The sequence below is a fragment of the Tasmannia lanceolata genome, unplaced genomic scaffold, assembly GCF_043159265.1.
Source record: "Tasmannia lanceolata isolate RefF3 unplaced genomic scaffold, GAP_Taslan_0.1 ptg000037l, whole genome shotgun sequence".
Taxonomy (NCBI): domain Eukaryota; kingdom Viridiplantae; phylum Streptophyta; class Magnoliopsida; order Canellales; family Winteraceae; genus Tasmannia; species Tasmannia lanceolata.
Window position 1 is genome coordinate 19,455,111 of NW_027518714.1, and position 62,255 is coordinate 19,517,365.

Below are 62,255 nucleotides of genomic sequence, written 5' to 3' on the forward strand. Positions count from 1 at the left end.
CTGTTTTCCTAACCATCAGATAAATTGAACTTTTTTGCTAGTTGGATGAGGGCATTTTCATCCTATATTCGAAGGCTAATTGTTAGACTGACTAAGTATGAGAGTAGGGGTGTAAACGAGCTTGGGCCCAGCTCGGCTCGGGCTTGAACCAGGCTTGAGCTCCGCTCGGCCCGGGTTATATTAAGGGCAATGATATATTCACACCCCTCATCTTCCTTGGACAACACTATCTAGTAAATATTTACATATGAGAAAACGGTTCCTACACATATGTGTAGAGAGTTCTCTACACACTAGCTTAAAATACAGTGGGGCCCCACATTGTTTGGGTGATCCAAGCCATCCATTTTAAATGCCCTCACATAGATAGGGTGTCTACAAAAAATCAGATCCATAGGATCATCCCAACCCTACGATTTGTGGAGGTAAAATGGATGTCTTTAAACCTTTACAAATTAGTCCATTTTTTGCCTCCACAGTTCGAATGGTTAGGATGATCCTATGGATCTGATTTTTTGTGGACACCCTATCTATGTGAGGGCCTTAAAAATGAATTGTTTGGATCACCTAAATAATGTGGCCCTCACTGTATTTTAAGCTAGTGTGTAGATAACTTATCTACACATATGTGTAGGAACCGTTTTCTCTCTCTCTATATATATAATAGTTTTCTCATATGAGAAAACGGTTCCTACACATATGTGTAGATAAGTTATCTACACACTAGCTTAAAATACAGTGGGGGCCACATTATTTAGGTGATCCAAACAATTCATTTTTAAGGCCCTCACATAGATAGGGTGTCCACAAAAAACATTCGAACTGTGGAGGCAAAAAATGGACTAATTTGTAAAGGTTTAAAGACATCCATTTTACCTCCACAAATCGTAGGGTTGGGATGATCCTATGGATCTGATTTTTTGTAGACACCCTATCTATGTGAGGGCATTTAAAATGGATGGCTTGGATCACCCAAACAATGTGGGGCCCCACTGTATTTTAAGCTAGTGTGTAGAGAACTCTCTACACATATGTGTAGGAACCGTTTTCTCATATATATATATATATATATATATATATATATATATATTAAATCCTTAACGAGCCGAGCCGAGTCTGGCCTAGCTCGGGCTCGGCTCGTTAAGCTTAATGAGCTTGGCCAGCCAGGGTTATATTAAGGGCAATGATATATTCACACCCCTCATCTTCCCTAGACAGCACTATCTAGTGTATATATTAATGTATAATAGATATATATATATATATATATATATATATATATATATATATATATATATATATATATATATATATATATATATATTAAATCCTTAACGAGCCGAGCCAAGTCTGGCCTAGCTCGGGCTCGGCTCGTTAAGCTTAATGAGCCCGGCCAGCCAGCTCAGCATATATAAATATATTAAATCCTTAACGAGCCGAGCCGAGTCTGGCCTAGCTCGGGCTCGGCTCGTTAAGCTTAATGAGCCTGGCCAGCCGGCTCTGCAGGCTCACTAAGGATTTGAGCCGAGCTCGAGCTAGCTTCCGAGCCCGAGCCAAAATTGACACCCTTATATGAGAGATCCTAAAAAACAATGAACTGAACTTGCCCTTTAGTTTTTTTTCTCTCTTACCTTTTACTTTTAGTCTTCCCCTGTTTGGGAATGAACGGTTGCAGTATATTGAGTTGGGATTGAAGTAGTGAAGTTATATGCAGCTATTAAGACCCATTTCTATGAGCATTCGGCCGGTGCAGTTCAGTTCAAACTCGTTTTGATGTACAGTAGTTTTGTGGGGAGTAACATCTGCACCCATATATTGATATTGACACTACCCACTTTGTTTTACATTTTTTTGATGTGATGCTGTTAGCATCTTGAGTATTGTAACAGCAATGAAAAGCAAATTTAAGAAGTGTAAAGCAAAGCGACTAGTGTAATTATCAAAATTTTGTGTCAGTCTCTTTTTTATATGATTTCTGCCAAAATGAGAAAAATTAAATAGGGGCTGAGCCTCTGGCTCAATTGGTAAAGACTATGTTCTTCAACCCTGTTGTCGTAGGTTCAATCCCAGTGCTTCAAATTCAATGGTATGTCTAGATTAGGGTTACAGTGGAGACACGAGCAAAAAAAACTTAAAGAGACTGACTAAAAGCAAGCCAATGTGGAGATTATTGAAATCCGTGTCTTGTTTCCATGTGCAACTAGTGCATGACTCTTCTTTGTTGTTTCCTAAATCCCTGTTGGGATTGCAAGAAAAACATTTCTGATGGCAATTTTTTCTATGGAAAATGTTTTCTTTCCTCAATTTCGAGGGGAATAGTAAGATTATGGTTAATTTAGAGGAATATCAGCATAAATTGGAGGTCCCTCTAAAAAAATCAATAGGGTTGATTCAGACTTTCTTTTTTCTTGAGTTAAAAAAAAAAGAGAGGAAATTTTAGATATATTTTTGCTTTCCAACCTTTTCGAGAATATTCCTGCAATAAACTTAGGGAGATGATTTTTTCACCCCTGTAGGATTATGCGCCCTCCTATTAAAGTGAATTGTTTGATGCCGGATCACATTAAAGGGGGCGCATAATCCTATCGGGAGTGAAAAATCATCTCCCAAAAAGCTTTATAAGAAACTAGAGAGCCAAGGATCTGTTCAGTTGCATCACTTAGGCTGGAAAGGAAAAGGAAAGGGACTTAAAATCTCAGTAAAGACCAAATTGAGATGATTTTTTCACCCCCCATAGGATAATGTGCCCCACTTTCGACATGAATTGCGGGCAGACTTTAATGCTTTTTGGAGGGCGCATTATCGTTGAAACAGCTTGATCGTTGTCTCCTTATGGTCTTTTTCCGATTTTCAATATCTACAAATCGGATCTAGGGTTTGGTAATAGGAGAATTTATATGATGGGTGGCCGTGAAAACATGTGAAGTCTGGAAAAAGTAGGTACGGCCCACTTTTTCTGATGATCCAAACCGTTCATTTGTTTGGGCACAACGTAAATAGGTTGTGCCCCAAAAATCATTTCCATTGGATGATCCTAACCCTCCGATCTGAACTGATTTGAAAATGGAGATTTCCAAAAATCATTTATAGGATCTTCTACAGATCGTAGGGTTAGGATCATCCTATGGAAATGATTTTTGGGGCACAACCTATTTACGTTGTGCCCAAATAGATGAACGGTTTGGATCATCGGAAAAAGTGGGCCGTACCTACTTTTTTCAGACGTTACGTGTTTTCACGGACACCCATCATATAAATTCTCTAGTAATAGTAAGCCTTCCTTTCTTGGTGTCATTTTGTCCTTATGGAAAGCTAAAATGGAAAGCTACTACTAATAGTCTTGGAATGTGTGGATCTTTCAAGTAGGGTGGATGTACATCTTTTAAGTAGGGTGTGGCCTACAAGTTTTGGTTGTATACCGCCCTAGGCAGGTTTGGTTTGGGGTCACACTTTTCTGGAAAAAAAGGGGTTGTGGACTCAAAAGGCACAATGATTTTTGCTCAAAAACTTTTGTTTTTATGTTGTTAGGAAAAATTTACTCATTTTTTATGTGAGAAGTGTTAACTTACCAACTTCTCCAAAAGCTTAAGCTGTGGAGAAAGGCGTTATTTATTCTTTTATACTTTAACACTCTCCCGCAAGTGTGGCCCACTTGGCAAACACGTGGTCCCACTTTGGGCTGACCATCGCATGTGGATTTTTGCTATCCGGGAGGTTTGAACTCGAGACCTTTGGCTCTGATACCATGTTAACTTACCAACTTCAAGCTTTTGGAGAAAGGCATTATTTATTCTTTTATACTTTAACAATAAGCACCCAGACTAAAAAATTATAGGAAAAAAATTTGTTTTTACTATTTTCTCATTTGTTTGCTCGAAGAGAAATTGATTCCACTCATTTTATGCTTATCGAGTAGCATTTAGAGGCAGACGATCTTACTAAGCCAATCACAAAAGATGAAATCAAAATGGTTGTTTGGAACTCCAATGGGGATAAAAGCCCAAGTCCGGACAAATTCAATGCTGCTTTTTTCCAGGCCTTCTGGTATTTCCTCCATGAAGACTTTACTAAAGGCATCCAGAACTTTTTCAAAAAAAGCCAGCTCCTGTCCCAAATCAATGCAACTTTCATTGCTCTGATCCCAAAATGCCTAGATGCCTCTACCCCTGCCAAATTCAGACCCATATCTCTCTGTAATTTCATATACAAAAGCATAACCAAGATCCTAGCCAATAGACTCTAAAATGTGATCTCCAATCTCATGAACCCCTCCCAATCGGCTTTCATAAAGGGCAGACAAATCCACGAAAATATGCTTCTAACCCATGATCTTATCCACAACTTTCACCTTCCAAAAGCCAAGAACGCCATGTGCCTCAAAATAGATCTTTTTTTTTTTATGGGCAAGCTGAGGTTAGGCAAGACCCCTACCAGATTCATTTAAAGAAATAAGCAATACAAAAGATTAAGGAGGCTGAAAGGCCAGCAAACAGGGAACAAGCTCCTAGCATAAAAGCAGCCAAAACAGCGGCAATAAGGACATCAAATTACAGAGAGTCTTCATAGCAACGATGAATCTTAAACTCCCAATAAGAGTTGGATTGTAGAGAATGTTTGATTATGGTAAAGAGTAATCCAGATCGGCTCATATACGGTTGGTGATCAATAAGGTTTTCAGCCGGGAACACCTTAGCCACGTGTGTTCATGTTAGAGGGGTATGGTGGGATTGGTCCCTGCTCTCACATATAAGGTTGTATTTCTTCCCATTAGAATACACATAAGGAAGTGGAGAGAGTAGAAGACCACCAATAATGTTCTTTGTTTTGCAGACTTTGGAATCACAGTAAAATCAAGCATTATCAATCACTACAGCCTCAAATAGAGGTATTTATGCCCAATCGCCTCTCCCGTTTATGCTGTTCAATTACACGCTTATGATTTGATCACGCGAAAGTTTAACAAGTGGTATCAGAGCCATCGTGCTCAAATCATGGGCTCTTTAAGTTTGTGAATTTTCTAGTAATTTTTGTCATAAAAATAAAAAATTCTGTTGGTGTTTAAGTTTTTGGCGTTCAACCTTCTACAATATAAAACTTATTTGCAAGAACCATTAAATATCCTTCTCATTTTTTGGGCGGCTTTTTTGCTATTGTTAGAGGCAAACAATAGCGTTGAAGAAGAAGTCGTCTCTCAATGAGAGTTGAAGTTTCCACATACAAAAAGAAAAAGAAAAAGGAATGTATTTCTATTTTAAATAGATGCAAAGGGAAACTTCCTGCTACACTCTTATGGTGGAAAGTCTTTTGGTATAAGGATGGAAAGTGTCTTTTTTGAATATAATACTATATCAATAGAAAGATGCAAAGGGAAACTTCCTGCTACACTCATATGGTGGAAAGTCTTTCGGTATAAGGATGGAAAGTTTCTTTTTTGAATATAATACTATATCAATAGAAAGATTTTTGGATCTAACCACGCATTTCCGAAATCACTGTGTTTCTCAAAAATATGTATACAAAGAAAAGGTCTCTCTTGAGCACTTCCAAATCCGGTTTTCCGCTTCCAAATCGAGATTGTTTCTATAAAATTGGCAAAAGTTGTTACAGTTCTAAAATAGCAAGGGCCTAAATAGCAAGTAGTCTAGCTTTTAATGCCTTCAGACAGCAAGTATTCTAATTAAGATTCCAATCTTTTACATAACCATGAGTATTTTGGAAATTTTGGTTGTGAAGAGAAAGCTGGGCAACTCACTTTCCTTATAGTATAAAAGCAAGTACAAATTCTTTCTATTTGAAAGGAATATCTGTAAAATGGAAAGACATTCACTTGCCATGGATTCCTAATTAGAAGGGTTCAAGTTGGATTTAAAAATTTACGGAAAACTACTAAAAACCCCCTAGATAAAAACGTATCTACAAGAATCCCCTCAAAATTTTCTTAATTACCAATAGCACCTCGATGCCTTTTAAATTTTTTTTCTTTTATCCATTTTACCCCTAGTTCTATATACTTAGAAATCCCTAAAATCTCTCATTTGACAGCCTAAAAATCTCGCTTACGAAGGCAACATCTATTGCAAGATTTTATATGGTGTAAGCCCGTATAGTCCATTACTTTTCAAAAAGTATTGTACGTGTCACACTGTGGGATGATGCAAACCGTCCATTTGATGGGCCCACCGTAGTATGATCCAACCATTCATTTGATGGGCACATTGTTCCATTTGATGGGCCCACCGTAGTATGATCCAACCATTCATTTGATGGGCACACTGTTCTATGATCCAACCATCCATTTGATGGGCAACGATGTAAATAGGATGTGGCCCAAAAATATTTTCCATAAGATAATCCCAACCCTCTGATCTATTGAGGAACTGCATATTATGGAAACTGCTATAGATCTGACGGTTGAATCATCCTATGGAAGTGATCTTTGGGCCACAATCTATTTAAGCTGTGGCTCATCAAATGGATGGTTCGGATCATACAACGGTGTGCCCATCAAATGGACGGTTTGGATCATCCAACGGTACTGGTACGTACTGTTTTTTTTTTTTTTTTTTTTTGAATTATAATGGTTTGTTCGAGCTTACACTGTGTCACCATCTTGCCTTTATGAGAGAGAGAGAGAGAGAGAGAGAGAGAGAGAGAGAGATTTTCAAAGGATTTAATTTTGCTTTAGTGATGGAGAGATTTTAGGGATTTCTAAGGGTAATATAATGACGGGTATAATGGGTAAAAGAAAAAATAAAAAGCTATTTTAGGCTCAAAATTGTATCACCTGTAATTATGAAAAATTTAAGGGGATTCTGGTAGATATGTTTAAATCTAGGAAGTTTTTAGTAGTTTTGCCTTCAAATTTAATACTAATATAATAGGTTTTGGTTTCATGACCCACGTGACATTGAAATTAGCTGCTTCAGACTTCAGTTGTCTTGTTTATACAACATTCCAATATCAATGTAGCTACTGTATTTAGAGAGCTAATACCCATTCTTGATATTTCCACCCAGCCTTAGTATTGAAGCAGTCAGAATGGATTTACTGCTTATAAACATATAAGTGGCTTCTCTTTTTTAATTTTCTCACATTCCTGAGAACTCCATTGCACTCTATGTATAGAAATAATTTATTCTATTTGTGGTTTTGGATGTTGCATTTAATAGCAGTTGATACATTTTCCCTCTAAAGCTTTTGGTTTTACAGTTCTGTAAGACAAAAGGTGTAACAACACCCCTTTTTATCTTCTCCACATGAGCCTGGAGAATATTTATGCCAGTTTCACCAAAAAAAAAAAAAAAAATTGCTGCCATTTAACACTATTTAAATGTCTTTCATTACAAAGTCTAATGTATGGAATGTAAAAACGTGAAGGGGCTGTTTTTTTAGCCGTGTTAAGTTATAAGATATAAGGGTGTTTTAGAAACACATACCCAGGGTTTGATATTTCCACCACCTTTGTTTCTATCTAAGTGTATAAACACACACATAATTTTTTTTTGAGAAAACATTTCCTACACACTTGTGTAGGTAAGTTACCTACACACTAGCTTAAAATACAGTGGGGGCCCATATTGTTTGGGTGATCCAAACCATTCATTTGAATGGTCCTCACATAGATAGGGTGTCCACAAAAAATCAGATCCATAGGATCATCCCAACCATTCAAACTATGGAAGCAAAAAATGGATTAATTTGTGAAGGTTTATACACGTCCATTTTACCTCCACAAATCGTAGGGTTGGGATAATCCTATGGATCTGATTTTTTGTGGACACCCTATCTCTGTGAGGACCATTCAAATGAATGGTTTGGATCACCCAAACAATGTGGGCCCCCACTGTATTTTAAGCTAGTGTGTAGGTAACTTACCTACACAAGTGTGTAGGAAATGTTTTCTCATTTTTTTTAGTGGCATCCATTATTAAAAGGGTAAAGTGATGATGACATTTTGAAGACATGGGTTTTTGATAAATACATCCTTTTGTTATAATCAAAACATCTTTTTATCATTTGTTTTCTTGAGCTTGTATCAAATCAGTTACTAAATGAGAAACTAGTCTCCATGTTGTGAGAAAGTCAAATATCTAAACCTCTTGTTTACTTGCTTTATAATAAAGATTGAAGGATGTAAATGTCTTATAAGTTAAGATATATTTACACCCCTTCTTTGGTTTGGACATCCAAATTTGTATGAATTGATCTTTCAATTTTTTAATAGTAACACCCTATGCTTAAAAGTAATTATAAATGTTCTCCAGATTGTAAGTAGGATAAGGATTTGGATAAAGACCACATTTGACACTAAGCGTAGGTTATTAAATGCTATAACTATTGGGCATAGTTTTAGCAATCCAGACCTTTCATATTTCATAAATTTTGAGTGATTGGTCATTGCCCGTAGGCTGTCAATCAAGATAGTTTATGGGGATCTTAAAAGGTCAAGTTTTTCTCCAAATATTGAGGATTGCGAACGCACCAAGTATTAGTACAGGTAGTGGCTTTTGCCCGTAGGTTCGCTAATTGGTAAGATACAATGGTGACATAAGGCAAGTGTTCAAGGTACACGGTTTAGAGGGTCTCGTCTTGCCCGTAGGCGACAGATATTTCGAAGACTTATGTTCATCTGGAAACTTGGTGGTGATTGTAAAAGTGTGCTTGGACTCTAGCCAGACTGAGACTTATAAGGTTTTCAATTTCAGTTTGGATTAAATCTGATTAATTGCCCAAGTTAATTATATTTTTATTGCACATTGAAGTTACAAGATACATGTTGTTTCATGTATAAATTTATATTATGCAATTATGTGAGCTTTGGATATTTGTTTTCAATACCTTTACAATTGGTAACTACATCTGCCATCAAGACACTGGAACCAACTATGAGAAATGAAATGCTATCCTTTCTACAGCCTTTTGGTGTCATGAGACTTGATCTTGTTCTTAGAGTGAATGATCTTGCAAAACCCATTGCCACAATTTCTGCCTTTGTAGTTGATGCCCTTAAGATGTCATATAACACTCAAAAGGATGAGTGGGGTTTAGATGAGATGACTTCTCTAACGTTTCAGGAGGGGCATGGGATACGGGTGTAGACACCCCATTTTGACAGGCCCCAAAAGTCCCAAAGTTAAGTTGAAGCTTCGAACTTAAATAAATTCCTGAGGAAGCGGACCCCAAGCGATGAGAGAACCCGAATTTTACCAGCTTATTGTGTACATTTATAGGTACAAATCTCCCAAAAGATTGTCATAACCCCAAGGAATGCGCCCGCAAAATTTTGCGGAAATGGAGTGAGAAATGGCAGACAAGACGAGCCAAATTCGTGCACTCATCAAGGGTGAGTTTTGGTGCGCTTCTAGGATATGGGTGTGCCAATATCATCCCCAAAACCTACCTATATATGACAAAGAGAGGGGAGAGAAGCAAAAAAAAAATTTCTTTTCACCTTCGTTAGCTGCAAGGAGAGAAGGAGGAGGAGATAGGGAGCTCCACCCACCACCGCCAGCCGGAATCCGGCAAGGCCAAACCCACCTCTTCGTCTTCTCCAAACCCCCATCCACAACCTCCTCATCATTGCTAGCCACCATCCCCATCTCCTACACCGTTCAAAACCCCATTAAAACCCATCTCTGCAACCTACCAACCCCGCCTTCTCCGGCCAGCCGTCTCCGACCGACCACTACCTTCCCACCCCTATTTTTTTCTGCAAACCCATTTTCCATCTACCACATTTTTTTCCGCAAACCCAAACCCATTTTCGAAAACCCACCTCCACACCACCTTCTTCACAGCCCCATCCATCAAACCCTCTTCAACCACCATCTCCATCCCATACCAGCAACCCAACCACCCAAACCCACCTCCAACATTCTACCCTTTTCTGACCTCCGAGCCCATCTCCGGCCAGCCTCTCCACCATCACCATCTCAAATCCTAACTGTTTTCCCCATCTTCCCCTTTTGCTATCACCACCATTAAAATGAGAGAGATAGAGAGAGAGAGAGAGAGAGAGAGAGAGAGAGAGAGAGATAGAGAGAGAGAGAGAGCAGCACCACCCACATCCATCCACCATTTTCGCCCACCAGAGCTCCGATCGACCCAAACTCCGGTCGCACCTCCATTCTCCTCCTCCACATCTAATCCCCATCTTCCCCACCTACCATTATCTTCTTCAAAACCCATCTCGGCCATTCACCACCATCCCCTTCTTCTCCCTTCACCCTCCTCCATTTCAAACCCAAACCAGCTCTGATCCCATTTAGAAACCCAAGAGCCCATCCCCTGTTTTTTTCATAACCCACCTCATTTCCCCTTTTTTTTTTAAACCCCAGATTTAGCTAACCCAAGCTTAGATCCGGCTAACCCTGCCTTGGATCGGGTCATTTGTGATCTAGATCGAGCCATCCCTCAGCCTTTCTTTTCCATTTGCTACCGGCATCATCATCTCTTCCGGTAATTTGACCGGAATCTTGCAATTGCGACGAAGGAGAAAGGCCTGAAGAAGAAGAATTTTGGTCTACTCTAATATTCTGGTAATATTTCTAAATGCTTGCTTAAAATCAATGTGTCTATTCTTGTTCAATATCTCCTCTGGCAAAATGGTGTTTGATCCATGATTAGAATTCGAGATAATTGGTTCTTATTGAGATGATTTTAAGTTTCTGGTAGTTTGATAATTATTAATTTTCTCAATGTTGGCCCTGATTTGTGTTTAGAATATCCCATGGTAGTAAATGAATCAAGCAAGGATATTCAGTAACACACCATGGTGGTGAATCCTTCTCGAGGACTTTTCAGATTAGCTTGACGATATATCTTATCTGAGAAGCAATTTAATACACTTTGTGGTGGTACTGAATGGGGATGATAATGTTCAATGTAAGTAAAATTGCTCTGATTTTCCTTTCAATCTCTCTCTCCCCCATCGTTGTGTTCATCATTTGCTAATGATAATCATTGTGTAGCCTAAATCCCTATTAGCCCATCATACCTCTTGGTCACCCTCAGTTAGCTGCTTATTGTGGTCCTTATTCTGCATTTTTACCTCCTGTGGTGGTGCTGTAAATATAGCTGGATAAGTGAAGTTCATATCAACATTTGTGCCCAGTCTGTTAATTAGAGCCGATATTTGTTCATGATTTAGCCTATGCATGAGAATATCTCTGCACCCTCTTTATTTCCATAAATTCGCACGAAAATGGGCAAGTCGGAATTATTCCATTCATGGGCAATTACTGTTATGGTGAAGTTATTCTGAGGACTTGAGTTCAAATGTAATCTAAGTTCATGATTGCAGACCCCTTTAGGCAGTAAGACTTTGAGTAAGCCTTAACCAAGCTAAAGTCGATACCGTTGGCTTAAAAAGTGATAAGCTCCCTTCTTCATTTCTCTTGATGTCACTCTAATTCCGTTCTTGATTTCTATAGCCTCTTCTTGTCCTTGGTATCTTATTTGGAATTTAGATTTACGACTAATGTCCTCATGGGCTTCGGCTATGACGGAACGTTTCTTGAGCCAACCCCTTCCCTTCCTGCCTTAGAGTTTCCGCAGGTTAAGGGATTTCTTCCTCTTTAGAGTCTGTTATAGAGAGTTTAGGGTTCTGTCCTTCCATCTTTCAGAGTCAGTCTTCAGCATAGGAGTCAATCCTTCAGTCTTTCAGGATTCTGTCCTATCATCATAGGGGTTAGGATTCTGTCCATCCTCTCATCGAGCCATGTGATTTTTATCCACTCTTGCAAGGTATAGGATGCTGTCCAACCCTTGCAGAGTCGTGATTCTGTTCATTTCTCCCTGCAAAGTATAGGATGTTGTCCAACCTTTGCGGAATATCTGGAGTCTATCCTACCCTTATGATGGTAAGATTCTATCCTCTTGAGTCAAAACTCAAAAAACAACTGAAAAACCAAAAATCTCGAGTCAATAGGAGTAGCTAGGAAAATCTTGTCCGAACTACGGATGGCTTGATCCCTAGCTGAGGGGTGCGTAGGAAACTCAGATATGCAGCAGGCATTCTGAGTCCAGCCACCATTTTTTACAAATATTTCTCGCTATCTGGTCCGAACTATGGATGGCTTGATCCCTAGCTGAGGGGTACGTAGGCAGCTCAGGCGTGCAGCTGGCATCCTGAGGTCAGTCACAACTTTCACAACTTTCACAACTTCAAAAACTTCCATAAGCTTCAAAACCTTCCAAAACTTCCAAAACTACAAAAATTCTTCAAAATAACCTTACCAACAATTTTCAAAAGATCTTCCCATAGAGTTAGGAGTCTGTCCTAGGCGTTTAGGGTGTCTTAGAGTTAGGAGTCTCTCCTGTTTGTGTTAATGTGCTGAGTCCTGTCGTGTGAGTGTCCTTAGAGTTAGGAGGCCTCGAGTCGTGGTCGGTTAGACACTTAGTCGAGCCGATGGCTAGACTAGAATGCGCTTAGATAGCCCATGGTTTTCCTTAGGACACACAACCTAGTCACACATAGGGTGTAGGGCCCACCTGCATTAGTTAGGGCATATAGGGAGTCCTAAAAATTACCATTCACTTGAACTTATGTAATAGCAAGAAGCTTTAAAAACTAGTCGAGTCTATGATAGCAGTCCTAGATGGCCAGGCATTGCAGTTTAGAATAGGCCGTCGAACTACGTTGACTCTGATTCTTCCCGAGGCCGAGATACGTAGTCCAGCCAGGATGAATGGCCATCCTGGTCCGAGTCAAGTATCGCATTAGAGTCTAGGGTTTGTCATATAGTATGTTTCGCTGTGTTTTCTTACTTTCCTGTACAGATCCTATACCTTTAGCCGTAGCATGCATGTGTTTGTCCACCAGAACATAGACACCAATTAGGCATGACACTCATAACCTAGCTATTCTTAGGTGGCATGTCTTTCATTTCTTTTTTGTGTGTGCTTCTTATTCATCTCCGAGATATGCATGATTAGCTAGACGTTATCTCGGGGATATTCGTTCCCATTTCGCATGATTTTCGCCCAAAACTCTTCAAAGTTAATAATAAATGGCATAAGAGACCAGGTGCTTGCACTTGGGCGAATTGGGGGCGCCTAACCCCTTCCCCATTCGTCATCAGGCACGAACCTTTTGTATCTATGGTTATCTGTTGCGACAGAGCACAGCATGGGATCCAGGGCCTACTTCCTTGGATGGCGACTATTTCTTTGTTTAAGGTGCGTCTCGAATCCGGGCTAGTCCCCGAATCGAGAGGTATCTCACTTTACATCGCCATAATTCAGTTTTTGTTTGTCATGAATCTTTCCTTATAAATGCTCCTAGAAATACCTGGTGGATAGATACAGGTTCCACTATTCACATCTCGAATTCCTTGCAGGGATTTTAAGAGAGACGGAGACTCAGGAAAGGGGAGCGAACCATTAAGATGGGAAATGGAGTAGAAGCAGACGTCAAGGCTATTGGCACTTTTCGTCTTGTATTAGATGGTGGCTTCATTATGTATTTGGAAGACACATTTTATGTACCTGCCATGAGCAGAAACCTAATATCTGTTTCCAGACTTGATTCCTCTGGATTTGAATTTAAGTTTGGGAATAAAGGTTTTACATTACTCCATGATTCCAATGTTGTTGGTTCTGGTCCTCTTGTGGGCAATCTATATATGATTAATTTAGATAGCTCGTTTGCACATTCTCTGTTATCCATGCATGTGAATGAGGAAAACAGTTACCGTGGCAATAAACGGGGTCGAGTTGATGAAAACTCTTCCAGTTTGTGGCATAAGCGTTTAGGCCACATTTCCATTAGTCGTATGGAAAGACTGGTTAAGGATGGAGTTCTTCCTCCTCTTAACTTTTCTGATTTCGGGATTTGTAGGCAGTGTCTTAAGGGTAAACAAACCAACACTAGTAAGAAGGGCGCCACTAGGAGTACCGGCCTGTTAGAAGTTATTCACACTGATATTTGTGGGCCATTTCCTACTCCTGCCCTAAATGGCGAGAGATATTTCATTACCTTTATCGATGACTTTTCACGTTTTAGCTACGTTTATCTCATCAAAGAAAAGTCGGAAGTACTGGATACCTTTAAGATCTATAAGGCTGAGATTGAGTTACAACTTGACCGGAAGATTAAGGTTGTGAGGTCCGATAGAGGTGGGGAGTACAATGGCAGATATTCCGATACGGGCCGCAGTCCAGGTGCGTTCGCACTTTACCTACAGGAGAACGATATTGTCGCTCAGTACACGATGCCAGGTACACCTGAGCAAAATGGTGTTGCTGAGAGATGAAACCGTACTCTTATGGATATGGTGAGGACCATGATTTGCAATTCACCATTGCCTGAGTCCTTGTGGGGAGAAGCATTGAAAACAACCGTTCATATCCTAAACCGTGTACCGAGTAAAGCTGTGGCTAAGACCCCTTATGAGTTATGGGCCGGTAAAAAGCCTAAGCTAGGATATTTGCATGTTTGGGGCTGTATGGCTGTGGACCCCGATCCGAGAGAGGCGGGGGGACGTGCCCCCAGACGAGTCTCAGGATCATCCACGTGAAGGAGAACTCCAGCAAGGAACTCTCAAAAGAGTGCCCCTCACAGCATGAGTGGCGATGTAAAGTGAGATACCTCTCGATTCGGGGACTAACCCGGATTCGAGACGCACCTTAAACAAAGAAATAGTCGTCATCCAAGGAAGTAGGCCCTGGATCCCATGCTGTGCTCTGTCGCAACAGTTAACCAGAGATATAAAAAGGTCTGTGCCTGATGACGAATGGGGAAGGGGTTAGGCGCCCCCAATTCGCCCAAGTGCAAGCACCTGGTCTCTTATGCCATTTACTATTAACTTTGAAGAGTTTTGGGCGAAAATCATGCGAAATGGGAACCAGTATCCCCGAGATAACGTCTAGCTAATCATGCATGTCTCGGAGATGAATAAGAAGCACACACAAAAGAAATGAAAGACATGGCACCTAAGAATAGCTAGGTTATGAGTGTCATGCCTAATTTGTGTCTAAGTTCTGGTGGACAAACACATGCATGCTACAGCTAAAGGTATAAGGATCTGTACATGAAAGTAAGAAAACACAGCAAAACATACAATATGACAAACCCTAGACTCTAATGCGAAACTTGACTCGGACCAAGATGGCCATCCATCCTAGCTGCACTACGTATCCCGGCCTCGGAAAGAATCAGAGTCAACGTAGTTCCGCGACCTATGCTAAACTACAATGCTTAACCCTCTAGGACCGCTATCCTAGACTCGATCAACTAGACCTGACTAGTTTTTAAAGCTTCTTGCCCCATTACTTAAGTTCAAGTGAATTGTGATTTTTAGGACTCCCTATATGTCCTAACTAATGCAAGTGGGCCCTACACCCTATGTGTGACTAGGCTGTGTGTCCTAAGAAAAATCATGGGTTAACTAATCGCACCCTAGTCTAGCCGTCGGCTCGACTAAGTGTCTAACCGACCACGACTCGATGCCTCCTAACTCTAGAGACACTCACACGACCAGACACGGTAAAGCAACACGATCTGGACAGACCCCTAACTCTAAGACACCCCAAACGCCTAAAACAGACTCCTGACTCTATGGGAAGATCTTTTGAAAATGGTTTGAAAGGTTATTTTGAAGAATTTTTATATTTTGGGAAGATTTGAAAGGTTTTGAAGCTTATGGAAGTTTTGAAAATTGTGACTGAACTCGGGATGCCAGCTGCAAGCCCGAGCTGCCTACGTACCCCTCAGCTAGGGATCAAGCCATCCGTAGTTCGAACGAATGGGAAGAAATATTTGTAGAAAAGATGTAAAAAGGGTGACTGAACTCAGAATGCCTGCTGCATACCTGAGCTGCCTACGTACCCCTCAGCTAGGGATCAAGCCATCCGTAGTTCGGACCAGATTTTCCTAACTACACTCTTAATGACTCTTGATTTTTGAGATTTTTGGTTTTTCAGATATTTTTTATTTTTTGACACAAGAGGACAGAATCCTATCATCACAAGGGGAGGACAGACTCCTGATATCTCACAAAGGTTGGACAGCATCCTATGCTTTGCGGGGGGGAAATGAATAGAATCACGACTCTGCAAGGGTTGGACAGTATCCTATACCTTGCAGGAGCGGATAAAATCACATGACTTGATGAGAGGATGGACAGAATCCTAACCCCTATGATGATAGGACAGACTCCTGAAGGACTGAAGGACTGACTCCTATGTTGAAGACGGACTCTGAAAGATGGAAGGACGGAATCCTAAACTTAATGAAGGGGTAGGACAGAATCCTAAACTCTATGAAGGGATAGGACAGAATCCTAAACTCTACAAGGGTAGGACAGACTCCCAAACTCTAGGATGGTAGGACAGACCCCTAAACTCTCTATGACTGACTCTAAAGAGGAAGAAATCCCTTAACCTGCGAAGACTCTAAGGCAGGAAGGGAAGGGGTTGGCTCAAGAAGCATTCCGTCATAGCCTGAGCCCTATGAAAATCTGATAATAAAGGGGAACTAGAAAACAAAAGGAACCCTGAACTCTATAATGATCCTAGAAGGGGAAAGAAACAAGAAATAGGGTCCAATTATGAATGAAATTGCGGGACTCATACAATACACATTCTTTAAAGGGAAAGAATAGGACAAAATGCCAACCATATAGGCATCCCAACAATGATATCAACTGTTGGGTTGGGATGACCTGTTAGAGGTTTGATCCTATATACAAAGGGTGCTCGAATTGCCACTCCTAACATACAAGAAATGAATTGAACGAGCTAGATTGAACATCTCCAACATCTGTTTACTCATTCGACCTATTAGGAATTTTCCATTTAATGGACATTACTTCCCCTTTGATTGACTGAAAAGAGAATTGAATAGCACCTGGCACATGCAAATTCAAGAATAGAAGCATCTTTTACTATACTCACCCCTCCTGACTAAAGTCAATATGCTGGAAATTCAACTAACAAGCAAATGAAATTGGGTTAGTTAGCATGCAAACAAGATTGAGAACATGTTTAAGATGACTTGCTCTAACATTAGCCCATGGAGCTCTCACAGCTCCCACGAGACATTCAAATCTCATTCAAACACGGAAAATACATCTTCTGGGATAAATCACCTCAACATGCATTTGAGCAAACCTCTACTTGACCATGCGTAGGCCAACTTAGCACGGCTCCTATTTCCAAATTGAAAAACACAAGGAATCTCAAACCACATCTATAATGATTTCAGTCATAGATTCAAACACTCAAACTTTTAACAGACCAAAGGAATTAATCACAAGACAAAATTTATGAACCTTTTACATCCTTAGAGAAATAACCAATAGGAAAACCCAAGATGAGATCGAACAATATGGGTATAGACATACCATGCTTTCAAAGACTAGAAATACTCCAGGAGTTAAAATAAGGCTAGCAATGTTCAGGTAAATTGAATTTCCACGATAATCAACCCGCTCACATTATAAACAACCAGTAAAAGAAAGACAGTAGCAATTACCTAAGATTGAAGATGGTCGACACGGCTCGAATGATTTGCTGGAGTCGGTTGCACTTGGGATTTGACGGATCGAAGCTTGGAGATGGCGAAAACGAAAGAGGGATCAGCTTGGGTTCTCAAGTGAGGATGAAGTGGGTTTGGGCATGGCAATGGTGGTGCTAATCGGCAGCGATGGGGAGGCCGCAGATCGAGGGTGGAGCTCGAGTTCACCTCTGCAATTTCTTTCCCTCACTCTGATTTTTCTAAAGAAAAATCGAGAAACCTCTCCTCTGCTCACGAAAATGGGGTTCCTCTTCTCTCCTTCAACTCTCTCTCTCTCTCTCTCTCTCTCTCTCTCTCTCTCTCTGTGTGTGTGTGTTAGAGAAAGAAAATAAAAAATAAAAATGAAGAAGCTAGATGGGGAAGAGATCGATGGAAATGGGTGTGAAGATGAAAATCGAAGTGGGTTTTGAGAGAGGGTTTAATGGAGGTGGAGAATGGTGATTTGGCCGGAGCTCCGGCGGCGTGGGATCGGAGAAGATGGAGGAGGAGGTGGTTTGATGTGGGTTTAGAGTGAAACAGGGGAAATATTAGAGGTGATAGAATGGGGGAGATGAAGAGGAAAATGGCAGAGGTGGTGGATGAAAGGGGTTTAATGGGGTCCGGTGGTGCCGGCCAAAGTTGGGAGAGGTGGTGGTGGAGGTTGGTTGAGATGGCAGTGGAAGATGGGTTTGATGTGGGTTTTGGGGAGGATGAAGTAGGGCTGGAAATGGAGGTTGAAGACGAGGGTGGTTCGGATATGGGGTTTTTTTTTTAACAAGAGGTTCACCGGATTCCGGTGAAGACGACCGAAGAAGATGACATTGGTAGAGGTTTTTGAAATGGGTTTTGATGTTGATGTGAGGCCAAGTTTATGATGGAGGTTGGCCGGATCTTTGGTCAGAGAAACCGAAATGGGCTTGGGGAATAAAAACGGTTTTAATGGCTGATGGTGGTGGTGGGTTTGGTAGAGGTTATAGGCAACGATGAGGAGATGGGCTTGGTAGATGGTGGATGTGGGTGGGGAAGTTGATGGTGCCGAGATGATGGTGGCTGAGAAGGGGGTTTGATGGTGGTGGAGGTTGAATAGGCTTGCCGGATTCCGGCAAGCTTGCCGGAAAAGAAGGTGGGTTTGGTGGATATGGGTTTGAGGAGAGGGTAGAGAAATGGGGAAGAAAGAGGCAAGGTGACGCTCCGGCCGGAGAAGGAGTGGTCGAGGGTGGTGGAGATGCCCGCCGGAAATGGGGAACGAAGGTGGAGCTCTGGCTCCTTCTCTCTCTCTCTTCCTCTCGGTTTTCTCTGTTTCTCTTTTTGCAAAAAAAAAAAAAAAAAAAAAAAAACTCCCTCGAAACCCTAATCGATTTGGGTTTTTAAAGAGAAAAAAAAAGGATGATAAATTTGTACCCCCTCTTCTTTACTTGGACAACCTCTCCTAATGCATTTTCGGTTATTTATCTAGTGAACAGGGGGGTCCGAGTAGAAAACGGGGGCAAAAATAAAGAAAAAGATTCTTTTCTCCCTACTCAATCCTAGTCTTTTGATTTGATCTAATGGCTCTTGGAGATTGCTTACACCTTAAGTATTATCAGAATTCCAAAATTGTCCTTCTAAAGATGACAAATCACCATTTTACCAACAAAAATATCTTGCCTTTTATGAAAAAAGGAGGGTGATATCTACACAACCAAGCTTTGATAATTCATACCCTATCACAACCAAGTTTTGATTATTGCACAAACTTCACCTGTCTTATTCTACATTTCTCGTCCGATTGCCATGAAATTTTGCAGGGGTATCCCTGAGAATACTAACAACCTCCTGGGGAATTTGTACCCAGGAATACGCACAATAAGATGCTCGAAACTCAAGCCATCTTCTCATTTTGAGCCCAGTCCTTCAGGAATTTTGAGATTAATTTCGGGACATCTTGGGACTCGGAATTTGGGAATTTTATTCGATTTTGGAGACTTTTAGGGTCCGTTCAAAATGGGGTGTCTACAATGGCTGAAGCCAAAATATATAACCCACAGTTGAGAAAGTTAGACGCTAGGACCATCTCTTGTTACTTCATAGGTTACCCTGAACGGTCTAAGGGTTATAGGTTCTATAGTTCTACTCATAGCACCCGGATTGTAGAGAGTAGATACGCTGTATTCTTAGAGGATGGTGATCTCAATGGGAGTTCTCTGCCTAGGTCACTTACTTTTGAGGAGAACCGAATATTTGTTCCAATACCGGTAATCCAAGAAAGAGTAGTGTCGATTCCTCTACCTGAGGATATTGATGCACCAGATGGCACATTGGAGGTTTTGCCCCACATTCCTGATGCTCCAGCAACGATTGTCGCTGAGCAATCTGTGCGTAGGTCACAGAGAGAGAGGAGGTCAGCCATCTGATGACTATGTTGTCTATCTAAACGAGTGTGACTACGACGGTGAAATGGATAATGATCCACTTTCATTTGGTCAGGCCATAAATAGCGACCGATCAGCTCAGTGGCTTGAAGCCATGAATGATGAGTTGCTCTCGATGGAAAAGAACCGTGTCAGGGAACTCACCGAGTTACCTAAAGGGGTCAAGCCTGTAGGCTGTAAATGGGTCTTCAAGACCAAAAGAGACTCTAAGGGCGGTATTGAAAGATATAAGGCCAGACTAGTCACTAAGGGGTTCACTCAAAAAGAGGGAATAGACTTCAAGGAGACTTTCTCTCCAGTATCAAGGAAAGACTCTTTGAGGATAATCATGGCTTTGGTGACTCATTATAACTTAGAGTTACACCAGATGGATGTGAAGACTGCATTTTTAAATGGTGATCTTCATGACGATGTCTATATGATTTAGCCTGGAGGTTTTAAGGTTGAGAGCGAAGAGCACCTAGGATGTAGGCTTAAAAAGTCCATTTACAGACTTAAGCAGGCTTCTAGGCAGTGGTATCTGAAATTTCATGAGGTAGTGTCTAGTTTTGGGTTCAAGGAAAATGTTGTAGATCAATGCATATATCTTAAGGTTAGTGGGAGTCGATTCATCATCCTAGTGTTATATGTTGATGATATACTACTTGCCAGTAGTAACCTAGGCATGCTGAAAGAAACAAAACAATTCCTCTCAAGGAATTTTGATATGAAAGATCTTGGTGAAGCTTCCTATGTTATAGGAATAGAGATTCATCGAGATAGGACTCGAGGATTGCTGGGATTGTCTCAGAAGACCTATATAGAAAAAGTCCTTAAGAGATTCAGCATGGAGAGGTGGTCCCCTACTCTTGCCCCTATAGTTAAGGGCGATGTATTCAGTCAGTTACAATATCCCAGGAACGCACTGGAACGGGATGAGATGAGACATATTCCTTATGCTACCGCTATTGGTAGTCTCATGTATGGTCAGGTCTGTACTCGTCCAGATATTTCATTTGCAGTTGGCATGCTTGGTAGATACCAAAGTGACCCAGGTCTGGATCACTGGAAGGCAGCCAAAAAGGTTATGCATTACCTGCGAGGGACTTCAAATTACATGCTCACATTTAGGAGATCGGATAGCCTTGAGGTGATTGGCTATTCTGATTCCGACTTCGCTGGTTGTCGGGACACCCATCGGTCCACTTCTGGTTATATTTTTATGCTTTCAGGAGGACTTATTTCTTGGAGAAGCGTCAAGTAGAGAATGACGGCTTCATCCACTATGGAGGCAGAGTTTATTTCATGTTCGGAGGCTTCGGCTCACGCCTTATGGCTGCGAAATTTTCTTTCAGGGCTTAATTTGATTGATTATATTGAGAGGCCGCTGAAACTTCTCTGTGATAATTCCGCTGCGGTTTTCTTTTCCAAGAACAACAAGTCTGGAGACGGCTCGAAGCATATAGATCTAAAGTATCTTGTTCTGAGGGAAAGATTTCAGACTCAGCATGTATCTGTGGAATACATAAGCACCGCACTTATGTTGGCGGATCCCTTGACTAAAGGCTTGTCACCAAAGCTCTTCAGAGAGCATGTAGCACGCATGGGATTGGTTGACACTTTTGATAGCCTATGATAGTAGGAGTCTGCATTTGGTATTAAGATACACTGTTGTGATCACATTATATTTTATGATTCTGATATATATTATGATTATTTTCTACCGCTCCATTTCGTGCACATTTTGTAAATGGATTGTTAACAAGAGGTAGAATGTGTCTGTATGACTATTTTGGACCATGTTTACATCTTATACATGTATGCTTTTATATTCATGTTAGTAAGAATTACTAATAATATAATCATGGGGTAGGCTATTGGGTAGAGTTGGTGACCCAATGGTTACATGGGTTATTGTTGGTAGTTTTTGTTAAACGGAATGTTGTGTTTATTATCTAACTAATTTAAAGTTATGATCCTTATGTTTGGCTCAAAGATCTTGCTAGCCAAGTGGGAGAATGTTAGGAAATAATCCTAACGGTGGAAATGGTTGTTGCAAGATTGACGGTCAAGATCTTTTGGTGTGAAAAGGTATAAACGTTTGAAAAAAAGAGACGTTTGGGGAGAGGGATCGGCGCGATGAGGAGTCGCATCTCTTCCCACAAACGCTTATAAAAGGGAACTCTTGGGTCCTATTTTGCACACAACAAATTTTTTTCAATCTTTGAGAATCCACGCTTGAAGAGAAAGAAACCGGTCCCCATCACCGACTATTGTGTAGCGAAGAGAAACTGCGAGAGAAAGAAAAACACGATTCATGGCTTCCGGTATGATTTTTTTCTCATTTCAATTCAATCCCTATTGTTCTGTGATTTTCTCAATGTTGAATCGCCAAGATCTGTTGCCGGTGTTCATATTGTATCGAACACTCACATTTTATACTGGCTAAGGAAGCAAGTCTCACAACCCCGCTGGTGTTGTTCTGTGATTTCAGGTCGTGGCATTCAGATTTCTACACAATCACAATACACTACTATACTAACGCGATATCAACAGGCCAAAATACAGCCAACATGCAAGAAAGACATATGCTATAACTCCATCTGGATACACGAGACTATACAATACACTACTATACTAGAGCGATATCAACGGGCCATTCAACTCACCAAAATACGAGGCTCTGATGAGAAGACTCAAAAAACCTTCATCAATTCACCTTCCTCGCTCAGATCTCCCCGACAGATACACCCAACACGACAATTTCATGAATCTTATTCTTCAGAAGCTCGCATTCTAATTTCAGTTCACCCAGATATGTGCCCACCAAGTTACCAGATGTCCCATTCTGTGCGCAATAGTTGAGCAATTTTGAAGCAGCAGCCATGACACTCGGTGCACTAATGGAGTTGTTGGGACCCTTGATATTAGAAGAATTTGAGCAACACTTGAGAAATCTGTATTAGCTGTCTGTTGAAGTAACTGATCCAATTGAGCAACACTCGGGAAATCTGTATTAGATGTCTGTTGAAGTAACTGATCCAATTGGTTGAGGGGCATGTCTGTGTTCTCCAAGTATACTGTTGTTTCGTCATTTATAATATCTTAATCGCCAATCTTATAAATCTTGACAAAATTGCTATCAAGAATCCCATTAGAGAAGGAAGATGTCAGCGTAGGAATTGATTGAAGCATTAGTTTCTCCAGATTCTTCAGCTCTTGTTTCAACTTTGAGATTCCAATCGCTTGTTCCAGATCATGGATTGATCTCCCTCTTTCCGTCTTTTGCACAGTAATTTGAGCCTTGCTGATTAGCGAATCAACTTCCTTGTCAGCAACAGACATCTCAATTCTAGTATCCGTCGACATTTCCTTTACTCCATCTCCCATTTCAACAGACATATCCTTCACAAGAGACATCTAAGTCCTAGTGTCCATCAACATCTCCTTTACTAGAACTGTAGGATACTATTAGTTGGTGGTTTAGAAATAGTAGATTTTAATATTTCCTATTTCTAACTATTTCTATTAGTAAAGAGGAGGAATGCTAGCTAGACTCTCAGGAGTCCTTGCAAAAACAATGAGTAAAGGGTTATTGGATAATGACCAATGGGAGCTAGACTCACAGGAGCCCTTGCAAAAGAATGAGTAAAGGGTCATTGGATAATGATCAATGGGAGAGCACTTTACTCATTTTTTTTGCAAGGGCTCCTGTGAGTCTAGCATTCCTCCAATAAGAGTACTAGTCATTGTTTGACTTTGAGTGGGATTACTTCTTTGGTTTTCTACTTAGAGGAAAGTGCATACCTTTGTACAAGCCGGGATGTATTAGTTTTTTTAGGAAAAAACTCTTCTTCCTCTCTAAAACTAAGTGTTTCTTTTTGAGCTTCTTTTCTTCAAAATTTACTACTTTGAAAGTTCGGTTGCACATTCTACTGCGTTAATTTCTACAAAAAAACAAAGACTCTTTGGGAGGTTCAATTCTTCAAACAATTGGAAAGAGTTTTTTTTTTGGTAGGTAAGCTATTTCTACAAAAAAGACTCCATGGGAGGTTCAATTCTTCTAACAATTGGAAAGACTATTTTTTGGTAGGCAAGCTGGTATTGAACATCCAACCTTCACGTTGAAGAACAAAGCCTTGACCATTGAGTTAGAGGCTAAATCCCAATTGGAAAGAGTTATGCTAGCGTTGGCACAGTGAGTTCTTTTTTATAAACACTTGGGCTTGGGGATAGGCTGGAATCAACGCAACCAAACAAGAACTCAAACACCTATGGAAAACTTTACACAATTTCCTCGTCTTCCTTAGGAAAGTGAAGCAACCAAATACAGGGCTTATTGTCGACAATCATCACGGTTGTCATGTGTTTGATAAACAAGTTCTTTTCTTCCAATTAGTAAGAGGGATCTTGAGCCAAGAAATAGAACCTAGAAGCTAGAAGAGGGCACCACAGTGGTGGCAATGCTGGTCCCAGTGTACCCCAAAGAAAAAGAATTAGTCAACACAATTGAATCCGGACCGTTGGATTCTAACTGTGAATTTTTGGGTTAGGATTGTCCCAAGAACAGGTATCCTTTTTTCTCCAACAGCAGGTCCCCAGGGCTGTTTGGATTGCAGGAATTTTCTGGAAAAGTTTGGAAAGGAGAAATATTTCTAAAATTTCCTCCATTTTTACATAAAAAAGAAAACAAAATACTATGAAATCCCTCTAGATTAACCATAATCATATCATTTCCTCTAAATGAGGAAAGAAAAAAAATATTCCTCACAAAGAAGTTGTGTCAAAAATGATTTTGAGGGCACGCATTAATTAATTAGAGCTTCGTCTTAAAAGATATTTCATGTGAGTTCCATAAGCCCATAATCTTATATTCAATGGCTCCTCATGTTTTGATATCGGCACCCCTCTATTAAACTTCTCAGGTTCCCCACCTCAATTAGCAATCAACAGTCATCAATTTAAAAATTCAAAATGGCGAGAGGAAATGGTGTATCTAACAAGTACATGCTTATTATAGATGGGAAGTGATTAAAGAGGGGTGGCCCGGGGAAGAGGAGGGGGCGAATATATCATTTGCCTAATACATTACATTAACAAAATAAAAGTAAATTGGCAGTAACATTAGACAAATAGAAAGAAAAAAAATTGCCACCATTGATATTGACTGTCAAGGCCTATAAAGAGAAGTAGACACATGAAATTAAAGAAATGATTAAATATAGTATTTTGCAACTTCCTCCTCAGAGAACAGCTACCATCAGATACCTCTCTCTCCTTGTAGAAAAACTGCTTCTAAATTTCTATATACTGCACAAAACAGGCCATCGAAATGCATTTTATATAATGCATTTTGTTTTTAGAAATGCAAGGAGCTTTTCTAGATAATGGAATAAAATGGGAATGGGGATTTCAATTATTCTTAACCGAAAAATGAACCTGGTTAATCCGAAAAGTCGGATTTATTTTTGGGTTTGATGTGAAGGTCAAGATTGCATCGGGAGGGATGTTCTCGGGAGGATGGAATTGGCGAGCTCTTCGTTCACCTTCACCGGAAGTGGCGGCATCTGCTTCATTATTCCCGGCATGTCATTCATGCTGCAATGGCAATCGGATTCAGATAAGGATCTATCTAACATTGGACAAAAATGTCACACACACACACACACACACCCAATCAAAGTTTGAGGGGGAAATGGACAGACACTGTGTCCATGTTTCTGCCCATTTTCCCATCCACAAATGGCAGGGTTAGGATGATCCTATAGGGCTGATTTTTGGTACAGACCCTATCCATGGAAGGGCCTTCAAAATGAATGCTTTGGATCCCCCCAAAAAATGTGGCCCCCCCATGGTTTGTGAGCCATGCACAGATGGCTTATCTGTGCAGCTGCACATACTTTATTTTCTCATATGTATATGAAGCTATGAAGCTAATTTCTTGTGGACACCGTCTCTATGTCAGGGCCCATCAAATGAATGCTTTGCATCACCCAAATATGTGGGACCCATGTGTTTTTGGGTGGCGGACTAGAGAATGATCTCTAGTCGGCCGGACTAGAAACACTTTTCTCATATATATATATATATATATATATATATATGAGGAAAATGATTGTGAGCTTGAAGCTCATATAAGCAATATAGCTTATATGAGCTTGAGGGCCCAAACACATGTGGGCCCACATTGTTAGGATGATCCCAAGCATTCATTTGAAAGGCCCTTACATAGATAGGGTGTGTACAAAAAATCAGCTCCACCTAACCCATCCAAAAGTGGAGGGCAAAATGGACAAACACTGTTTGCCACAAATCTGCCCATTTTTGCCCTCCACTTTTGGAGGGGTTAGGATGATCCAATGGAGCTGATTTTTGGTACACACCCTATCTATGATGGGGCCTTGCAAAAAATGCGAGACCCATGTGTTTGGGCCCTCAAGCTCATATAAGCTATATGAGCTTCAAGCTCACAATCATTTTCCTCATATATATATATATATATATAAGCGATTTTATCTTAATATTTTGATAAAACGACAAAATTCCAAAATAATCCAAAGAATTTTAAAAATATAGCGACATTTACTGCATAATATCAAGATGTTTTTACGATATTTTTTTCTTAATTTATATACTTTTAAATAATATCGGAGTCCAGCAGAAACCCCGTAAAACCCGAAACAGTCATACATACATAAATTATTTATAGAAAAGATATATGTAATGGCAAAATGATGTCCTAACTCCCTTGTTTTGATAATGGCACTCCACAATTTATTAACCACTTTCCTGATTGGCTGTTAAGAGTATCTTGGAATTGTCACAGCTTTTAAAACAAGTCTAAAATAAAGATGCACAGAAACATTTTCCACATAAAAAAGGAATTAGTCTACAAATATAAAGCAATGATTAAGATTTTACCCAGAAAAACGAAAGGAAAAAAGAGTTTCAGCTTTGTTCAAATAGAATTCTGACATCAAAAGCAGTGATTTGTAGAGAAATGATGCGTCTACCATGTATAGATAGCAAGAGAGATTTGAGAGAGATCAGGAATGATCAACAGTTGAGAGTCAAGACGCTACAAACACGGTAATGCGAGAAAAAAAACTGGTTATAAGTAATTTTTCTCTAAACAAAAATATTAAAAAAAAACAAATGAACAAAGTATAATGAAGTAAGAAAAGAGTAATACATAAACAAAAGAGCTTTGGAAAATTAAGGTTTAGATCCGAGTCTTGGTTTCCACCTTTTCAATTACAAGATTAAGATTGAAGGGGTCAAAATGAGGATTAAGCAGTTTGTGTTATAGATCTGTCTGGCATCCCTTTTCTTTCCCATACCACCCCTTTTCTTCCTCATGCCACCCCCTCTAGTGTATTTATGACTACCCTTTTTACACTAGATGGGGTGAGCCGGGGAAGGAAAGGGGGTGAATCCAACGCACCTCTAGTGTATTTATGACTATTCTTTTTACACTAGATGGGGGTAGCCCATGGAAGAAAAGGGGCGAACATATCATTTCCGAAAATAAGATCAAACATAAATTTTTTAAATAGCTTTTAAGCATGTACAGATCAACAATCAATTTACGTGTCTCTGCATGTAAATTTAGCGTGAAAAGAAGAATAATGGATGAAGGGAACATATCGTGTTCAACCATACTCGTTCAGGATGGTGAGGATATTATCTCGAGTTTGGCAGAAGAGGTTGAAGTTTTCCTGTATCTGAAATAAAAAAAACAAAACTGTTAACTTTTCAAACAAAGATACTTTGACATAACTATCATGTGCAAACCGTCTGCAACTAAAGATGCATTGGTATTTGGTAAAAAAAGTATTGCATGCTTGATCGCAGTATGGTGAAATGTACAAAGAATGGAAAGCTCATAAACATGTCAGCAGCAAATAAAATACTATGTTTTTCTTAAGAACAATAGAAAAGAGAAATAAAAGCCAGTACTTGATCCTACACACACACACACAAAATGCTATTACTTGATCCATGTTAGATGAATAGGGGTATTTCTGTATCTTTCTCATTATAAAGTATAAATATAATTGGGGCGTGAGTTAGAGAGGTATAACGACTCTCTTCTCTTGTGGATTCCCAGTTCTCTCTTCATGGCTTCTTCTTCTCCATTCTCCATTCTCCATCCATCTCAGCATCCATTGCAGCTTCATGGGACCATTGAGTGTCTCAAAGCGAGACCTGTTGATAAAGGTTATACTCAGCCATTTGGTGTTGATTACCAGGAGATTTTCTCTCCTGTTGCGAAAATACCCTCCGTACGAGTGTTGATTTCTATTGCAGTTAATCGTGGTTGGCCACTTTATCAGTTGGATGTGAAAAATGCCTTCCTACATGGTGACCTTACTGAGGAAGTATATATGGAACAACCTCCTGGGTATGTTGCTAAGGGGAGATGGGTTCATCAGTGTGTCGCCTTAGGAAAGCTATCTATGGGTTGAAGCAATCACCGAGGGCATGGTTTGGTCGTTGTAGTGGTGCAGTTATGCGTTTTGTCATAAAACAGTGCTTGGTTGATCATTCGGTGCTTAGCCATCACTCCGGTACCGGATATGTTTTCTTGATTGTTTATGTCGATGGCATCATCATTACTAGAAATGATCAAGACGAGATACATCGATTGAAGGTCTTCCTTCAGGAAGAATTTGCGACAAAGGACTTGGGTCTTCTTAGATATTTTCTTGGAATTGACGTTGCTCACTCAGTCACTCTAAACATGGTCTTTCCCTATCACAAAGGAAGTACACTTTAGATATTCTAGAAGAGACAGGCTCCATGGGAATAAAACCAGTATCTATTCCTATGGACCCAAATGTAAGACTCCTTCCTGAACAAGGAGAGTTATTTGATGATCCAGGCTGATATAGGAGATTAGTGGGAAAGTTGATTTATTTGACTGTTACCCGACCTGATATTTCATATGCTGTAGGAGTGGTCAGCCAGTTTATGAGTTCTCCTTATACATCTCACTGGGCTGCACTACTTCAGATTATTCCATACTTGAAAGGCATGCCAGGAAAAGGATTATGTTTTAAGAAAAATTGACATGAGATAGTAAAAGGATTCACAGATGCTGATTGGGCTGGTTCTCCAGCAGACAGGAGATCTACAACCGGTTATTGTACTTTTGTTGGTGGTAATATGATGTCCTGGAGAAGTAAAAAGCAAGATATTGTCTATAAATCTAGTGCAGAAGCCGAGTACAGAGCTATTTCATATACAACAGGAGAGTTAATTTGGCTACGTTCCTTCTTGTCGGAAATTGGCTTTCCTCCTTCAGGACCATTGCGGTTGAGTTGTAATAACAAGTCAGCTATTTATATTGCCAACAATCCTATTTTTCAAGAGCAAAACCAAACATATTGAAGTGGATTGTCACTTCATTCGCCAGCAGATTCAAAGAGGAGAAATTTGTACCATGTTCACTAGGTTTTCCGATCAACTTGCAGATGTGTTCACCAAAGCATTGGGACCTGGAAAATTGAAAGATGCATGTAACAAGCTAGGAATGTATGATATATACATTCCAGCTTGAGAGGGAGTGTTAGATGGATAGGGGTATTTCTGTAACTTTCTTATTATAAAGTATAACTATAATTAGGGCGTGAGTTAGAGAGGTTTAACGACTCTCTTCTCTCGTGGATTCCCAATTCTCTCTTCACGGCTTCTTCTTCTCCATTCTCCATGTGGCTGTCTAACAATCCTATTTTAACACATTTTTTTGAATGGCAGATAATTTTATTATAGAAAGAAAAAGGTTAGTACAAAAGAAAATATTGAAAGATAATGGGAAAGCATCATAATGATACAGTAACTAGCCCATTAAGGGAGAAGAGAATCGAAAATCACAAAGCTATCCGTCCCAGGGCTTGCTCTAACAAGTCTATCCGCTTCGTTGTTAGCCGATCTTCTAACGTTACGGAAGGAAGTATTGTTATCTGTCGCGTGATCCAAAATCTTATCAATGAAGTGTGCAAATTTCCACAGGTGAAGATGGCTGCAGTCCAACCATCTTATGACGTTGAGAGTCACCCTCCATGATTAAGCTTGCCCATGATTAAGCCTGCCGGGTCTCTGCTCTCAACAATCCTTAACCCCCTGATGAACCGCCCTCACTTCAGTTTTATTGGAATCAGCAATCCCAATTGGGCCCGAGAAAGCCCACCTGGCCATCCTCTTCTTGTTCCCTAGTAGTCGCCCAAGGCTGGCCGACCCTGGGTTGCCCAAACTGGACCCGTCAAAGTTAAACTTTAACCATCCAAAATCAGGAGGATTCCATCTACGAGTGTGCACCCTAACTGTTCCCTAGCATCACATATCTCTCTCCAACATCGCCAAAGATCACTGTAGGAGGTAAACCTGAAACGGGGAAGCATTTTACCCAAGGTAGTGTTAGCACAATCACTTTAGTGTACATGAATACAATGCTTTGAACAGGGCCTCTGAAAATCCTTCCACTTCTTTCCTTCCAAATCACCCAAATGGTGTCCAAGAAGACCACTCTCCTTTGAGTCTCTCCCTTTTTCCTGCCAGGGAGGGAGCAAAGTACAGCACTCTAGGAGATAAACTATCTTCGAGAGAAAGACCCACGAGATCGCAAACCTCATAAGAATGCCTCTCCAAATTTCTCTGGTTGTAATGCAATGAATGAAAATATAGTCGACTGACTCGCCTGCCTCCAGACAAAGCGCACAATGGTTAATTATTAGCATTTTGCGGTTCCGCAAGTACTCCACAGAGGAATTTATAAAGAAAGGTCATCCATCCGAACGCACAAACCCTATGAGGAACCAAGATGCTCCACACTCTAGCTAAATTAGAGACATTAATGCAAAGGACAATGTGGTTGTAGAACAACTTAACACTGAACACCACAGAGGAACACCATATTCAAACCCTTTTGTCCTATTCATTCCTCTCGATGTAGCATGATTTCAGTATCTCTAATAGCTGAGCCACATACTTTCTTAGAGGACCATGACTGTCAAAATAGTTATGGCCTTATGGGAGTGTAAATATACTTAATGACTGGTTCAGCATAATTGAACTGAATGACTAAGAAATCGGTTGAGTCAACTACATTTTGGCCAGGTTGAGAGCATTCAGTCCATACTCCAATATAGCAAAAGATCAGCTACCTGATGATAGATTAGCGGCTTCATTATAAACTGGCTAGTGTTTCATTGCTTCGCCAAGTCAAACTCGGAAACCAAGACTAATATATTAGTCAAGCTAAATTTTCTTAACTTTGAACATGGGTTTAGGCATAACTTCAGGATAGTGTTGTCTAGATTGGGATACAGAGGTCTGAAATCAGTGCATGCTCTAATCCCATATCATAATCTACCTCACGAAGGTGTACAAACCAGTTGCAACTTGCAAGATTCAAAGATAATAAAAGTGGTGGAATACAACCAAGATTGTAGTAAGAGAGGAGAGGAGGAAGGAGAAGATAAGAATGAAGGGGAGAAGATAAGAATGAAGGGGAGAAGTGTTCTTAGGCAAGGTTTTAAATTTCGGTTTCTGAATACATTTCGGTCTATATAGTTTGATATATATAGATAAGTAGTTGTATAAGAATATAAGTCTCAATGCAGTGAATTGTTCCAAGACCGCTCCTATCCTAATTGCTTTTATTGACCCATCAGAACGAGTACAACATCTCGGCAAAATTACTGAAATTTCAGGCGAATTTCGGTCGGTAATTTCGGATGAAATTTCGCGATAATATTAAATAACGAATAAAATCCAGATTTTTTGGTGATATTCCGAAATGGTCCGAAATTTCAGGGAAAGCAAAATTTCGATAAAAATTTCGGTCAAAATTTCATAACGTTTCGAGTTTCCCCAATTTCGGTTTCGGTCTCGACCAAAACCCGAAATTTCGGATTTCAGTCAAAATTTAAAACCTTGTTCTTAGGCTCGGAGTTCCCAACCCACGAACGATATATTCTTTGTTCTTTTTGTAAGTGGGAAAAACCTAAAAATAGCCAACACTCAAATCACTGAAGCGCACTCAAGTAAAAGACATAACATAATGGAAGGATAACTCCCTATATTTTCCTTAGGGCAATAAAAGCCCAATAAACCCCATGAACAAGCATATAAGTGTGTACAATGATGGGCCCTACGACAACTACTACAATTTCTAGTTCAACCCAACACACACATAAGAGAAACTATCGCTTGTGTCTAGGGAGTTGTCTAGAGGTGAAGGGCCATGTGTCTGTAATCCATATGTAATTTGATAGTCATGTTTAACCCAACTACTGGGCTTAAGGTGTGAAGGGACCCATGTGAGAAGATTTAAGGTCGAGGGTCTTTGTTTCATCCTTTGAGTTGGATAGGAGTGTGTGTTTTGAACCCCAATGTCTCTTACTGGTTAATTTTTTTTTATTCACATCACTTTGCTTCTGGAGGAAGAGTTTCTAAACAGACCTTTGGCCATTGAGATGGATCTTCCCAACTAAAATTTATGTGTTTCCAGTGAAGTTCACACTATTGTTCAAAAAAAGAAAGGAGATTGATTTCTATCTAAATCTTTAATGAGTTGTACATAGATACAAGTTCGTCTGAGAGTCTGGGACTAGCCTGATCAAACTGATCTGAACTGGTAGTTGAACCAGTTTGGACCAACAATTTTTCATTTTAATACATTATGAGGATGCATCACAGTACAAACTGGTGGAAATAGTCAGACACATCATCAGCTTGTCCTCCACTTTTTGAACATTGGATATATGATATATAAAATGCATCTATAGACAAATAGAAAGGCATTAAAATATATGACTTATATAAAACATTGCCAAAGAAAAAATGATATAAAGGTTTTGATGGACTATCCGTGTCAGCGTGCATGCCAGCAGGTGGATTCAACATGCAATTTTTTAGAAAGTTGAGTCTCCTTGTCACATAAGCCAGAGCACTTACTGGATGTGTATTAAAGGTGCATTTTTATGCCACTGAAAAATGAGAAAATGTTCATAAATCTGTTTTCCTACTTGTCCATGAGTATTTTCGCTATTTTACTGATCTAACATAGTTTAAACTTTGAAAATCATCACTTAATTTCATAGAATGTGCATGTAGTCTTCTTTTTGGGATTCACACTCTGGATATATACAATAGTTTAAAATGTCTGAAACCCATTGGTGACAAAGTTCTGACATAATTACTAAACACTGAGGCGTTAATAGACTTCTATATAAACTATGAGACTTTTAATTACATATTAAGTATCTGCTAATCATCAATAATTTATTGCACATGCAGTGTTTAGTTACTGTATAATAGCCAGGAAAATCAGTTTTTTCTTGCTTGTATGGGAAACGAAAAAAAAAAATCATCAACTGCTAGCTTTTTTAATACAATATTATTAATTTCTAGTACCTGAAAAGCTGAGAGATTCGCAGAAATTTGATTGAAGACGTGTGCATTTTGCTCAAGCAGCAGTCCAGTAGCACCGCCAATTGCTGCAAATGATGAATGTAATAAATGAGTAAATAAGATTGAATGATAAATATAACCAGTAGCCTTGAAAACGACAATTCCCTTATTTAGTTGAGATTGTGATGAAAGCAAAATGCTCAAAAATAAGTCCACCATTCGAGGGAAGAGAAGGGTCAACCGAGATCCATAAGTACGGCTGAATGCATTTGAGACATGATGCTCGTGTCAGTAGTGGGCCACTGGGCCTTCCAGATCTCCATTTGTCACCAAAATTGGCAAACTTAGTTATGAGTTATGACAAATTATAATGATTTATAGTGGTTTTTAATTTTTTAGAAAAGTTGAAGTAGATTTTATTGAGCCATGCGTAATAGAAGGGTGAATTGAAGTTTTCAGGACAACAATTATGTAAGACACTTTATATTTTATTATGGGCTACTCTACAATATAAATTAGACTTTGTTTAGGTTGATCTCAAGAGCTGGAGTTGATCCAATACAAATAGTTAAGAATAAACTAGGGTTTAAAGTAATTTGGCAATATATATAAATTATTGATGGAATTTTTAAGTTATAAATGATTAATTACGAAATTTCTCTTTTGGGGTTTAAGTTTTATTAGTCACGTTTTGATCAAACTTCAAACATAATCTTTTTGGGTTTTAGGTTTGTGAAGACATATTTGATTGATACAATTCTCTAGGAGGTTTCTTTTTGGGTTTTAGGTTTGTGAAGACCTATTTGATTGATACAATTCTCTAGCAAGTTTTCAACTTTGGTGGATTCCTAGTGGTTTGCTCACATCAAATTGAACAAGTGACACAATAACTGATAATGAGCTCATGTGAGCAAGGTTCAAAAATTTGGAGCTCGGTGGAGTACTCAGATGATTTTGTAGAGTTTACAAGGCTTATGCCACAATCTCATTTCTCAGTATTTTCAATTACCAATTAAGATTTCAGGTTCATGATTGAGTTTTTGGAGCTTTCACCAAGCCCTCAATCACATCATTGTCTAAATAAACCAATTTACCCTTTAACTTGATCAGAGCTTCAATAATTGGCTCAAGAAAATTTTGAGAACTAATTAAAGTGTTTTAGTACAGCCTGCATGTGAATATACAGGTTTGCTAGAGGACGCCCATTTCAAACGGGATTTCAAAAAAGGACTAAACAATACCAACAGTGTCAGTTGTTTGACTTGCTGCATACCAATGCGCAATACTAGATTGATGTTTAAAAGGTACCAGAATTATAATTGATTTTATCACAGGTTGATGCCCTGTTCGTTTGGGATTATGACAACCGATTACCACGCCAATCCGATTATTGGACTTTAAATTATATTAATTTTGGGTCCAATAATCACATAGGGAGGTGACAATCGGTTGCCACAATCTCAAATGGACAAGGCCTGATTGTGGTACAGCTATGATCTGGAACAAGTACATGGATGGAAGCTCATAATTATATAGGCAACTGGAAATGGGAGCAATAGAGAAGCAAAAAAGTACAAATGGTAAATCATAAGTCAAATGGTATGAGCCAAGAAACAGCCTATAACAGAAAACCATTACATAATATGAAACTAAATTCAAGAAAGTTGAACGTCGAAATAAAAAAAAATGCAGCAAACCTTTATATGAAATGCCATCATCATTGTCAATAGGGAGCATTGGTAGAGTATATGGAGGAATATTAGGTCGTGCAGCTAAGTGAGTCGAAGGCTTTACGGAAGGATCTGTAACTTTCTCCTGAGAATTAGAGGATTAAATCATTGTTAAAATTCTACAAAGTAACTCGAGATACGGCTTTCAAAAGGAAAAGTAAGGAACAGAAAACAGTTAGGCAAATGAATTTTGGGACAGCTGCAAAATAGAATTGAAATTTCCTCTAACATCATCAGGAAGCTGGCAACCTTTGGCTTGGAAAAATTATAAAAATGATATTTGAATATCAATGGAAATTTTGTTTCTTGATTGCATCAGTGAAATCATATTAATTAGAAGTTAAAACATACTATGATCTAGAAATTACATGATATAAAAATATCCCTATATCAATGTGCGAAATCGTGAAATAATACTAATTTGAAGTTTAGAACATACTACTATATAGTGGACATTTTTATATCACAGTCACATAATTTCTACATCATAGTATGTTTTTTTTTACTTTTCAAAAAAAACATACTAGGCTGTAGAAATTACATGATATAAAAATGTCCACTATATCAATGCATAAAGGTATTCAGTTGCTTCTTGATAACTCAAGCTAAGCCACCACACATGGTTGACCCAATTAAGAACATTTTGAGGAGACCTTAGATTGACTAACCGGCATACGCCAACTCAGTCTAGATCATTTAGAGAAAAGATGTATCGTGGGTTTCTGAGAGATGAGAATATAATCGGAAGAAAATGGATGACAATATCAAAGAAGAGTGGAGATCTATAGAAAAGAAGACTTGGAGTATAGGCAAATGATTAAGCTGGGTCTAATGTTGTTGGGGTCAAAGACCAGTGGAGATGAAGGAAGTGGACCTCTCTAGAGTCTCATCCATACCGACTAAGCTGGATAGGGTGGCCCAGTGCACGAGGCTCCCGCCATTGCAGGGTCTGGGGAGGGCTAGAAGTACGCAGCCTTACGCCTGCTTTAATTTAAACCGACTAAGCTGGATGAGTTCCAATAATTTAAACATCGAGCAAGACAATTCCAGCTTCAACCGGGGTACAGAATGAGAAGATGGGGGGATAGTCAGAAGGGATTTCAGTGACTTTTAGTAGACTTGACGAATCCCCCGTTAGTCACACTTTAACTAGGGCTCTCTCTCTCTCTCTCTCTCTCTCTCTCTCTCTCTCTCTCTCTCTCTCTCTCTCTCTCTCTCTCTCTGTTTTTTTCTGCATTTTCTCTCTGTTTTTCTCATTTTCCCTGCCATTAAATAGGTTTTTTTGTGTTGTTTTATCTATCTATCTCGCTTCTCAATGATTCTTTCTATTTTTTTATGGTTTTGTTATCTATCTCTCTGGCATTTCTCCTGTGCCTTAGAATAAAAGGAAGAAAGGTAGTTTGCCTGCTGATAAAATTTTGAATTTTGTGTTTGTATTGTACACAAGACTAACCCGAGAAAACCCCAAGAGAAAAACCCCAATAGAAATCTCTCTCTCTCTCTCTCTCTCTCTCTCTCTCTCTCTCTCTCTCTCTCTCTCTCTCTCTCTCTCTCTCTCTCTCTCATACACACACACCCGTCACGTATAGCCGCCACACTCTTGATTACGTGATATGGGACTCTATTTATATCTAGGTTTTGCAAAAGACCTAAAAAAGACTCTTTCTCGTTTTGGTTTCCCACAACAAATAGGAAACAAGACAACTTTCCCAACAATCTCCACCATGGCGTGTTTCCTAGCCAACTGAAGATTTTCCTATGACGTTGTCACTGGTCCGTTGTCGCCACAAACCACTATTGGCCTTACGAAGTACCAGCTTCACATCATTGAACCATCCTGGTTCTGGTTCTGACTTCACCTGACTCGATCAACATAACCAATACACATGTGTATCTGCCAACAGGTTTACTCACCCATCAACCCTAGAGAGGGATCTTGATCCGTCCTCCCTATCGTAAGAACAGTCACCTCCTCACCATCGTATGTACGCTGGAAACCGGTGTCTACACTAATTGCGAAAGAGATCGTATGCGTGCACGCCACTCCGCTTCCAACTAGCCATCGAGATCTTAGGAATACCAGTCGCCGTGTCCCCAACTAGACGATTCAATCCACCACATCTCTCTCCTTTAATTAGAACCATATAAACGCACGTGGTTTTCATGGCTCCACCTACAGCTAAATACATGCAACCCTTGGAGTCCAAGTGGCTAAGAGACACTAGATTATTCCGTATATTTGGGACATATGCTACACCACCCAAACTGGCCAAGAGACACTACTAGATTATTCCGTATATTGCCATCTCTGGACAAATTCCTTCAAGATCTGTAATTGCAGCACATCACTACAGATTCTTAATTCATTTTATCTTTCCACACCCGGTCATAGATCTGTAATTGCAGCAAACCGGTCCTAGATCAGTTAATATCAGAGCATCCCCTTTGAATTTTCAAGCATTAATTTGGTATCAGAGTTCAGGTTCAGGATGTCGACTCGTCATGACGCTGTAGAAATTCTACGGGAAGGATGACATATGTTTGAAGGGATGTGCTACTGTTGATGCTTGTTGAAAGGATACTACAGTTGGAAGCTCAATTAGAGCCTTCAAAAAGCCAAAACAGTGCATGATAATGGAGGAACGGGACAACAAGATCAACTAACACATGAAAAGATTTTAGTGTGATGAATGACTGAAGATCAGATAGATGAACCATTGCACGAGGCTATAAAGAAGATGGACCATATTCTGAATTTGACAAAGTACAGTTCTTTCAAGAGGGAGAGAATGATTGGGATCATCCTTCATGAAAATCAGATAGAGGGCAAAATATGATGGTGGGTCAATCAAAAGTGAATTAGGTTAAAAAAAATATGATAATTGTAATTGAATGGACCATTTGTCAAACAAAACAAGGGAACAAGATGCAATCAAGATCCATTTCAAAAAAAAAAAAGATGCAGTCAAGATAGGATCAGAATCATGAAAATTGGGGTGCTAGATGTGTTCGGGCAGGGGAGGGGGGTGGGTAATTGCTTTGTTCAATTCAATGGTGTTTTACCCACATATGCTGTTTTTTTTGCTATTAAAATTGATTTACTTCAAATTAAGGGGAACATTACTGTTACCATTATGGAACTCAGAGGGGGACTTCTCGGTCAAATCATTATACCACAACATTCTACCTTGCCCCGTTACCTCCAAAAGTAGCCAAAGTGTGGAATATCAAAGCGTCGCTGAGGGTATGTATTTTTGGATGGGCTGCAAGTCTTAATAGGATACAGAGGATTGACTTTCTCAGGGAAAGGAATATGTGACTTATTGATTATTGTGCCATGTGGGTGGAGTCGGGGGACTCGGTAGATCACCTCCTAGTCCATTGCAAGATGGCTAGAGAGGTGTGGGGCAGATTGCTATCAAGGTTTGGGATAGAATGGGTGTTCCCGGCCACACTCCTAAAGCTTTTGGAAAGTTGGGTTTTGGCGACTTGGAGGAACAAAGGAAAAACACTCTAGCATGTATCCTTCTTAGCCACAATTTGGGTGCTATTAACGCTAGAATTTTCAAGGGATATATTAAAGGGACCCAATACCTTTTCAATAAGGTGATTGTGCTTAGAATACCATGGGTGAAAGTTCTAGAAAGCTTTAGGTTTGTATCAGCATATGATTTGTGGCATGGTTGAAGGGAGATTTGCAACTCATCGAGAAATGAGCCTACAGTTACTCATATATGAACTCTGCCGGACCATGGTATTTTAAAACTAAACTTTGATGGGTCTAGTATGGGAAACCCCAGTCCTGCTGGCATTGGAGGATTATTGCGGAATGAGGAAGGGAGGGGCCTGATTGGGGTGGCAGACTCTAATGAAGTAGAGGTTCGCGCCACTCATGAAGGAGGTAAAAGGCTTCACAATGTGGATTTGAAAAAACTAGTGATAGAGGGAGACTCTCTCAACATCATCAGATGGTTAAGAGGCGCACGTACAACTCCTTGGAGACTTGCAGCTTTATTTGATGAAATCCAGCATAGATTGGGTTTGGCATCAGTGTCTTTCACCCATGTTAGAAAGTCAGCTAATGGGGAAGGGGGATAAATTAGCAAGAGAGGGAGTATCTAGGGAGAATCTAGAACTATTTGATTTTCTCCCTCCCTAGCTTCTAATATTTGTATTGTTCTGACTATTCGGATCTTCAGAAAGATTCTCATTGTATTTTGGAGTCCTTCTCGGTCTTTGCTCTATAAATGAAATCTCTTTACTATTAAAAAAAAACATTATCGTTACCATTAAAAAAAAGGAAACATTATTATTGGTTAGTTCACGATAGAATTGTTTGTACGGGTACAAGTGCCTTTTAGGATTTTAATGTTAATATAATTGAGATGGGATAGAATTTTAGTTAGGTTTTACTATTCACATGACACTATTCATGAGGCACTATTTATGCAGCAAGATTCACCAACATGTTCTAGTTTTTATTATTGAGTTTTAAGTGGGACAGCTATTTGTTTTGATTAGTTTATGCTTTAATACAAAGAGTCCAGGTAGGAATTTATTTGTGTTTTTAAGTAGATTTTTTTGTTTAGGATTTTTGAAGTTAGAAAGCTTGTTTATGTAGGATTATTTTGTCTTCATATAGTAACATTTTTTACAACCAAACAAGGCTGGTATCCCTAGATGGACCATTGCTCAAGGCTACATGGAAGATGGACCAGATTCTGCATGCAATGGAATCGAATTCTTTCAAGCGGGGGAGAATGATTCGGTTCATGAAAATCAGAAAGTGGACTAATTATGATGGTGGGTCAATCAAAGTGAACAAGGTTAAGTATGATTATTGTATATGAATGAACCATGTGTCGAACAAAAGAGTAAAATGTAATAAAGATGGGATCAGAATTATGAAAATTTGAGTGTTGATGTGTTAGGGGAGAGAAGCTGAAACAATATGTCGATGGCTATAACAAACCAAAGTCATCGTTTAATAGCTCACTTCCAGGATTACATCTTGGATCAGTAGATAGGAATCCAAATAATGAAGAGAGAAACAAAGAATATTGCTAGTGTAAACAGAGAGTTTGAGAGTAAGCAACAATCTCCAAGATAATATTGCTCCATCTACAAATGGATAATAGTTCGGGGTTAGTGTGTACAAGGCGTTGAAGGAGCAATACCCAATTTCGTGATATATCAAGAGGTTTGGTATTGCTTCGTTCCATTCAGTGTGTTACTCAACAAGGTCATTTTTTTACTATTAAAATTGATTTAGTTGAGCTTTAAGAAAAGGGAAATGATAACTGCGGCCCCTTTTCATCGCTTGGGACACCCAACTACAGTGTATCTATGCAGTGATGTACTTCACATTTGAAAGCATGAAGTAACCTGATTGCCACGTACAATGCAGCTGGGTGTCCCAGGTGATGAAAAGGGGCGCATTTATCATTTCCCTTAAAAAAATTATTGTTATTGTTCATGACAAAATTGTTAGCAGGGGTATAAGTGTCTTTTGGGATTTTAATTCTAATGTAATCAGGATGGGATAGTGTTTTAGTTACGATTTACAATTCACGTGACTATTTCAAATGACACACTATTCATGAGGCATTCACGAGGTACTACTCATGTGGCACTATTCAACAAAAACGTTTTAGGTTTTACTTTCCTGAGTTTTACGTGGGAGTGTTGTTTGTTTTGATTAGTTTCAGTTTTAATTCAAAGAGTGCAAGTACGGATTTATTTGTGTCATCAAGTAGTTTTTTTGTTTGTTTAGGATTGTCGAATTTAGGAAGTTTGTTTAGGACTGCTATATATTCATACAGTTTCTTTTTTTACAACCCTACAAGGCTGGTATCCCTAGATCCTTTTCCATCTTGCTAAATCTGCGAGCCCACAAACAGTTTTAAAATATGTGTCTCCTATCTTGTTTGGAAACCCCATGTTTTTCCATTCTCGTCATCTTGAAAATATAGATTCCTCTTACTCTTACCAAAGCTTGTCCTACATTAGTGATAGACAATGCATGGTGCAGATGCATGACAAATTCACTGTAAAAAAGGGCAGCCCAGTGCACAAGGCTCCTGCCATTGCAGGGTCAGGGGAGGGCTAGATGTACGCAGCCTTACCCCTGCTTTGCAGAGAGGCTGTTTCTGTGACTCGAACCCGTGACCACTAGGTCACAATGGAGCAACCTTATGCATAAAATATCGGCAAGACCTTACCTTTTTATCTTTGCTTTTCCTTGCCATATGATCCTCTTTCCTTCTCTTTCCCATTTCCTTTTTCTGTACAAAGAAATAAAAGCAGTGAATTATTTGAAATAGAACTTGCGCTTTATAAAGAATCACCTTGAAAGTTCAATCAAATAAGACACTTTCCATGACTAGAGAATAAACATGTGCACAGAAACGATCAAATATTATCAATCTTAGTCCTACTGGTTTCCATATCGTAAACATTACATAAATAACTCCCTGAAATTTAATGCATTGGACACTTGATGCAGGACTGACGGAAGTTGGATTTCTGGCATAATAAAACTCCTTTTTTTTAATAAAGACTACCATAGATTTATATCATTCAGAAAACAGAAGACTACCAGAGATTTATTGTTGTTTAGAAAATTCCCAATACAGGGGAGCCTAAGAAGAGACACATGGTTAACTTTTCTTGCCATGGGAGTATGGAACGAATGATTCATGCAAAGAAGTGGATTTGGAGCTGGGTTGCACGGATTCGGATTCGCGTGTCGGGATCCAACACGGATTCAAGGTGTCGGATTCGACAAACCTCAAAAAGTAGTATTCGGGGATTCGGTAATTTTTATTAAATAAAATCTAAACTATATATATATATATATATATATATATATATATATATATATATATATATATTTTTTTTTTTTTTTTTTTTTTATTTATTTATTTATTTATTTGTGTGTGTGTGTGTGTGTGGAGGGGGGGGGGGACTTGCTAGGCCAATTCACAGCTGGCTTTTGCATGTGAGAACAGACACACAGGTTGACTTTTTTGGCAGATTCTGTCTTATTCATTTAATTCATCTGAGGTGGCTGTTCTCACATGCAAAAGCCAGCCGCGAAATGGCTTTCCCTGAAATTGCCTAGAAAATCCTTTTACATGTAATTCATGAAAATTTTGAGGTGGAGGGTCGAGGTGTTAGAGTCTATTAAAGATTCGAAGAAGAAGGGGGGTCAATGTTCGAGGGTGGAGGGTCGAGGTACTAGGGTTTTATTAATAGAGGACGTGTTGCGAAAAAATAGAATTCGTGCGGGACATGGCTACGATAAGAATCCGGGTGTTTCCCACATGAATCCATGTCTGATTCGCATGTTGAAACGTGTCGACACGGCTTCGGCATTGGAGGGCAAAGAATCCATGCAACATAGACTTGGAGGATGGTCATGTCATAGCATTTAGCACAAATCACTATTTTCTTGTTTGTTGGCTAGAAAAGTTGAACATGAGCTCACAAGTAAAAACTGAAAGATTGAAAGTAAGGACGAGAACCTTCAGCAGCCCACACACGCCTATAGGTATAGAATAGAAAATGTACATAATAAATTTCTCACGATTAGTTTGGGAGTATTTCCTCTTATACAAGAACTAACCTTGATTTTAAGTTGCATAAGTCCACTTTTTCTACGTTTGTTTGCGGAGAACCAAGGTTGGTATTAGCTCAGTACATAGAATTCATCAAATTAGTTGACAGTTGATACATCAGTAACCATATGTTAGAAGATGAGAGTTCGAGAGAAAGTCCATTACTACTGTCATAGTCATATTTACAATGGCTAATTCTTCTCTATCCTCAACTATTGCATGTTCCCCGTGTGGGCAATCCAAGACCTAGTGGAAGGGTTCAAACAGAAACTAGCTACTCGGAGTGTACTGCTCTCCATGGTTGGAAGGATTGCTTCGAAAAAGTGTTTTCCAGTATAACGGTGCCATTACTTTAGTGCTCTGCAGTCTTAGAAAATAAGTTATTGAAGAATTGTAGGAGCTTCATAAGTTCCACTTGGTTAGTCACGAGTAAGTCTTGAAACCAAAAGTTTAGGGAGGCTTTGAGATTCTTGATCCGACAGTGGTGAATAAAGCATTATTGGGAAAACGGTTACTGATATTTAAGAAGAGGAGATTTGGAAATAAATTATATAAAAAAGGCATAGGGCTCGAGTGGGGTTTGATACCTCTAGTATTTCTAGGAGGGGAGGGTCTTGGGTTTTAAAGGATTGCTTCAAAAAAGAATTGCTTTAATGATTTGCAAGGGCCCTAGATCAGCAGTATTGTGGACTTATAGGAGGGTGATAAGTTCCACTTTGTTAGTCAGAAGTAAGTGTTGACACCAAAAATATTGTGTTTGGGATTCTTGATCCGAAAGTGGTTAATCAAGCATTATCAGGATAATGGTTATGGATGTTGATGCAGGACAATACCTAGAATAGGGAAGATCCAAAAAAGAATTGCTTTAATGATTTGCAAGGGCCCTAGATCAGCAGTATTGTGGACTTGTAGGAGGGTGATAAGTTCCACTTTGTTAGTCAGGAGTAAGTGTTGACACCAAAAATATTGTGTTTGGGATTCTTGATCCGAAAGTGGTTAATCAAGCATTATCAGGATACTGGTTATGGATGTTGATGCAGGACAATACCTAGAATAGGGAAGATCCTACACTCCTAATGGATTAAAGGTTTAGGAAATATTTAGGGCTAACATGGAATACTAGAAAACACTTAAAAGACTAACCTAGGGCTGAATTAACAAGTGATTATTTTACGGGCAGTAGCAAAACGGGGTCAAATTAGCTCAATTTAGGCCAAAAGGGCGTTTTAGTAATTTGGACAGATCTGGAACTTGAAGGAAACTGCTGTCCATATCATAGGTAAATGTTTAAATAGGTAAAAGAAAGTAATTCTAGGGTTTAGGCTCTGATTTGGTGGTAAGTTTAGGCTAAGGATCTTTAAAAAGGGTTTTCGGGCTTGAAAATGGTGCAAATTTTCAATAAGGCTCAAAAGGGTTTTAAAGTTAGGGTTCTTGGGTGTTTAGGCTGAGGTTTAATCATAAAAACAATCCTTCAAAGTCTCGAAACGAGATCTTGAAGAACGAGAGAGATCTATGGATTTTGGGTTTTTGTATTTTAGGGTTCAAGAACAAAGAAAAAAGAAAATTTGATTTACTAACCTTCTTTGTGCTAATTTGATTAAAGAAATAGAAGATAATAGAGGAGATGAGATGAGAGAAGAATGGCTCCAAGCCACCAAGAGGAGAAGAGAAGAAGAAGTCCAAACCACAATAGCTCTCACAAAAGAAAATCCTAATTCTATTCAATATTCAAAGTCTCTTACATTGCTTTCATAAGATGTATTTATACGAAAAAAGAAACCCTAGAAGATAACCTAAAATTAAGAACTAATCTCAACTATTCATCTAATCTAAAGCAAAGCTAAATAAAGATAAAAACTTACCAAAAATAGTAATCCCGTAATTGACCTATACCACTTCCTAAAAGCACTCATAACTTGCTCAAAATACATCCAAATCATGTGATCTTGGGCCCATTAGATAGGTAATTGAAAAACCTTTCTAATAATATCAAAAACACACCAAACGGGTGAGATTTGATGCCTAAAAAGTAGGCTACAAATAAAATGATGAAAATAATAATTAAAATATAAAAACTTGTTGAACGCCAACGACTGGAACAATCTTTATGATTTCCATCCCATAGATGTTTTGAGGAAGAAGAGGGGCTTTGGGAACAAATTATAGAAAAAAACATAGGGTTTGTGTATGGGATTGATAACTCAAGTATTTCTGGGAGGGGAGGGTCTTGGGGTTTTGAAGGCAATTTTTTGCCTTGAAGGAGGTCACAGAAGGTGTTGGGCATAGCGTAGCTGTGTAGGTACAGCCACAGGCGATTATCACATATACATATTGTAAAGACGCGGCCCCACACGAGCCTAGAAAGTTAATAACTTTAATTAAATCTAGACCGTAGATCTTTCGATCAAAGATTAACGACTAGATCTTCGATTTTGAGTTTTCGGACAGTAGGATATGTAAATCAGATATTAGATCGATCTCCAATCTGTAAGATTCTTGTATATTTCCTATCACGTATTAGATTAAACGATATTAAAAATCAACGGTCATAGTAACCTATTTTTGGGCATCAAATCTTATTCATTCGACATGATTTTGGTCCCGGTAGATGGGAATTTCAAATACCTATCCAACGGACTCAAGATTTAGCGATTCAGACGTGATTTGAGCAAGTTATGACCCTTTTTTTGTTAGAGTTAGGGATAATTACGAGTTTTATCTTATTAGGCAACTTTTAGGTTGTTTTATTTTAAAAAAAATAAAATCTAAAAGTAAGCTTATATAACTTAAATGCTAATAATATATTAGAATAAGTTAGGAAATCTAATATTGATATTTTCACCCTCTTAAGTTAGTATTAGATTATAATTAGGAATCTAATAATTGGAATCCTTCTTGAAATAAAACTCCAGGCTAAGTTTATAAATAAACGCATCTAGGATTATTTTTAATCACCTAATAATTGAAGGAAAAGAAGAGAGGAGAAGAAAGGAGAAAGGAAGAAGAAAAGCTACGGTTTTGCATCGATTGGTTTCTCGTCTTCGAGTAAGTGCCCGAAAACTTCTGTTGATCTTATTTCAACCTAATTAGAGTTTCTAACAATGTTTTGTTGATTTCTTTACTTTCTTTTGAATCAAGAAACTTATTTTAAATTTTCTTTTTAAAATTTTATGCCTTAAAAATATATGTATTGTATTTTACTTTCGAAAAATCCTAATTAGAGTAATCTAGAGTATATTAGGAATTATTTTTGGATGCCTAAACCTAATTTTCTAGAGGGTTTGTCATTGTTTTCCTTAAAAATCAGCACTTAAAAGTGATTGTTTTTCCGAGATTTTATCATATATAAATTATATAACTCATGCAAGTGTTTTATTTAACGTATGCGATATATAAATAACATATCTAAGTCTTATGGTGCAGATTTTCAAGAAAATCAACAAGTATGGTGTTTAAATGGGTTGTTTTGTATAAACATCTTTGATAAAATTGTTATAGAATATACCTATATGGTTTTGCATGAAAGAGATGGTATATGTGTGTATTATAAAAGCCTTAAAGGGCTGATTTTCATTAAAATCAACACCTAAAAGGGGTTAAATAATCATTTTATTTTGGTTTTCAAAAGAAATCAGATTTATAAATAATAATACAATATGTTATAACAATTGGTTTACGAAGAAATCAACAGTTAGGTTTAAGTTGAAGCCTCTCCGAGTTTAGTAATAAATTTGATATAAATACGAATAAGTTTAGTAGAAAAGAATTGAACACTTGAACCAATGGTAACACGCTTGATATGCAAATTATACAGAATTGCTTCTCGATTGCTTCTCTAGAGCCTTCCATCTCCTTCCACAGTCAAACACTAAGGCAAGTGATATTTGACTCATTTTATAAGACCATTTTAATGAATTACTATTATAATCTCGTTTATACATCTTTTTGTTCCTTATGTTGCTTCTAGGAGATCATTTTAAAAGAAAATTAATTAAGATTGTTACCGTATGTATACACTAGTGCGTTTCAATTAAGATTGTTGTTGTATGTATACATTAGTGCGTTTCAGTGTTACTTTGGTAACACTATGGCCTATATATACTATGTATATATATAGTAAACTTACCACGTGCAAAAGCATGTGAGGTTAGAGAAAAAAATGATTATATATAACACTGTGTATACATATGATGCAAGTAATTAAGAAATTGTTAGTCTCTTGATGTTTCTTTTCATCTATTCGATAATGTTTCGACTACTATATTCCTTGGCATGATTTAGTGACCTCTTTGTTTCTCATGTTTTCCATATCTTTTTGGATTGTCTACATGCCTCTTGTTGAGATTTTTGTATGCTTGTTTTGCTTCAACTCCTTTATATTCCCGGTATAAAACCTTATTATAGTACAAGCTCGTTAAATTGACTTTTATATTGTGAGTCTACTAAGGGATCTTGTTCAGCTCGTTCTGACCCAGGTACTACACAGAGTTTTTGTAGGTACAGATGATGACATGAACACAAACAAGGGAGCTTAAAGGGATAGAGGGAAGAGTGTGGCCATGTGGCCTTGTTGGGCAAAGTGCCTTTACTTTGTTAGTTGTATTGGGTTTTGTTTAGTCCGCTTGTTTCCCTTTTGGGGTAGCGATTCGGATTTTGGGATTTTGGAATTTGAAAAAAAAATTATGTCAAAAAAAAAAATTGCCCCAAATCCGGGTCATTACACGTACACTTAAGACTTAACAACTTCACATTTTTAGCCAAATTGACATCGACATGCAACATGGCTGAAGTTTCTATAATTAAACTTTAAGCTTTTTCGTTTTTTCCTTATTATCATGTAGTCTTATATTTTTATATTTTTTTTGAAGAATAAAAAAATGCTAGGTTAGATGCACTTACAACCATTGTTTTAAGTTTCGGCCGAATTGGGACCGAAATCTGGAAATTTCGGATTTTGGTTTGGATTTCAGCTGAAATTTTGTCATTTTGACCGAAAGTTGAAAAAAAAATTAATTTCAGTAGGGACCCAAACTGAAATTTAAATCCATGCATACAACAGGATCACAATTTGGGAATCTAGAGGCTTGAAAGCAATTTAGTAATTAGAAGCATGTGGAGTTGTAGCTAAATTTCCATGGATTACGCATGTGCACGTCAATTCATCTTTTTAGCAAGTCCAAAAAGACCCTACATATAGTATGTCAATGAATCAATAAGGGTGTAACCTCAAATGAGCATTAGATGGAAGTTAAGAACTTACGGTCATCCATCTGCACCGCAGGGCCACATCCCGGACTGTCTTGTCTTGTAACTCCATTGCAATTTTTGCATAGCGAACAATGTTTGATTCAGAGGCATATCTGAAGAGTGAGTTAAAGAATCAAATAAGTTGGCACATCTTGGTTCATATAAGAAGATACAAATTGGACTCTTTAAAAATTGGCAATGCACTTGCTTTTGTAAAACTCCTTGTAATTAGATGTGTAGAAGATATTGCATAGCGCGATAACTATAAGGAAGGAATTTAGACAGCAAATGACCACATGTCAGATTATTACGTGTAGAAGATATTGGACGATAATGAAGTACGACCTGTAAGATTGCTTTGTAACCAAATCAAGGTTTTAAATTTTTGTTTCCATTTCAGTTTCAGTCACCACAGAAACATAAACGTTTCATTTCGATTTGAAATTTCAGTGGAAATCCTGTAGAATCACAGAAACAAATGAAAAAATATGCAAATGCCAGAATTTAAAGATGAAACTTTAAGAAATGGTAAAATGAGCACAAATACAAGCTTAGAGACCATCACATAAGCAAAGCAACCATCTATAATGGTTTCAAAACATCAAACACCCAGTGATGTGCATTGTCACGCATGTCTGATAATTTAGGACATAGCAAATTCTACATGTAATTCATAAAAATATTTATAAATAATACATGCACCACAGTTCCACACAGCTCAATTCAACTCAACTCAACCACAGTTCGCACGCAACTAATATAACTATAATTATGTAAAACATACTGATATATTGTACCACTATTATACTTACAATTTTGGATTATGCATTTCGGTCTTTTTTCCTCTGAAACACATCCTCTCTATTCTACTCCTGCCTCCTCTTTTTCTCCATTCTTCTTTATTCCAACATGGTATAAGAGTGCAACTGTGATCCGAACTAGAAGCCGAACTCAAAGTAAAGACGTCATTCTACATGTGCCTTTTCTTCATTTATTTTCCACTCAAAGAGGAAAATCCCCTTGACGTCCATACGAGCTCTAGCTTTCATTGGGTCTTCTCTATGAGTAGATCTGAGGGCTGAGATCCCCTCCTTGTGATCCACTAAAAGGAGAGTCTTACAATATGTTTCTTTCTTCGGAGCTTTTGTTTTCAAATCTAGGGTTTTTTCTTTTAAAGACCAAATTTGTTCTCTTGATTTTTTAGCATATCTTTTGATAGGTGGATTTATGAGTAAATATATCCAGAAATACAATGAAAGGAAAGGAAAGGAAAAGGACTTGATGCAGATCCAATCGATTAGAAAATAGTTATGGGACGGAGATTCCAACGAGGCGGAGATCAAAGCACAGCACGTCTTCAAGGCATCAGGTTAATTGAGTCTACCATTCATGATCAAATGATAGTGGAATGCGGCACCCTCAACATGATAAAATGGATGGAGGGAAGTTTGTCTCCCTCATGGTGATTAGCCCACTAGAGTGATGAGATCATGGACCGAGTCAAGGATCCTCCGTCTCCTTCCACTATGTGAGAAGATCGGCAAAAAGTGATGCCAATATACTAGCTAGGGAAGGAGTTGGAAAGCTTGCCTTAAAGCTTTTTTACTTTCTTCCCCCTTGAGGGGTTCCTTGCTTTAACTTTATATTGTATATTCGTACATTTTCCCTCTAAGCTCCTCTCATTCAAAACCCATAGCAAGTATGTATTTATTATGCTACCCCAAAGATCCTAAAACCGTCCTTTTATCTTTGCATTTTAATCCTTTACTCAGTCACTTTCCAATTCCTTTTGTGATGAAGACCTGATTCACCCAATTCTAAATCACCCATGAGGACACACAACCATACCGAGGGCTCTTTCTATAATACCCCAAAATGTAGACGCAGCCTTCTGGTAGTTTGGAAAATAGATTAAAATTTCAGCAAGAGTATCAGAATGAAAGACAGCCTCTTTAAGTTCATTGAGTCCCAGATGAAATAAAGAAATACTCCTGCAATAAATTCCACACATCAATGAAAAAAAAAAGAAAATCACACCAAGCCAGCAATAAAAAGCTCAAAAATAAGCTGCACAAAACCAAAAAAAGGAAATTAAAAGGGGGGGATTAAAAACATATAAACCTACCATAAATTCCATACTTAATTAGCAAAAAAAAAAAAAAAAAGGCTTCATGCACATGGAGCAAAAACCAGCTCAAAAACAGACAGTAGACAGTCAAAATAAGAAAAACAGTAAATAAACAGTGCCCTAGGAGAGCACGTGAATAGCCAGCAATCAAAATGGCGTAGCCAGCCGGAAGCGCGCAGAACGAGTCGAGGTTGATCAATATCAACACCGATCGAAATAAACCTTCGAATCCACGAAGGGTTGTCCTTTGAATCCACAAAGAATGAAAAATATTACAGGTCTCTAAGAGAGATTGTAAAATAGTATATTTAGCCAAAAAAAGAGTGAACGTTCAACAGCCCATGCACTTAGGCTTATATAAAAAAAAAAGAAAAAGAAAACCTAACTTCTTCTCTAATATAGCTTCTAATATTAACTCTTTGACACAACTCAAATCCAACCCAAAATAGAAAGCAAGTGAAGGGTTTCGTTCTCTTTGGTTGTCAGAATCTTAAATTCATCCCCAACATAGGAAACCCAACCAATAACAAAAACAACTTGCAAACTTGCTAAAGATGCAACAACGTTTCCTTTCCTCATATGCCAAAAGGAGACGTGGAGAATTTCCAAATTTGATTGCCTTGCAGCCCACGTCATTCCCTCTCACTTAAAGAGAACTCGACCTCGAGTTCATTAGTGGTGTCTTCATAGCATCCCCATCCTCAAAGACTTTGACACGCCGATGCTTTGGTTTTTCCGCATTACACTTAGCTTTATGAGGAGTAGGCTTCTTTTGCTTCTTTTTGATGTCATCACGTATCTCTTTCTTCTTAGATTTGGCAAGTGATTCTTTTACCACTAAACACGATTGCCCCTCCACTTGAAAAACTTCGGAGTTCTTCTCATCCACCATAGGTTGAAGTGCATAACTCTTGTTGTTTTGACAGACAACAAAGACATTATCCCTTCCCTTATGAATTGAATTCCTGTCAAATTGCCAAGGCCTCCCCAACAAAAGATGACATGTATCCATATTGGTAACATCACAAATAACTTCATCTATAAAAGCACCAATTTCAAAAGGAAAACGACAACGTTCGGTTACCTTTTTTTCATTACCCTTTGAAATCCAACTGAGCTTGTAGGGAGTAGGGTGATTTTCTGTCTTTAACTTGAGCTTCTTCACCATGTCCTTTGACACGTAATTCTCCATGCTACCACGATCAATGATGACGTTGCAAACTCTTTCTTTGACCATACACTTGCACCTTAAAAGATTGTTGCACTGCGTGAACTCCTCTACTTTTGATGTGCACAAAACACGATGCATCACTAAGGATCGTCCAGTAGCACAAGTAGTAGGAATGGGATCTTCTGTATTTTTTTCCTCTTCATGCTCTTCTTCATCTTCTTCTTGTTCATCACCAACGACTAGATTTTTAGTTGTCAACCCGTGACTCGTAAGAGTTTTTGAAAAGAGTAGAAATGTAGTTGAAAAAAATATCATTATATCTCAAAAGATGAAGCATGTAAAAAAAATATAACCCAATTGCACATAGATAAAGCACTAAGCCAAAAATATCCATCTATCCATCCATCACCTTTTATACCCAAGAATAGTATGGATAGGGTCCACTATTTTACCCTTAATCTGATGAGCCCACCAACTCTATCCAAACCCATGCATACACCGTGGGACCAACTCTTTTTTTTTTTGAATGGTTTGGACTAATTATTTTACACCTCATGCTATGATGGGTTGGGGCCCAATATTTAATGACCATGCCTAGGATTGGTGGGGCCCACTGTCTCTACCCAAACCAATGTAGAAAGTGGGGCCCACCATTTTACCCCTAATGTTATTGACAAGGTGGTGTCCACCGTCCCTACCCAAACCTATGCATTTGACTGGAGCCCGCCATTTTACATCTCATGTTTTGATGGCGTGGGGCCCACCATTTACTAGTAAATAACTACATGCTTGTAACTTGCATGAACAAAAATAATTAAGTTTTAAGTTCCAACTTCTAAATTTTCAACAAGAAAGCCCAGGCCCAACGACTCGATTCGACTCGTAAGAGTCATAGGTTGTTTACTCAGCTCGGAGCGACTTGTAAGAGTCACCAAATGACTCATAAGAGTTTTCGACAGAGGCGACTCGCATGAGCGACTCGACTCGAAAGCCCGACACCTCGACTCGACTCGAGAGTTGACTCGTACGAGTCGTAAGAGTTTGACAAGTATGCCGGCCACTGTGGGGACACTGATTGGGTTTGTGACCCACTTAGTTGCACTTGTAGCATATGATCCGTTGCTCGAACTGCGACTCATACGGGTCACGCCGTGGAACTTGGGTCGTTGTCGAAGCAGTAGGAACATCACCGCATCCTCTTCCTCGTGTCAGGAATGCTTGGGCAGATTTACTTACCCCAACAGGAAGATCCAAAACCGCCTTCTCTTTAGCCATCGGAATCGTCATCTGCGATGTCTCTACCACGGTTTGACTCACGTAAAAATCCCTCTGAGGCAAACGGTTGAACATGGTCTCAACTTGTTTTGCCATCTTTACCGCCTCAGATAGCATCCAAATCGGGTGGAGCGATTTGATCATGGATTGCCTGGCGAAGGCCTCCTTTGTAGCGTGCCACTCATTGTGCCTCGATCTCTGAAATATCGTTTCTAGATGATAGCCTGTAGAACTCTTCTGTATAATCTCGCACCGATCTACTACCTTGGCGACAATTTTGGTACTGCTGAAAGAGTACCTGATCATAATCAATGGGAAGAAATCTCTCACGAAGGATTTGACACATCCATGCCCACATCCGGATTGGTCTCTTTCTCATCCTTGTACGAAAGAGTTGTAGTTGTTCCCACCATGCCGAAGCACCTCCCTTAAGCTTGATGGCCACAAGTTTTACCTTCTTCTCCTCAGAAACCTCCATATAGTCGAAAAGTCTCTCGACCACCGCAATCCAATCAAGAAAATCTTCGATGTGGAGTTGGTCATTAAACTCGGGTAAATCCACCTTAATACGATATTCGCGACCACGAGCCGCGGTTTGCGAAACGCGACCACGAGCAAACCTCGGATGAATGATTTCTTCGAATTCCGTCGCACTAGAGTAACCGTCATCATGAAAATACGTATCTTTAGGGCCGGGGCGTGGAACTCGTGTTAGAGCTTGAGCTTGTCGTCACAGATCATCGTCGTCGATGTAGGGTTTCTCGCGCTCAGCAGGATTTAACCGTGCAAATTGCTCCGCTATTTGATTAACGGTAGCTTATAGAGAATTGAACATCTCTACCGTCACAGTTTCTTGATTTTCATGTTCTCCGTGGGAAGCCATGGAAAGTAGCGTGGCTCTGATACCACCTGGCGTTGCCGGAAGCGCGAAGAACGAGTCAAGGTTGATCAATATCAACACCGATCAGAATAAACCTTCGAATCCACGAAGGGTTGTCCAAAGAACGAAAAATATTACAAGTCTCTAAGAGAGATTGTAAAATAGTTTATTTAGCCAAAACAAGAGTGAACGTGCAACAGCCCATGCACTTAGGCTTATATAAAAAAAAGAAAAAGATAACCTAGCTTCTTCTCTAATATAACTTCTATTATTAACTCTCTGACACAACTCAAATCCAACCCAAAATAGAAAGCACGTGAGGGGTTTCCTTCTCTTTGGTTGTCAGAATCTTAAATTCATCCCCAACATAGGAAACCCAACCAATAACAAAAATACTACTTAACAAAACAACTTGCAGATTTGCTAAAGATGCAACAACGTTTCCTTTCCTCATATGCCAAAAGGAGACGTGGGGAATTTCCAAATTTGATTGCCTTGCAGCCCACGTCACAAAACTTTAAATTAAATCCACAAGCCTACATTAACTTTCAAATTATTTTTTTTTGAAAATGAATATAACTTTCAAACATTGCAATCAAGAAATCCAAAATTCACCCCTATGCAACAACACCAAACTCGAAACAAACAACAGACAACCAAAATAAGAAAATTCAAAAAGGATAAAAAAAAATATCTTTAAATTAATCTTAAAAGGGCATGCAAAAAAAAAACCTCAAAAACAGATCCAGAAAGAAAATTCCAGAAACTCACAGGAAATTTCAAATATTTAATCAATAAAAAAACCAAAATCTCAACCACATGCAACAATAATAAGCCCCGAACAAACAAAAGGCAATCAAAATAAGAAAATAAACAAATAAAAATATCAATAAAAACCCTCCTTATAAAACATGCAACAACAAGAAGCTCAAAAAAAACACACACACACACCCAAATTCCTAAAAGAGAAAATCACAAGGAGGATAAAAAAAATAGAATCAAAAACTAATCAGCTAACCAAATAAACCCACAATTCAATCACAAATCCAACAACAACGAGCTCCAAATAATCAACATGTAAAAAAAAAAGACCCAAAAAGAGAACCAAATGGCCACCCATTAAAAACAGAACAAAAACAAAAACCCACCAGCCAACAATGAATTCCAAACATGTAATTCACAAAAACCCTACTGAGATATAAATAATTAAATAACACCAACTCTAACAACTTAAGCTTTTGGAGTAATTGGTTGTTTCACAAACCCACAATTCAACCACATCACAACAATATCAAAACAAAGCAAAAAAACAGATTAAAAAAAACTCACTTGCTGAGTCCTTCATCCAAAATCAACTGCTCATCCGAAGACCACTCAACCGCCAGACCTGGGTTGTGCTTCAAAGCCTGGGTCGAACCTGAATTGTGCGGCACCGAATTCACCGCCCCTGAATTGCCATTATTAGGGTTTCCTCCGCCGTTGAAGGAAGAGGGATTGTGGGTACCATCTTGATTCCCAGATGGGTTTGCACTTAAGGCCATCAAACAACAAAACCCACTTCTCAAAATCTAAGAATGAACAAAACCCACCTCTCAAAATCTCAGAATCTATGAGTTCTCATGCAACGGGAAAATACAGGTTTTATTCTTCTCTGTCTCGCTTTCTTTTTTTTGTTTGGTCTGTTTTGCCACTTGGGTTCTTTCGAAGGGAGAAAGTTGTCTGCAACGAGATTCTCGAAGGGCTGCTTTGGAGTAGAAGTCCAAATTAAGGAAAGTTGCCAAATAATTCACTTGTTCGGACCAATTGACTTTTGTATCTTGGATTTTTTAGTTGACCAAAGAACCCCTAACAAAATCTATAATGTCATAACAAGGAGGGTGGTATTGGCACTGCAATGTTTTAATAATTGCACAAAGTCAGCTTGTATTTTCTTCTTTAATTAGCTTCTGAGAGCTTATTGAGAGAACTGTAATAACCTCTTCTAACTGTTTAATTAATAAAAGACAAGATGAGTTAGTGCAACTATTAAAACATGGTACTGCAAACATCACTAACCCTAACACAGATAGGGTTCATTAATGGGGTATCATGGCGAAATTATTTGGCGTATGCATGTCGCCCTTAGCATTTGATCCAATGACAGCCCCTTATAAAGAAAGGGAAATGATAATGCACCCATTTTCATTACTTGGGACACCCGGCTGCACTTTATCTATGACTGCAAAAGGTTGGTGTACATCACATGCGATGGATTTAAGGGACCTGATTGCCATCGTACACTGCAGCTGGGCGTCCCAAGTAATGAAAAGGGGCGCATTTATCATTTCCAAAAGTTTATAGTTATCAGATCAAATATTAAAGTTTATAGTTATTAGATCAGAGAATTTATATGATGAGCGGGCATGCACGTACACTTGCGGGGCATCCACCCTTGATATTTGATCCAACAGCAGTTAGATCAAATATTAAGGAAGACATTTTGTCCACGCACGGCTACTCGCGGCTCGCAGACACCCGATAAAATACTGCCTATCATAAGTTCTGGTCAACCCAACAAAATGAGGGGTATTTTGGTAATTTGAAAACTTACTTTTGTAGCTCGGCGTATGTCATACCTAAGAATACTAGGATTGTAGGATCCAGGTGTGTTAATCTTGGAGAGGTTATACAGAAATTTATCAGGAGTTATTGATAAGGTAAAACTGTTAGGAATGATAGAGGATATTAAGATCCTCTTAGTAATCATGGAATTTGATGAGGACAGGGTATTAGCATGTTAAATCATCGTGTCAAAGACTGGACCTCAGAAATTGAATGAGTTCAGTTTGAGTATAACTACCTGACATTCATCAACATACATTAATATGAGATTGACTTTGATGAGAGTGAGACATTCATGTCACAAAGATGACAACAGATGCTTTTTTTTTTTTGGGTACCATAGGGTATGCCCACCCCACTTTGTAGGGCGGGACTAGTCCCTAGGGATGCGCGCAGGCACCGGAGACCATGCGCATCGGGTAAACAAGATGACAACAGGATGCTTATCACGAGCAAAAGTCAAGGTGAAGATAATTTAATTAGAAGTCCCCCTAATATCTTATGCACATGGAAAATTAATGTGAAATAGATTATTTTCTCTTCTAAGTGATTTTCTAGAGACCATCACAAAAGGCCTTTCACGGGCCAGCTGTTGCATGAGAGAACATCCACATAAGTTCCCTTTTCAACAGATTTTGTCTTATTTCTTTAAGAATAATGATATGGTAACCGATTTGGAAACTAATAGTGGAACTGAACAAATAACCTCTTAACGCTCCTTACGGAGAGTGCACAGCCCAACAATCTTAACCATTAGATTGGCTGTGGAAAATAAAGAGCTAATTAAGGCTCCGTTTCTTTCGACGTAAAAATAGACATAAATTTGTTTTATGTTGATGCATTTCTTTCGACGTAAAAATGACATAAAACAAATTTTATGTCCATTTTTACGTCAAAAGAAACAGAGCAAAAAAGGATTTCACTGACCATATTGAACGGCCAAAGATATACTATATACTTCAATGGTTGAGTCTCTGCTCTTCAACCCAGAGGTCATAGGTTCAATCCCAGCATACCTATCCAAAAAAAAATGATGAGACGACCAGCTTCATGTGTCCGTAAAGGTGCCCTAACATGCTTGTATGTTCGCAGAACGAGGGTGAAGACCATGATATCCATTATATAATGATAAAACATAATAAATTTTAGATAATATAATCGACCTGGAATGACACCTGCAAGCTACAGGGACAAGAAAATGATAAGGGTTCGTTCAGTTGCACCTCGGATTCGGAAACGGAAAGGAAAAGAGGTGTGTTTTCCATGGAAATAACACAAAACGGTCGTTTTGTTGATGGGATACGGAAGGCGCGCGGAAAGCTCAACAATGACATGGAATCCGTCGAATCCCAGGTGTCACCCCCTTTCCGTGACCCAAAATCCGTCTAAAACGGTCGGATTTGAAGAATTTTCCGCGATAACGAGAGTCTCACAAAACAAACCCCGACTTAAAAAACAAATGAAGCGGTTCGTCTTCTCCGTTGCCGCGGGTGCGTATTCTCCATCCTTTTGAAAAGCAAGAAGAGAACCGTCTTCTCCATCCTCTTCAAAAGCAAGAAGAGGATTCGTCTTCTCCACTCCTTGCAAAACCAAGAAGAAGGTATTCCTTGTCCCTTGCTCTTCTTTCCCTCTTTTTTTTTTTATTTTTTCCAGTTCTTGTATGTTTTTGGGTTTGATTTTTTTCCACTTTTGGGCTTGGATATCTGTATTTTAGGGTTCGATCTGATTGTTTTGGGCTTCGATCTTAGAATTTTAGGGGTTTGATCTCTCTATTTTAGGGTCTGATCTCTGTTCGAGGCTTGGATGTATGTATATTTGGGGTTCAATCTCTCTATTTTGAGGGTTTTTTCTTCTTCTTCTCTAGATCCCAGTTTTTTATTTCTTTTTATTACAGAAATGATGCCTAGATTTAAGGTTTCTTCTTATATTTTTTTGATTTTAGGGTTTTCTTCTTCTTCCTCTTCATCTTCATAACTGAGGGTTAAGGTTCTTGATTTTGGCATTTTTATCTGTTTTGCTTATGGGTTTGAATCTGGAGTCTATTTGGCATAAGGGTTGTGCGTTTTTTTTTTTTTTTTTTTTGGGTCATTTTTGTATGGGATTTGATTGGGGTGGGCTCTGTTTGGATTGGGGAAAGAATGAAATGGGTGGGGGTTTGTTTGTGTTGGTGTAAAAGATGAAATGGATGGTTGGGTGTTCGGTTCAAGTGGTGGGTGAGGGGGGAGAGAAATGGTGTGGTGGGTTTGGTGGAAGATGATGAAAGATTGTGTTGGGGTGTTTCAATTGGGTTATGTTTGATTTTTTGTGAGTTATTTGTCGTCATGTATCTTCCATTCATTTCTTTCTCATGAGTTACAAGGGCTTCTTTCTCATGTCCATTGGTTTTCTTTTCCGTTTCTTGGCAACTGAATGCATATTCCTGCTGTTTCTTTTCCGTTTCCTGGCAACTGAATGCACACTCCTACTTCTTTCTTAACAGTTTTTTTTCCTTTCCATTTCTTTCTGCCACGTCATTTCCTTTTCTTTTCCATTTCCTTCGTGCAACTGAACATACCCTTAAATGAGACTCTTCTTGATCAGAAGAGAATGATGGAATCCAACTTGTAGGTATCCTTACACATGTCATGTCATGAGTTTATGTTATGTTTGTCATTATGATAATGATGAATTACTCAGACAAGCTAGGTTTATGCAATTTCCATATGCATCCTTTGCTCTTATATAGATAAAATGTGCCCTCGCAATTGCAGTTAGATGGTCTAAGACCATTCCTCGTTCTTCATAAAACTTAACAAAGCTTTGCAATATTGAACACAAAATAGACAAATTAAGGACCTTCTCATGTCCCAAGAACACGATATGGATATGTAGACACCATAAAGGGCGGCCCAGTGCATGAAGCTCCCACCATTGTGGGGTCTAGGGAGGGCTAGATGTATGCAGTCTTACCCCTGCTTTGCAAAGAGGTTGTTTCCGTGACTTAGAATATGTAACCACCAGGTCACAATGGAGCAACTTAACCATTTTTTTTTATGCAGGCACCATGTTTAAGGAAATAACATATCCGATATCTCAGTTCGCTCAAAGCTACCCGGCCTTAGAAAGGCATGCTAGGACAGTATTGATTTAAACCAGCAAGTTTCCTACTAAAGATGGAAGCCATCTATGACTATCATCGTAGTAAGGTATGAGTTTTAGGGCTACCTAGGCATCATTATTTCATGTTTCTACAACAATATCTAAAACCGTAAATGGATGTCTTGATACTACCCCTACAGTAAAAATCTGTATTAGGTTTTGGCAATTTTTAAGAAACAATGTTAATTATTCAATTTTTAGGAGGACAATTCAATAATTAATTTGTAATTAGGATGAGTAGATTCGTTAAGAAAAAAACAATGTTAATTATTCAATTTTTAGGAGGACAATCCAACAATTGATTTGTAATTAAGACAAGTAGATTCTCTAAGATGGTTGAAAATGCTTCTCATGATCTCAGTTTTTCTTTAAGAAAAATGATTAAAAATGCTTCTCATGATCTCAGTAAAAGAGAGGTTAGTTTTAATAAACGATTAAGATAAGTTCTCCATGATATTCTAAAAACATGATTAAAACAACTTTTTTAAAATAGATAAAAAAAATAAAAATTAAAAACTACTAAGACATGTTGGTTGTGCTGAAACTCTACTATTAAGCTAGCTTCTTTTGGCATTTGTTCAAGAGAGGTTGGTTTTGTATGAAAAAAAACAAAGGAGTACGCTTCTCTTCATCTCATATTAAGACAAGTTTTACTTTTAAAAATTAAAGTAGGATAAAAGTTGCTTCTCTTTATATTAGCTCGAGACAAGTAATTAAAAAATTTACACAAAAAAATGGATGATATATCCTCATAATTTTCATAAACTCTAGTGTTATGTATGTGAAAAAAATCCATTACAAGAAGTAAGTACATTTCAATGTATTGCACAAAAATACATTGGTTCATATTTTGGGAGATGATATTTGGGGGGGTGGGGGGGGGGGGTGGGGGGGGGGGGGGGGTGGGTGAAGATATCATCGCCCATTTTTTAAGGGAAATGTTATCAGCACTACTGTATTTTGATAATGGCACTCCTCACTTTATTAAAAGTACGGTATGGCCCGCACCATAACATGATTCAAAAGTCCATTAGATAGGCCACAACCTAAATAGGTTGTGCCCCAAAAAATATTTTCATACGTTGATCCTAACCCTCAGATCTATAGAGGGTTAGGATCAAACCCTCTAACATTCAGAACAGAGGGTTAGGATCAACCTATGGAAATGATTTTTAAGGCACAACCTATTTAGGCTGTGTGCCCATCAAATGGACGGTTTGGATCATCCTATGGTGCAGGCCATACCATACTTTAAATAGAGTGAGGAGTGCCCTCATCAAAATACAGTAGTGCTGATAACATTTCCCATTTTGGGAGATGATATTAATATAAATTGTTTACTTAAAGGGCATTTTTGTCAATAAAAGCTTGGCATAGCATCTAGGGTCCTTTCAGGAAACTTTTTGGACTTGTTATTAATTTCCAAATTAGGGACTTATGCTCAAAAGTAGCTTACTTTATGAAATTAAAAATTACAGCATTTGTTCTGTGACGAGACAACGCGGTGGAAAGAAAACAAGTTGGCGATTCTCATCTTTTAATGCTCACAAATAACCGTTACACTTTGAATTAATACGGAAAAAGATGGGCGGGAAATTTCAGGCTCCTTGTCTTTGAAATGATATTGGCACTTTCTTGTTTTGATAGTGGGAATCCTCTTTATTTTACAATTACTCTAGTTAATTGTCACTGGAAGATATATGGGGGAAGATATAAGATAGGGAATTGCTAGCGTCCATCGTAAAAGGCATTTCGCAGTTGGTCTGTCGCATGTTAGACACCATCCACCTCGTGAATTGAGACAAAAGCTGCTGTCTTCGTTCACGAGGTGGCTGGTCTGACATAGACTGACCAGCTGCGAAATGTCTTTTGTGATGGACCCTAGAAAATCCAAGATAACAAGGTGGAGAGAAAAAAGGTTGACTGTTCTCAGCAAATGTCCAAGAATTAGAGTTATACTTTGCACTAATAAAAAGATGAGCATAAATTTTGTGGTTCCTTTTCTTTGGAGAAATGATATTGGCACTCTCATATTTTGATAATGGCACTCTTTATTTTACACTTCTCTAGTTACAATTCTTAAAAATCTATCAACAACCTACAAAAAAAGAGATTCAATAGGGTTTTGTGAACAATTGCCCCCGTTATACACATGTTTTGATAAGGATTCAATGACTGCATTGGGATTCAATGACTGTTTTGATAAAAATACACTTGTTCTGAGACCTTTTTTTGGTACAAAAACATGTGTAAAAAGTCATTTCCAATGCACCTGAACTAGTGCCATAACCCTTAACAAGACCCTTTTAATAAAGTGAGGATGGTGATGATCAAATAAGGGTATGTGTGCTAATATCATTTCCTTTTTCACTTTTTAAATTATGAATGAGAAGTGGGGTATCAATTGTTATGGGCCTAGGAATTCTATTAGCTAAAACTGTGACAAGTGGTATCGAAGCCACTTTCAAGCTACTAGAAGTCATAGTGTTCTTATGTTGCAATGGTCACACCCCTTGTAACCTTGGCTTTGATACCACTTGTCACGATAGCTAACGAGATTTTTAGGCCCGTGACAAGATTAAACAAGTTGTATAGCTTTGAGAGCAATGCAAAGTGTGTTCTTCTCCTGTGTGTTCTCTAGTATTCACTTCTTCTCTAGGGTGCTTATGTTTCCTTATCTTCTCTAGTTTACTTGTCTTGAGAGTGTTGCTAGCTTGAAAGGTCGACTTAAGTCACTCAAAGGGGCGACAAGTGCTTTAGTATCGCACACGTGTACGTGCTTGGAAAAATCAAGCCCGTGACACACTGGACCGAGACAGTCCAATGGATCCCAACGTTAAGGACATGGTTTGGAGCAAAACAATTACACCCAAAGTATGTCCATTGGATCCATATTCTAAGTTTTGAAATTATTTTAGATCGTGACCTAGATATAGCAACAAAATCTGATGGAGCGTCCTAGATTCGAAGGGAGGTTGAATATCCATCCGGTGCATTTGAATTAATGGAGTCAGGCGCTGGAATCGGAATCTAATTCCATTATGCCCAATTCCAGCATTGTGTTCCATAAAAAAGAACGGAATCAAGTGGGCTGAATGCACACTGGGAGGAATTAGAGTGGGGAAATGACAAAATCTATTTCCCATCCCAAGAGGTGATATTC

At 38.7% G+C, this 62,255-nt stretch overlaps 1 protein-coding gene and 1 pseudogene across 2 annotated transcripts; one reads left to right on the plus strand and one right to left on the minus strand.

Moving 5' to 3' along the window:
• The first annotated feature begins 20,614 nt into the window (after positions 1 to 20,614).
• LOC143861299 (secreted RxLR effector protein 161 pseudogene) lies at positions 20,615 to 21,151 on the plus strand (annotated as a pseudogene).
• A 3,729-nt stretch (positions 21,152 to 24,880) lies between these two features.
• On the minus strand, positions 24,881 to 55,124 carry LOC143860761 (uncharacterized). Of its 2 annotated transcripts, XM_077371576.1 has the most exons (8): positions 54,683 to 55,124; positions 47,913 to 48,012; positions 41,255 to 41,317; positions 35,001 to 35,118; positions 33,307 to 33,389; positions 27,550 to 27,611; positions 25,327 to 25,485; positions 24,881 to 25,197 (listed from the first exon to the last, which is right to left on the minus strand). In XM_077371576.1, exons 1-7 carry the CDS (start codon positions 54,892 to 54,894, stop codon positions 25,374 to 25,376), a joined length of 750 nt encoding a protein of 249 aa, XP_077227691.1. In that variant the 5' UTR covers positions 54,895 to 55,124; the 3' UTR covers positions 24,881 to 25,197; positions 25,327 to 25,373. The 2 variants fall into 2 exon arrangements, with proteins under 2 accessions (XP_077227691.1, XP_077227690.1); XM_077371575.1 differs by having other exon boundaries at positions 24,881 to 25,485.
• Positions 55,125 to 62,255: the final 7,131 nt, after the last annotated feature.

What these genes read in the sequence shown, in the direction of transcription:
- LOC143860761 (XM_077371576.1), bottom strand. Translation starts at nt 54,894, where the DNA reads ATGGCCTTAAGTGCAAACCCATCTGGGAATCAAGATGGTACCCACAAT. An exon ending in GGAAAAGCAAAGATAAAAAG is followed by an intron (nt 35,119 to 41,254) that starts GTAAGGTCTTGC and finishes TCTAATTCTCAG; the next exon opens with GAGAAAGTTACAGATCCTTC. An exon ending in ATCCTCACCATCCTGAACGA is followed by an intron (nt 25,486 to 27,549) that starts GTATGGTTGAAC and finishes TTGCCATTGCAG; the next exon opens with CATGAATGACATGCCGGGAA.